General features: G+C 34.9%; 2 protein-coding genes and 2 pseudogenes across 2 annotated transcripts; 1 reads left to right on the top strand and 3 right to left on the bottom strand.

Moving 5' to 3' along the window:
• Positions 1–375: 375 nt before the first annotated feature.
• Positions 376–2,671, bottom strand: LOC146136248 (SCAN domain-containing protein 3-like). The gene is made up of 2 exons (XM_083396188.1): positions 2,589–2,671; positions 376–2,191 (listed from the first exon to the last, which is right to left on the bottom strand). Exons 1-2 carry the CDS (start codon positions 2,669–2,671, stop codon positions 376–378), a joined length of 1,899 nt encoding a protein of 632 aa, XP_083252314.1.
• Positions 2,672–41,736: 39,065 nt separating this feature from the next.
• Positions 41,737–42,913, top strand: LOC146136247 (uncharacterized; annotated as a pseudogene).
• A 1,472-nt stretch (positions 42,914–44,385) lies between these two features.
• On the bottom strand, positions 44,386–49,565 carry LOC146136246 (uncharacterized). The gene is made up of 7 exons (XM_083395850.1): positions 49,077–49,565; positions 47,779–47,838; positions 46,534–46,575; positions 46,160–46,332; positions 45,366–45,525; positions 45,014–45,117; positions 44,386–44,576 (listed from the first exon to the last, which is right to left on the bottom strand). Exons 3-7 carry the CDS (start codon positions 46,538–46,540, stop codon positions 44,487–44,489), a joined length of 534 nt encoding a protein of 177 aa, XP_083251976.1. The 5' UTR covers positions 46,541–46,575; positions 47,779–47,838; positions 49,077–49,565; the 3' UTR covers positions 44,386–44,486.
• Positions 49,566–49,763: 198 nt separating this feature from the next.
• On the bottom strand, positions 49,764–50,927 carry LOC146136245 (uncharacterized; annotated as a pseudogene).
• Positions 50,928–72,089: the final 21,162 nt, after the last annotated feature.

The following is a 72,089-nucleotide window of genomic DNA, read 5'->3' as shown; positions in this document are numbered from 1 at the left end:
TACAGTAATTTTTCTTTAGTATGCCGTGTTCAGTGCGCAAATTAAATTTATGCCGTACTGCTGCTCTAAATAGTCTTCTATATACCTGTTCCAGTGTTACAAATTAAGACACATTCAAATTGATACCATAAACTAAAAAGTAATACCAAATTCTTTGAAAACATCGTTTAAACCAGCGGTTCCCAACCTTTTTGGTGCCGTGACCCTTTTATAACATTTGCCAAGTTGCGGTGACCCCAAGGATAAAATTAGTTGGGTTGATCCTCCTTCACTGCACTTTTGGAGCTAACTAGTAGGCTACTAGGCTATATATTAATTTTGACTTCTAAATAAATAAACAACACAACAAATCAACTTATAAACACAACAATTTGTTCAGTGAGAAGGCTGTGCTTGCTTCTTTTTAGCCATATCTTCAATCATTGGAGCAGTCTTTGCAAGAGCACAACGCAGATCATCTTCCGCATTAAGTCTGCTCCTGTATTTAGATTTTATAACCAACAAGCTTAAAAAGCCTGTTTCACAAAGGTATGTTGTTGGAAAAGGAAGAATCAGGTGCAATGCGATCTCAGACAGAACGGGATATGACTGCAAACTCTTGATCCAAAATTTGGTAACTGACATTGAAGAAAAATCAGTTTTTGCTGCATCACTGGTAATGAGTTCAATGAACTCCTCTTGTGCATTCTCAGGAACATCTTCAACTCTGATGGTGAATGGGCTTCTAGCAAGTGCAAATGGTGTGTCAGGTAAATTAGGAAAATATCTTGAAATTTCTTCTTCAAGAATTTTGAAGTGTTCTTTGACAGAAAGTATTGTTCTATTCATTGTTTCCTGTTCAATATCATTTTCCTCAAAGAAAGCAGATAAGTTCGGCAACATGTAAATTCTATTTTCATCCAATTTTTTTTGCCAAAGTTGAAGTTTCAACTTGAATGCTCGGATCTTTTCTGACAAATCTAGGCATGTTGCATTTGGTCCTTGGAGAGACAAATTTAACTCATTTAAGATTGCAAAGATGTCAACCAAGTAAGCAATTTTGTGAAGTTGGTTTTTGTCGCCGAAAAGTGCTTCAAACTGTGGTTTAGATTTTTGATTAAAAAATGTTTTCAATTCATCACGAAGATCAAAAACACGTTTCAAAACTTTGCCTCTGGACAACCATCTCACACTAGTGTGAAATAACAGAACATTATTGGATGCATCCAACTCACTGCCAACTTTTGAAAATAGGCGGCGGTTTAAAGCACTAGCTTTTACAAAATTCACGACACTTACAACGCTTTTCATTGTATCTTGGAATTCTTGTGGCAAAGTCTTCGTTGCTAACACTTGTCGATGAATCATACAGTGAGTTCCGATGGCTTTCGGTGATGCATTGATTACCAAACGTTGAAATCCAGACCTACATCCCAGCATTGCTGGAGCACCGTCTGTGCAAACACCATAAACATTTTCCCAAGGAATGCCATGATTTTGCAGAAATGATCCAACTGTGTCAAAGACATCGCGTGCAGTAGTTGTCGTTTCAAGTGGTTTGCAAAAAAGAAACTCATCTTTGAAATCACCTTCATAAATGTACCTCACGTAAACCAGTAACTGAGAACAGTTTGCCACATCTGTTGATTCATCCAACTGGATACTAAATATTCCAAGTGGAGCTGATTTCATTTCCTGGATTACTTGCTCCATAATATCAGCAGACATGTCGTCTATTCTTCTACTGACGGTGTTATTAGACAAGGATATTGTATTCAGTTTGTTACCATATTCAGCTCCAAGCATAACTCGAACAACGTCTTTGGTTGCTGGCAGCAGCAACTCCTCGGCAATGGTGTGAGGTTTCTTGGCTTTGGCGATTCTGAGAGCCACCAAATATGAAGCTTCAATGGCTGCCACATTTTGCTGTTGGTACTTGCCCCCAGAATCCAGCCTGTTTTTTTTGACACAATCAGCTTTGTTCTTAAAATACTGGACATCCTTGCCCGCAAAGTTTGGATGCTTAGCGTCAAAATGGCGTTTCATTTTGTTGGGCTTCATCGATTCGGCTGACATAATTGTGTTGCAAATGACACATTGTGGCTTTTCAATTCCTGCGTCAACTACGAAAGTAAATCCATACTTCAAAAATTCCTCACAATATTTTCTTTTCCTAGGCCTAATACTTGTCTCTCGATTCATCATGGGAAATCTGAAATTTTACAAAATAAATTTTAGTTTATGGCGCCCGTTATTCTTAAACTCTTTCCAACGGGTACTTTTTTGCTTTTTTTAAGTCTAGCAAATGTTATCAGTCGCTTTTGAAAATTCTGTAGGCTAGGCTAGCTATCGTAGGCTACCTATGGTTGATGCCGGGAATTCAATAGTAAGCCTACACTGGCTTGCCTAGGCTATCAACTGATGCAAAAATAATAGTCTAGCTCTCAACATGCTTCCTGGCTGCTCAATGTTTGAAGATTTAACTTTTTTTCTCACAAATATCAACAAAAATCGCGACCTCAAGTCCAAATTTTGCTTAAATGCATTTCAGCAATCAGCAATTAAATTGTTATTTTCATGGTAAAGGCCTTTGTGACGTAATGAATTACCTGAAATCAAACGAGTAAATTCTGTAATTTTTCATGGCCGCTAAACTGCCGTTAAAATCTTGCTTTCCGAGCATATTTGCCATTATTAAACGAAAATCCTGTAATGAGGCCCAGGGTGTTCTGGTTTGTCTAGTACTCTAGTAAAATCGCGATGCGCTCTGCGGTGAGCTGACCATTGTTAAGAGTTAACTTTCTAAATTTCTAAACTAATGAAATTCTAAACTTTTCAGAAGGCCTCAGGTGACCCGAGGCAAATTGTCAGGCGACCCCAGTTGGGGTCGCGACCCACAGGTTGGGAACCTCTGGTTTAAACGAAAATTTTTTGCACCTTGGTTTGCTGTATGAAATATTTAACTAGCAAATATTATTGGTGGTGTGCTGTTTGTGCGAGTGAAGCAAGCAATTACCATTTGTAAGGTAGTTACATTTGGAATCAGTAGTTACCAGATGTCACTGAATTCAGTTAATAATTTTGCAAATTATATTATATTTGATTGCTCAGTATTGGAGTATGTTATTATAATGTTAAACTTCTCCACTTGGTTTATTTTTATAGAACTTGCTCATATTTACTAGTATAATAAGAACACATATTATTCGTCTGTAACTGTGATTCAGCCATTCTGGGATTATGTTGGACATTGCTTAAAGACATATCAACAGTACACTGGGAAAAAAATATATATATTCAGTCTATTCCTCAAAGATACAACAAACCTCTGGTAAGATTATTGTGACAATGAGATCATAGTGTAAGGCAAACCATTATGGAATAGAGTATCTATTTTACTTATAAACAAAACTTTAAACTGCTAACTGTCCATGGGTAAAGTTTATCTAGTTTAGGGCTACCCAAGTTTTCAGGCTGTGACCTCATTTATTATATTAAACTTTTTGACCCACTAGGTTTAACAGTTTAAAAAATAACATTTCTCGATGACTGTCTGCTTTGGCATGCTTTTATTGAAGTAATGTGCGTTTCATAATTTGCCATTAACATACCAAACAGAAAAAATAACAATTTTATGAATGTAGCACTTTGTGTAAAATTTAACTCCATGAGCAACCCCCAGTTTGGAAAGCCCTGGTCTAGTTATACAAAACTTCCGAGTAATTTTACCAATGTTTTGTTTGTGTATGTTACACTGTTTTTCTATTATTCAGGTTGGAAAACTGATTGGGAACCTCTACTTAAAAAGTTCTGGTCACAGAATGAGCAGATTATTTAAAGAGTAAAATAAATTCCTTCAAATTTTCCCCCCTTTGACCATTTGTTGTTCTGTAAGAAGCCTATTAATTAATGTGAAACTTTATTCTCTTGTAGATAACATATGACACTGCTTTACACAAATTCCTACTGGTAATTGTTTGGGCTTTTCAGTGATTTTGATTTTTTAAGTCAGGGTTGTCCAAGGTTGCACAGTATTTCTTACATATTCTTTACGGGCCACAAAGCAGACTATACATGCGTGCCAGGAGCAGATAAACGATTTTCGTTTGTAACTGTCGAAAGATATATAAACTGCACAAACTTTCTGCTATCACCAAATTGTGCACAAATAAAATCGAGCGATAATAACTTTTTTGCCAAGTGATAGTAAACTGGTTTGTTTAATGGTGTAATCGGAAAAATGTAACCCTAACCAAACCATTGCAGGATGCTCGCTGATTGTTGGTCACTTATATTTCTTTAAAATAAACCCTGTACGCATTACAATAATTCAACAGTGCTTCGCGAGCCACAAACAACGATGTCGGGCCTGGGTTTTGGACCACCCTGCCTTAAGTAATCAATTTTTGTTAAAAGAGTCATTATTTTCCTACTTATTGGTACACCTTATATGCAAACTCAGGCAAGCAAAACAAAATAATGTTTATTTAAAATTTATTTGGTTAAACGTGGTAAGAATCAATCAATTTAAAGAATAAATAAAGTTCTTTATTGACACCAGATTCCAGAGGCCACTTCAGTATTGTTTTCGTTTTGTCTAGTACCTGGTCAACAGCGTCTGTATGAACACAATTTATCGACCAATATATTGCAAATGTTTTTTTATAATTTTATTAAATTATCTCTTTGCACTGATTTAGTATACTTAAATTTCAAAGTGTGTATTACAAAGTAAACGTTTTGTTTTATATGAATAAAATATTTATAAATTTTTACTTTGTCGTCAAAAGAGTTGTTAAGTTATTACTTATTCTGAATAAATTTCAGCAAATAAATTATAGACTCTAAAAGTATAGTGGCTTAATTTAGAGTAAATAAAAATATCCACACAGAACTAGGTAGCATATTGTACAGGTTTGAAATCAGGACTGCTGAGTCGGCCTCGAGGAGTCGGTTTGTTTTGCTGGAGTCGGACTCGGGACTCGAGTAAGACCATGTAAAACTACACGAGTCTCTAGTCTGAAATGCGCAGTAAACTAATATGACCACCAACTGAAAATTGTAAAGGTGGAATAGCATGTGGTGGAATATTTTCAAACCATGTATTATGAATGAGTTATACGACAACCCTATAAGTGGTAGCTAAATATCCATGTAATTTTGGTTACGTAAATTGGCGGAATACAGGCTGTTTAGTCAGGGCCGGACTCGGGACTCGACAAAATGCCACATTTAACTGGAGTCGGACTAGGGTTATTTTTAACCGACTCCGCAGTACTGTTTGAAATAGATATTTTTTGTCATTTTCAATGTAAGTTTGCGAAAACTATTTTTTACCTCGAGTGCTTCTCATCTTTTCTCCCTTATAGCAAAAGTTTGGAGCTTACTTGCTGGAGGTTGTAGTTGAATATATCAAAGCCCATGTATAGAAGTAGGTGACATCTTGTAAACAGCTTAAATATATATATATCTTTATTCAGTTTAAACTTGATTGGATAACTGGTTGTAAAAGAATAAAGATTATTATTACATTTAATTTCAACAGATTAGAAAGCTGCGTAATCTGGTGATTTCCTTTTTTAAATGAACAATATTACTCACTAAATTTGTGTTCACCAAACCCTATCCACTAAACTGGTACCAAACTGTGTAATGTTAATATTTCTTAACACCAAAACTAAAGAATAATTGAATATATTACAAGATCCCTACTCTAATTTGCTTTAAGTGTTTTACTGTAATGCTAAAATAAACGAAACTGGGGCAATAAAAATAACTTTAAACAATATTGTAATATTTTGTTTATTGTACTTATTGTACTATATAAGCGAACACAAAAAGTTGAACCAAAAGGCTTACTAGTAATAATAAAAAAATGTAAATTCCTCTCCGGCACCCCGGTTTGGAACCACTGGTCTACTCTACAGCAACGCGTTGTACGCTTCCGCAGTCATTAACTTGACGACGTTGGCGCGCCAACGAGTGTGTTACCATATTATATACCGGTAGTACTTATGGTCAGCTCATATTGTATGCCCTTTTTTAAGTGCGTTTACACGAAACTCGACAATGAAAGTTTGACACCTAATTCAAACATAACTTTTAAACTGTCAGAAATGTCGAACCTTAATATATATAAGCTGGTTGCTCCAAAATTTTACTTAACCAACATGCAAGTCAAGCCCAGTTGTTTACGTTTTACTATTATGCACTAGAGCGGAACGCTGTCGAAAGTAGAACAATGTGCTACGTCACAGTTTGTCCTCATGGTTATAATCTCTTTGCTTGGTGGTTGTAGTAATAGCAAAAATTACTACAATATGAAATACTTCTATACAGTATTGTTTGCAAGATGGGCATGGTTTTGCAAATATTCTTATAGATAGTCAAAAAATAATTGTTTTACAAACCATAGTACTTGAGCCAAAACGTTTATAAATTTATTTAAAGTTAAAGTTTATTTTTAACTTTAATTGCATTATGATAGTATGTATAGTATTTGACCTATTTGACGAGTATTTGACCGGTCAATTGATCGGATTTTATTTGACTGGTCAAATGCCCAACCCTAGTAGAAAGTAACGCAAAAAAATAAAAATCTACAAATACCTCATATCGCAATGCATATCATATCATTTGGGTTGAGGTGCGGGTTCGAGTTTGGGTGGGTCAAGCATTAATATATTTATTATTCATAAAAATGCTTGACCCACCAAAACACAAAGCACCTTAACCCAAATAATATAAGTTACTTTCTATGTATTCAAACAAGAAAAAACGCCCCAAAATATCTTGCTTATAGAACCAAGCAAATCAAACGGGTTGGCGACCCATGGGTTGAGAAACACTGCGACCTGAAAACCCGAGGTATTATTTTAAAAGTCAGGAAAACTATAGTGCCTACATATCTTAAATCGAAAGTTGTGGGACTATATAGGGCGCTCTTTCACTATTGTACGTGAAAAGTTATGCAAACAAAAAAATAATAATAATACCGCATACCACAACGCATATTGTTTGGGTTAGGGTGCGGGTTAGCGTTTGGGTGAGGGTGGGTCAAGTAATATTATGTTTATTATTAATAATAACTTGACCCATCCTCAACCAAACGTTAATCCGCACCCTAACCCAAACAATATGTGTTGTGGTATGCGGCATTTGAAAAAAAATTTTTTTATTAATTTTTACGAACAATAGTGAAAGAGCGCCCCCTGATGCCTGTCACTGCAGACCAGTGGTTCTCAACCTTTTTTCTTTCGTGGCCCCATCATTTACGTTCCAAAAAATGCTGTGGCCCGATAAATTTTAATCAAAGAAAAAACTGTAAAATAGGTTTAGAACAAAACATAGCAGAATATATTTCAAAACAGATTATTTATTCAACCGTGCATAAGTTAGACACTTTGACTGAACAATAAATTTACATTCCTTTTTAATTCCTCCCCAAGCCATTATTTCTGTAAAATTAAATATAGTGACACAAATGAAACTAAATCTAGCTTTTTTAATTGCTCTGTGGCCCACCTGAAATGTTCTTATGGCCCACTGGTAGTGGTAGAGAAAGTGTTTCTCAACCTTTTCACTTGGGGGCGCACCTAGAGACGTATGCATTTAAATGACTTAGAATTAGTAAGCAAAATATATTTGAAAAGCTTTTAGAGATAGGTCGATTTAAACCTCTCAAAAATATAAGTTTGTTTGCATTATTATTTTAGGTAAATGGTCTTTTCAACACGACAGGAATGTTTTTTATTCAACTTCATGAAAAAATATACATTCATTTTAGTGTTAGGTTTGTGATGTCCAGTGAATTTGTAACTGTGCATTACTTCACCGCATATTTAATTTATTTTAATGAATTTTTCAGTGCCTGTATATCACCATCACTTGAAGTAAATTGGGTTGCATATGAAGCAAGCGGGTCGATTATGAGCCTCTTTTATGTCTTTTTGCCTAATGAATCAACCTCACTCCTTCAAGGTAGATTGTCTGAGTCTGATTAGAAATCCACACCGATTTTGTTGGCTGGTGTTTAGCAAGCCAGCAAAAGCCGGCAAGCCACACAACCTGTCTGTGTAGGCTATCAACTGGCGACCAACTGGCAAAAATATTTACAGTATGAGAATAAAATGGGTGGGCTTGCGGGTGTGATTAATATCCTACGGCTAGAAGTTTTTCTGGTAAACGGTCTAACGGCTCAAACCGGTGTTTTTGCAATTTCTATCAGCACCAAAAAGCGAGCAACAGCAACACATTTCAAAATACGCAATAGCCTACGATAAATTCCATAGTATGTAATTATACATTAATTATTACTTATGACGCTACAGACACTCCAGCACAAAAGGAATATAACACGGCGGCTGATTTTCGCATTATACCCGAAAGGTTGCTATTTTTTTAACACAATTGACTTTTGTTAAAAAGTGCTTCATACGATTTGAGCGAAATGAACATGAACAAGGCAATAAGTCACACGAGTTGTAGCTTTTAGCAACACATTCAAGAACAAGATGTTTTCTTCTGTCGATAAGTCAGGCATTTTGTTGTTGTCTCTTTGTCTCGTTCATGTCCTTCCGTCACACATGATGAAAAACGTGAAACTGTGAAAAACATAAAAGAAAGGAGGGGTAGTGATTTGTTCGGAATTAAATTCTATTGAATTTTAACATTGAGCAACATCTACTTATAAATTTGCATTTTGTTTTAATTTGCACAATTCGTTCAATGTAAGTTTTAATATAACGACGCATCACAAGAAAATACGCTTTGAAGTTGCTGCTTATTCAATATTGCTTTCTTCAAAAGGCAGGAAATGGGGTTTTCCTAAAGTTGTGAGTTGAAAGCTAATGTTTCGCGTGTGGATAAATCATTATGCTTGATACGAGGTATTTTAAACTCGTGTGTAAACGCGGCTGCGTATGATCAGAGAAAAAAACAGACAAAACCCCAAAACGTACCAAATGTTTAAAAGAATTCGGAAATTTATCACAAAATTATTTCGTGCACAACAAAATTAAGTCGTGATTCACAAGCTTAACGCGTTGATTTCAAACTATTGAGATCCAAGCACAAAAATTAGGCTCTTTTAAAATTTATCAAAAGATCGTGCGATCGACGTAGCTTAGACTTGACTTCATAGATATAGACTATACGCAATACATAATGGTTTAACAAAAAGTCACATAAAAACAGTTTACAGACCTTTCGGTCGGTAATTTTACTTTTTATTTTTAAATATTTTTAAAAGTATAATAGCTTTTCACCTGATAAACTAGGTAGAATCAGTGTAGCATTTATCATGCAATATTACTTGATATTGGCTAATTCTACGTCACTATACACGTGACCGTTGTCCACTGACGCGTGACCTAACGCCGAATCGTGCGCTTTGATCGTTTCGCAAGCTATTCTAGCGGCTTGAATCACCGCTCTGTTTATCATGTGTTTCTGAGATTTGTTAATATACTCGACGGGCAACATCTACTGAGTGAAGTGTCTTTGCCTAGAGTACAAGAAGTTAAGGACAGGTATTCTAGCGGCCTGCTCCTTTGGAGTCGGATTAAGAACTTGTAAGAGTCTAGGCAGCCGTCGGCACTCGTCTTCAGAGCCAGCAGCCTTCTTACCCCTAACTAAACACCCCGATTCGCCACATCAGTTATTGTGAAATCCATGATTCCAAGCGGTTGTTTCTTTAGCTTTGCTGATGCTATGAGTCGTCTTAACGTATCGTTCGACTAAATCAATTCTTCCAAACGCTGGCTTCTTGCTGGTTCCAAACACAATAGTTTTCAGAGTTCGTTCGACGACTCTTCTTGTCCATAAGAAATAGAGTTCTTCCTCACTCGATGGCAACAATTTGATGCAACGTTGGTTGAATTATGAGAATCATTAATTGTCTTTTTGCCTAATGAATCAACCTCACTCCTTCAAGGTAGATTGTCTGAGTCTGATTACAAATCCACACAGTTTTTGTTGGCTGGTGTTTAGCAAGCCAGCCAGAAGCTGGCAAGTGTAATGATTTATGTTTCTATTGTTAACTCTGATTTCTATGGTATTTGCTTCTGCGCGTTTCTCCTTTCTTTTCCTTGCCTCTCTCCGTAATTATCATTATACGTCCCGCGTCTTGTTGCATTCTTTCCCTCCCTTTATAACTCGTGTAACTTTCCTATGCTTCGTCAGTCTTTGTCAGTTTCTCTTATTGGGTACTCTTTTATATTCGTTACTAATAACGTTCTGCAGAGACCGAACAAGAAGATGAAGAAGACAGCACAGAGAAAGAAGAGGAAAATCAGGATCTCATGCTGATAGGGGGCCATAATAACGCACCCCTAATATCTAATAGTACCCCCGATCCAGGGGGGAAAAAGCGCACTTGCGATTTCTCTCCTTTAGAGGAGGAGCAAGCCTGCAAACACTCGCTCAAGGAGTGCTTGCAATGTAATGGGGCGATCACACCCCTGATTGCACACACTTCCAGGAGAGCAACTCCTTCCCTAGCAACTTTACCACAGTGTTTTCATAATAATGTTTCACACCCAAAAACTCAACCCCCCAACTTTTAAAGTAAACTAAAATGGAGACCAACTTAAAAATCGCAACTTTTAATGTCAAATAACTAACCGATAAGACCAAACGCCACGCCATTTTTTCCTACCTAAAAAAATCATCTATAGATACTTATCTTTTGCAGGAGACCCACTCGACACCACAGGTTGAGTCAACCTGGGCTGCTGAGTGGACTCCTGGTGTTGCTTATTTTAATTCAGCTCCCTCTATTTGACATGGAATTTCTATCAGAAAACATTGAGAACCATGAACTAATTTTGCATGGTAGACTTGCCATATCTTAGTAAATATGTGGACAAAATTTAAGTGCAAATTTTCACTGGGGTCATGGGTAACTGGGCCACTTTTTGCTTTTTTTTCGTTTCAACCCATGTTTCACAATAAATATTTTCCAACCCCTTTAATATTTTGTACTGAAATTTTCGCAGTTAGATAATCCTGTAAACAACACTTCTACCAATTTTTAGTCAAATCCAAAAATGGGGTCTTGGCGAGGTTTCAAAATTAGGGGAAAATTTTAGCCGAGTGCTCGGAAAGGCCAACTTTGGATGTCTATGACCTTTTAGAGTGACAATTTAAACTATGTTTTTTTTTAATATTTGGTAGAAGTACTATCACCTGTAAAAAAATTGGGCTGTAACCTTATTTAGTTTAACAGTAATAGGGCGTCAAACATGGTCCAAAATAGAAAAATTGCGCCCCCTCGGCAGACCCCCAAACTAAAAGCTTTATAACTCTGGCGTTTGTCGACAAATTACGCTCAAATTTTGCAGGTGTTCATTATATAGGATAGTGAAAAGGTGTGTAATGTTAAGGGAAACCGGAGAGGTTGAATTTCTTGACTGTGTGAATTGACACGGAATGGCCCACCAGTGGTTCTCAACCTTATAAGTGTCCTGGCTACCTTCCATTAGCACTTAACACTTTGTGCTCCCTTTGCTCATGAATTCGAAAAACACTTTAAATACATCATAAGAGAGGTCTCTGGACATAACGCAAACCAAAACAAAATGGTTTAACTGGCTAAAAATTAAAACATAACATGCCTGTTGCCCCCTGAATAATTCTCCGTGCTCCCCCTGGGGCCCAAAGGACATGGTTGAACAATGCTGTCTTTATTATTATGTTTTTTATTTCATGAAACAAAACCATTTATTTGAATTTTTTTATACCTAGTTAATAAATTTTCAGTTAGTGAAAATTTGAAATTGATAAAATTAATAAAAAAATGTACCCAGTTGTCATATTTATGCAAAATTAAGGCAATTCTAATCATCGAAAACCAAAAAAAAATAGTGGTCTAAAACGAATATTTATCATGTAAATTGTAGAATATTACATCTAGAATTATATCAAAACATTTAAATCTAGATGAAAATTATCTAAAATAGCAACCATGTGTCTGGTCAAATTTATGCGGCTACCTGATCCATCTCCCTGGTTTTATTAGGTTTGATACGATGGTATTTGCTATAATCAATTTTATAACATACTGTGTAAATTGAAACCTCAGGTAACAGGCAGTGGTATAACCATAACCTCTACACTATCAACAAACATAGTTAACAAAATGTCTGCGAAGTTTCATACTTTGTCTTATTTCTTGTATGTATTTGTTTTCTAGAACTTTATACAATATGTTGAATAGAAATATTTCAGCCAATGTGTTATTGTATGTCTTTACTATAGTTGTATGTAAAGTTGCAAAAGTCAGTGTATTAACACATTTTTTGGTCACTTTTTATTGTATTATAAAGTGCTCAAATTTGAAACCTAATTACCAATTACTAATTGTAAAATACCAAGAACCACTTTAGAAAGTCAAAATACTATGTTGTCTAAAGATTATTTTGCAAACATAAAAATTGAAAAAAAACTGCAAAGCTTCGAAAAGTCTTCGGAAGTCATAAACTTTAAATGCAATTTTCATATAGAAGAAATAATCACATAGTGTTTTAAGCATCATTTTTGAAACCAGCACCCCAACAAATGGGGGAATAGCATTTTACTACAGGCTTTTGCTGCAAAATAAAGCCTCCAGAGAGATAAAAGCACTCAATAATTAAAAAACGACCTATTTTCACATAGTGGTCAAATATTCAAAACATAAAATCTTCGAAACCGCTTATCACAGAACCCTCAAATTTGTTGCAATCTTATTAACTGTTTAAAATATAAAGAAAATCTAAGAACATGGGTTCCGGCCCTTTAAATTAGACATGGAATGACCCAATAATAAATTTTAAAGAAGAAAGCCGAATATGTTAGGTTTTAAAGTTTAACTTTATTAGTACCAGATTTTAAACCCTCAAACCCGCTTGAGGCGCAATTAACATCGCATCGCCGTGAACGTGGAAAAAACAGAAACTTTTTTCGTATGACCCACCGGTGGGTCACAACACAGTAGCCAAATTTTCTGCAAGACCCACTGGTTGATCGCATAGCAGTGAACGTGTTAAAGATGACTCAAGCAATTTTCACCTTTTCACGGGTTACAGTTTAATCGCTTCTTACAGTATGTTTCATCACTTATTGTTTTCCATTCGGTACCATTTGGTACATTTCAAACCTTGGATGAAAAAAGCCGAAAAAGCCAAACGCTAATTAAATAAAGTCAAAACACATAAAAGGCTTAAATAATACTATAAGGTAATTTGTGTGATAATAAATAACCTTTAAGGTCCAAGTTTATGTGGTAAGGTAAAATGACAAACATAACACGTTCACAACATACCAAACAAAATGAAAATTTTGATCTTAGGAAAAGCTCAGTTATCCTATACCTTTAGGCTGAAAATGTAATATTTTTTTGTCAAGTTTTTTATTGAAAAATACTTTGATTTGATGAGATTACCCTAAAGCGCAGTGTTTCTCAACCTTTTTGCTGTCTGCTAAAAGTAATAAAGCGGGGCTTTGCTAACTTGGTCCACTTCACTTAACTGTTTGAGGGACCAATACTTTAAATTTAAGTATGAGCCATTTTCTTTGTATTGCTTGCGATTTTCCCAAATGTGTAAAATATTGGGGCCCCTGGGGTTCGATATGTAGAAAGTAGGGTTGGCAAGTCTGTCAATTGACTGGTCAAATGCGGTCAATTGACGGCACTTTATTTAACAGGTACTCGCATTTGATTCAAATGTTGTAAATTTGTTAAGGGTTGTTTTGAGATTTGAGTTTTTAATAGAATCGATTGTAACTTTTTTTAATAATTCAAATATAAAATGGTGGTTGTTTTGAGATTTGAGTATTTAATAGAATCGATTGTAACTTTTTTTAATAATTCAAATATAAAATGGTGGGGTTTACCTGATGCAAACACATGTTCTGTGGTAATAACGAAGTGTTTGGAATGACAAAGTAGATTTATGTTGTTTAGAATAAATGCACTAGGGTTGGGCATTTGACCAAATATTGTCCTATTTGACGAGTATTTGACTGGTCAATTAACCAAATTTTATTTGACTAATCAATAGCCCAACCCTAATGCATTTATTCTAACAAAATAAATCTACTTTGCTATTACAAACACTTTGTTACTACCACAGAACATGTGTTTGCATCAGGTAAACCCTATGATTTTATATTTGAGTTCTCTAAAAAAGTTACAATCAAGATTATTGAAATCTGAAATCACAAAACAACCCTAAAAAAATGTACACTATTTGAATCCAATATAAGTATTTGACCAGTTAAATAAAGTGTGGTCAATTGGCCGTATTTGACCGGTCAATTGACAGGTTTGCCAACCCTAAAATGCACTATATGATTAATCGCGTTTGTCATAAAAGGAAACACTAGTTGGGATATACCACAATCTTAGGCTAGTTAGGAATTTAGAAGAACCAAATCCCTCGTCTCTACTGGACCCTGGTGATGATTTAGAAAATTCAGATAGTGCAAAAGTTGTGAAGAGAAAATATTTTTTTGCTGATGCCTTTACTTGTTAAATTTGGTTAACTTGGTGGTTGTAGTAATAGCAAAAATTACTACAATATGAAATACTTCTATACAGTATTGTTTGCAAGATGGGCATGGTTTTGCAAATATTCTTATAGATAGTCAAAAAATAATTGTTTTACAAACCATAGTACTTGAGCCAAAACGTTCATAAATTTATTTAAAGTTAAAGTTTATTTTTAACTTTAATTGCATTATGATAGTACGTATAGTATTTGACCAATATTTGACCTATTTGACGAGTATTTGACCGGTCAATTGATCGGATTTTATTTGACTGGTCAAATGCCCAACCCTAGTAGAAAGTAACGCAAAAAAATAAAAATCTACAAATACCTCATATCGCAATGCATATCATATTATTTGGGTTAAGGTGCGGGTTCGAGTTTGGGTGGGTCAAGCATTAATATATTTATTATTCATAAAAATGCTTGACCCACCAAAACACAAAGCCGCACCTTAACCCAAATAATATAAGTTACTTTCTATGTATTCAAACAAGAAAAAACGCCCCAAAATATCTTGCTTATAGAACCAAGCAAATCAAACGGGTTGGCGACCCATGGGTTGAGAAACACTGCGACCTGAAAACCCGAGGTATTATTTTAAAAGTCAGGAAAACTATAGTGCCTACATATCTTAAATCGAAAGTTGTGGGACTATATAGGGCGCTCTTTCACTATTGTACGTGAAAAGTTATGCAAAAAAAATAATAATAATAATACCGCATACCACAACGCATATTGTTTGGGTTAGGGTGCGGGTTAGCGTTTGGGTGAGGGTGGGTCAAGTAATATTATGTTTATTATTAATAATAACTTGACCCACCCTCAACCAAACGCTAACCCTAACCCAAACAATATGTGTTGTGGTATGCGGCATTTGAAAAAAAAAATTTTTTATTAATTTTTACGTACAATAGTGAAAGAGCGCCCCCTGATGCCTGTCACTGCAGACCAGTGGTTCTCAACCCTTTTTCTTTCGTGGCCCCATCATTTACGTTCCAAAAAATTCTGTGGCCCAATAAATTTTAATCAAAGAAAAAACTGTAAAATAGGTTTAGAACAAAACATAGCAGAACATATTTCAAAACAGATTATTTATTCAACCGTGCATAAGTTAGACACTTTGACTGAACAATAAATTTACATTCCTTTTTAATTCCTCCCCAAGCCATTATTTCTGTAAAATTAAATATAGTGACACAAATGAAACTAAATCTAGCTTTTTTAATTGGTCTGTTGCCCACCGCCCACCTGAAATGTTCTTATGGCCCACTGGTAGTGGTAGAGAAAGTGTTTCTCAACCTTTTCACTTGGGGGCGCACCTAGAGACGTATGCATTTAAATGACTTAGAATTAGTAAGCAAAAATATTTGAAAAGCTTTTAGAGATAGGTCGATTTAAACCTCTCAAAAATATAAGTTTGTTTGCATTATTATTTTAGGTAAATGGTCTTTTCAACACGACCGGAATGTTTTTTATTCAACTTCATGAAAAAATATACATTCATTTTAGTGTTAGGTTTGTGATGTCCAGTGAATTTGTAACTGTGCATTACTTCACCGCATATTTAATTTATTTTAATGATTTTTTCAGTGCCTGTATATCACCATCACTTGAAGTAAATTGGGTTGCATATGAAGCAAGCGGGTCGATTATGAGCCTCTTTTATGTCTTTTTGCCTAATGAATCAACCTCACTCCTTCAAGGTAGATTGTCTGAGTCTGATTAGAAATCCACACCGATTTTGTTGGCTGGTGTTTAGCAAGCCAGCAAAAGCCGGCAAGCCACACAACCTGTCTGTGTAGGCTACCAACTGGCGACCAACTGGCAAAAATATTTACAGTATGAGAATAAAATGGGTGGGCTTGCGGGTGTGATTAATATCCTACGGCTAGAAGTTTTTCTGGTAAACGGTCTAACGGCTCAAACCGGTGTTTTTGCAATTTCTATCAGCACCAAAAAGCGAGCAACAGCAACACATTTCAAAATACGCAATAGCCTACAATAAATTCCATAGTATGTAATTATACATTAATTATTACTTATGACGCTACAGACACTCCAGCACAAAAGGAATTGCCGTCGTGAATATAACACGGCGGCTGCTTTTCGCATTATACCCGAAAGGTTGCTATTTTTTAACACAATTGACTTTTGTTAAAAAGTGCTTCATACGATTTGAGCGAAATGAACATGAACAAGGCAATAAGTCACACGAGTTGTAGCTTTTAGCAACACATTCAAGAACAAGATGTTTTCTTCTGTCGATAAGTCAACGAACGACAGGCATTTTGTTGTTGTCTCTTTGTCTCGTTCATGTCCTTCCGTCACACATGATGAAAAACGTGAAACTGTGAAAAACATAAAAGAAAGGAGGGGTAGTGATTTGTTCGGAATTAAATTCTATTGAATTTTAACATTGAGCAACATCTACTTATAAATTTGCATTTTTTTTTAATTTGCACAATTCGTTCAATGTAAGTTTTAATATAACGACGCATCACAAGAAAATACGCTTTGAAGTTGCTGCTTATTCAATATTGCTTTCTTCAAAAGGCAGGAAATGGGGTTTTCCTAAAGTTGTGAGTTGAAAGCTAATGTTTCGCGTGTGGATAAATCATTATGCTTGATACGAGGTATTTTAAACTCGTGTGTAAACGCGGCTGCGTATGATCAGAGAAAAAACAGACAAAACCCCAAAACGTACCAAATGTTTAAAAGAATTCGGAAATTTATCACGAAATTATTTCGTGCACAACAAAATTAAGTCGTGATTCACAAGCTTAACGCGTTGATTTCAAACTATTGAGATCCAATCACAAAAATTAGGCTCTTTTAAAATTTATCAAAAGATCGTGCGATCGACGAAGCTTAGACTTGACTTCATAGACATAGACTATACATAATTTGCGAAATGCAATACATAATGGTTTAACAAAAAGTCACATAAAAACAGTTTACAGACCTTTCAGTCGGTAATTTTACTTATTTATTTTTAAATATTTTTAAAAGTATAATAGCTTTTCACCTGATAAACTAGGTAGAATCAGTGTAGCATTTATCATGCAATATTACTTGATATTGGCTAATTCTACGTCACTATACACGTGACCGTTGTCCACTGACGCGTGACCTAACGCCGAATCGTGCGCTTTGATCGTTTCGCAAGCTATTCTATTATATACGTCTTACTGATAGCGGCTTGAATCACCGCTCTGTTTATCATGTGTTTCTGAGATTTGTTAATATACTCGACGGGCAACATCTACTGAGTGAAGTGTCTTTGCCTAGAGTACAAGAAGTTAAGGACAGGTATTCTAGCGGCCTGCTCCTTTGGAGTCGGATTAAGAACTTGTAAGAGTCTAGGCAGCCGTCGGCACTCGTCTTCAGAGCCAGCAGCCTTCTTACCCCTAACTAAACACCCCGATTCGCCACATCAGTTATTGTGAAATCCATGATTCCAAGCGGTTGTTTCTTTAGCTTTGCTGATGCTATGTCTTAACGTATCGTTCGACTAAATCAATTCTTCCAAACGCTGGCTTCTTGCTGGTTCCAAACACAATAGTTTTCAGAGTTCGTTCGACGACTTTTCTTGTCCGTAAGAAATAGAGTTCTTCCTCACTCGATGGCAACAATTTGATGCAACGTTGGTTGAATTATGAGAATCATTAATTGTCTTTTTGCCTAATGAATCAACCTCACTCCTTCAAGGTAGATTGTCTGAGTCTGATTACAAATCCACACAGTTTTTGTTGGCTGGTGTTTAGCAAGCAAGCCAGAAGCTGGCAAGTGTAATGATTTATGTTTCTATTGTTAACTCTGATTTCTATGGTATTTGCTTCTGTGCGTTTCTCCTTTCTTTTCCTTGCCTCTCTCCGTAATTATCATTATACGTCCCGCGTCTTGTTGCATTCTTTCCCTCCCTTTATAACTCGTGTAACTTTCCTATGCTTCGTCAGTCTTTGTCAGTTTCTCTTATTGGGTACTCTTTCATATTCGTTACTAATAACGTTCTGCAGAGACCGAACAAGAAGATGAAGAAGACAGCACACAGCACAGAGAAAGAAGAGTAAAATCAGGATCTCATGCTAGGGGGCCAGAATAACGCACCCCTAATATCTAATAGTACCCCCGATCCAGGGGGGAAAAAGCGCACCACAGTGTTTTCATAATAATGTTTCACACCCAAAAACTCAACCCCCCAACTTTTAAAGTAAACTAAAATGGAGACCAACTTAAAAATCGCAACTTTTAATGTCAACGAACTAACCGATAAGACCAAACGCCACGCCATTTTTTCCTACCTAAAAAAATCATCTATAGATACTTATCTTTTGCAGGAGACCCACTCGACACCACAGGTTGAGTCAACCTGGGCTGCTGAGTGGACTCCTGGTGTTGCTTATTTTAATTCAGCTCCCTCTATTTGACATGGAATTTCTATCAGAAAACATTGAGAACCATGAACTAATTTCGCATGGTAGACTTGCCATATCTTAGTAAATATGTGGACAAAATTTAAGTGCAAATTTTTACTGGGGTCATGGGTAACTGGGATATTTAGAGGACCCCACTTTTTGCTTTTTTTTTCGTTTCAACCCATGTTTCACAATAAATATTTTCCAACCCCTTTAATATTTTGTACTGAAATTTTCGCAGTTAAGAGATAATCCTGTAAACAACACTTCTACCAATTTTTAGTCAAATCCAAAAATGGGGTCTTGGCGAGGTTACAAAATTAGGGGAAAATTTTAGCCGAGTGCTCGGAAAGGCCAACTTTGGATGTCTATGACCTTTTAGAGTGACAATGTAAACTATGTTTTTTTTTAATATTTGGTAGAAGTACTATCACCTGTAAAAAAATTGGGCTGTTAACTTATTTAGTTTAACAGTAATAGGGCGTCAAACATGGTCCAAAATAGAAAAATTGCGCCCCCTCGGCAGACCCCCAAACTAAAAGCTTTATAACTCTGGCGTTTGTCGACAAATTACGCTCAAATTTTGCAGGTGTTCATTATATAGGATAGTGAAAAGGTGTGTAAAGTTTAAGGGAAACCGGAGAGGTTGAATTTCTTGACTGTGTGAATTGACACGGAATGGCCCACCAGTGGTTCTCAACCTTATAAGTGTCCTGGCTACCTTCCATTAGCACTTAACACTTTGTGCTCCCTTTGCTCATGAATTCGAAAAACACTTTAAATACATCATAAGAGAGGTCTCTGGACATAACGCAAACCAAAACAAAATGGTTTAACTGGCTAAAAATTAAAATATAACATGCCTGTTGCCCCCTGAATAATTCTCCGTGCTCCCCCTGGGGCCCAAAGGACACGGTTGAACAATGCTGTCTTTATTATTATGTTTTTTATTTCATGAAACAAAACCATTTATTTGAATTTTTTTTATACCTAGTTAATAAATTTTCAGTTAGTGAAAATTTGAAATTGATAAAATTAATAAAACAATGTACCCAGTTGTCATATTTATGCAAAATTAAGGCAATTCTAATCATCGAAAACAAAAAAAAAAATAGTAGTCTAAAACGAATATTTATCATGTAAATTTTAGAATATTACATCTAGAATTATATCAAAACATTTAAATCTAGATGAAAATTATCTAAAATAGCAACCATGTGTCTGGTCAAATTTATGCGGCTACCTGATCCATCTCCCTGGTTTTATTAGGTTTGATACGATGGTATTTGCTATAATCAATTTTATAACATACTGTGTAAATTGAAACCTCAGGTAACAGGCAGTGGTATAACCTCCACACTATCAACAAACATAGTTAACAAAATGTCTGCGAAGTTTCATACTTTGTCTTATTTCTTGTATGTATTTGTTTTTCTAGAACTTTAAACAATATGTTGAATAGAAATATTTCAGCCAATGTGTTATTGTATGTCTTTACTATAGTTGTATGTAAAGTTGCAAAAGTCAGTGTATTAACACATTTTTTGGTCACTTTTTATTGTATTATAAAGTGCTCAAATTTGAAACCTAATTACCAATTACTAATTGTAAAATACCAAGAACCACTTTAGAAAGTCAAAATACTATGTTGTCTAAAGATTATTTTGCAAACATAAACATTGAAAAAAAACTGCAGAAAGCTTCGAAAAGTCTTCGGAAGTCATAAACTTTAAATGCAAATTTCATATAGAAGAAATAATCACATAGTGTTTTAAGCGTCATTTTTGAAACTAGCACCCCAACAAATGGGGGAATAGCATTTTACTACAGGCTTTTGCTGCAAAATAAAGCCTCCAGAGAGATGATAAAAGCACTCAATAATTAAAAAACGACCTATTTTCACATAGTGGTCAAATATTCAAATCATAAAATCTTCGAAACCGCTTATCACAGAACCCTCAAATTTGTTGCAATCTTATTAACTGTTTAAAATATAAAGAAAATCTAAGAACATGGGTTCCGGCCCTTTAAATTAGACATGGAATGACCCAATAATAAATTTTAAAGAAGAAAGTCGAATATGTTAGGTTTTAAAGTTTAACTTTATGAGTAGCGGTGAAACAAAACTGCTCCAATTCCAACGTTTGATGCATCGCAGGAAATCCCAATAGGTAACATTGGGTCAAAATGTGTCAGAACTGTGTCAGCTGTCAGCAATTCTTTTAATCTGCAAAATGCAGCTTGCTCATTATGACCCCATTCCCATGCGATGTTTGACCGGGTAAGTCGATACAGTGGCTCTGCCACGCTTGAAAATTGTGAAGGCAGAAACTTGCTGTAGAATTGGACCGAACCAAGGAAAGAACGCAAGCTTGACATATCTTTTGGTGATGACATTTTAATAACGGCATCCACCTTTGATCCTTTGGAAATACCATCTTTTGACAAAATGTGTCCCAAGTATTCCACTTGTGCTAGCGCGAATTTACATTTTTCCAAACGACAGCGTAGACCTTTGTCGTTAAGCCGTTGAAGAAGTTGGCGAAGATTGTAAACATGCTCTTCAGCCGTTGATCCGCTAACTAAAAGATCATCGAGATAAACTGTAACACCTTGTAGATCACTTGTAATCTCGTCCATGATGGATTGAAAATACCCAGGAGCAGATGTTATACCGAAAGGTAAAACATTTTGCAATAGCACCCCTCGGTGTGCACTAATAGCTAGTCGCTTTCGGCTTTCAGGTCCCAACCGGATTTGGTTGTAGGCATCAGCTAAATCAATCTTTGTAAAGCCGTAACCACCACTTAACTTGCGCATCAAGTCTTCAGGAAGAGGATGGCGGTGTGTAGATAGCTGCGGGTTAACTGTTACAGAATAGTCTCCGCAAACTCGTATCTTGGCTTTGGTTTGTCCGGGAAGCGGTGACTTTCGTATAGGAACTACTGGTGTTCCCCACTCGTTAAATTTCGCCGGAGTCCAAATACCTTTTGCGATGCCAGCATCGTATGCGTGATTGACATCATTCTGTAGAGCAAATGGAACAGGTCTTGGCTTGCGGAAAATGGGCTTTACGTCGTTATTGAATTTCACTTCTAGTTCTAAATCCTTCAAACACCCCAAATCTTCCTTGAAAAGGTCAGGATATTCCTCGCAAAGCTTTTTACAAGCATGTTGTAATGGTGCGTCTACTTGGTTGTTGGCGTCATAATAAGTTTACCTTATCATCGGTACGATAAAGTAACTTGTCCAACGATATGTGCAACGCCTCGATTCCGCATCGACCAAGTAGATTTAAATGCGGCACTTCGGAGACAAACATTGTAAGACTACATGTAGATGTCAGCCGATGTTCCGTTGCAAAGTTGAAACGCTGATTAGTCTCCTTTAAACTCGGTTTGCCAAGTTTCTTCCAGAAATTGACAGAAATGAAATTGCCGCTGGTTGCTGTGTCAACCTCTAGCACACAAGCTTTACCGTTTATGCTGACGGTGACCTCGAGTTTCGGACTGAAATCTGCTTCTGGCTTCATCGAAAGTAGCGAATTTACATGTTGAACCGGAGAAGTAGACGCGTGTTTCTTCCTGCAAACACTTTCCAAATGGCCTATACGTTTACAAAATTTGCAAGTGGCTCTTTTATAACGGCAATCGGGTGCCAGGTGATCAGGTTTTCCACATCGGTAACAAGATGTATTCTTCCTAAACCTGTCAATTGTGGGTGTGGACGTATTGAAACCTTTCTTTGCCTCCCGCACCTTGTGTACAGATCCGCGAGTTCCATACACGGTTTCCTTTGCAACCTTTGCAGCGTCTTCGGTTTGCATTGCCACTTCAATTGCACGTGTAAAGCTTAACTCGTCGGCGTTGATTTTGAAGATTGCCTTTAGCACTGCTTCATTGCCTATAGAGCAAATAAACCTTGTACGCAAAGCTTCGTCCAGCGGGTCTTGAATTGAAGGAAAATCGCACGTGCCTGCATCGTGACGAATGCGTGCCGCTAACTCTTGCACTGTTTCCCCGGGCTTGCGTTGCATGTTGCTCCAAAACTTAAAGCGCTCCCGAATAACAAACCTTTTCGGGTCGAACTGTTCCTTCATGAAGCCTTCAATATCTTTAATAGAAAGTTCGTTTACCGTCTTGGCTGGAGAGCTTTGACCAGCTAGATTTGATAGAAGCTTGTACGTCGTAGGGGTTTGATTGGTAAGAAAAACTTGAGCCACCCTCATTTCTGGTACAGCATGTGCCTGTATAAACGTTGTAAACCTGGACCAGTAGTCGTCCCACAGCTCCGATGTTGAGTCGAATGAAGCAAAGCTAGTTTAGCAACGGAAGGTGCAACGTTTTGACTTGAACCGGCTTTCTCGACTAGGGCAAGAATTAGCTTCATTTGTTCATCATGACGTCTTTGCTGCTCTTGTAGTTGTTCTTGCATCAGCTCTGCAACTTTCTCCATCGTTGAAAAGAATATCTTCGATACCAAACTGCGTAGAACTCGTTCAGTTGGTAGAATCCCCTTCGAGTTTAGTACTGGCCACCAATAACTCTGTTGTATTCTTGTATTGTTCGCTCGAAGAGTAGAATTGAAAAAGGCCTAAGAATAAAAAGGCACAAGCTTATATAGCTTGGATAATTGGCAATTTACATAGCACACACGAGTGATAATCACCACAGGCAAAACAGTAAAGAAATGCGGTACAATTAACGAAACACGTGACTGTAAAATGCGCGTACGCGATTTCTGCCTTAAGGGCGGTGAACGAAGCGTGACCACAACAATGCCTTTCCGTTAAAAAAGCATCTGATGAAGCCATATCCTGGAAGATTTCTAACAAAGGAAAAAAATATATTCAATTATAGACTAAGTAGGGCCCGCAGAGTAGTGGAAAATGCGTTTGGTATTTTAGCTGTAAGATGGCAGATTTTTTACAATTTAATGAATTGTAAACCTGAGCTTGCCGAAATGGCAGTCCAAGCAAGTATTGCACTTCATAATTATTTGCAGTCACCATCCAGTAATTTTGGTGACATCCCAGATGAGTCTGGAGAGTGCATTCCTGGTTCCTGGAGAAGTTCGATTCCCACCTCAGTCAACCTTAGCAGGGTCACAAATATCGGATCGAACTTCTATGCTAGAGAAGCAAGATTTATTAGGGATGAACTGTGTCAGCACTTTAACCCAGTTGGTGCTGTGCCATGGCAGTGGACCATAGGAGACCATAATTAGACATTACACTTATAAAGGCAATGTTATAAATGAATAACCACTGAGACAGTGTACTTTTTTCAGTCTTTAACATTATTGCAGTTTCAGAAAGTGTAATAATTGAAAACAGCAATGTTATAAAAGTGAACAACAGATGTTTTATTTCTTTGTGGAGAATATTTACTATAAAACATATTTGACATATTGTAAAATTGTTTTTGGTTTTCACAGCATAATAATTAATTAAGTACTGTATAATGGAGGAAGAGACTTGGAATCGGAAGCTGATTGACATTGTGTCAAACCTACCTATTATATACAATCAATTTCACCCTGACAAAAAAAATAAAAACAAAAATGAAAGTGCCTGGAAAGAAGTCGCTGCCAAAATGAATTCATCTGGTATTTTTGTTTTTAAAACTTTTCATTTAATATTATTTTACTGTTATACACTATCTACTGCTCAAATCAGTTTACTGATATTCTTAAGTTAAAGCAATGTTTACCACTATTTGTTTCACAATACACAGTACAGTTCTGCCAGATGCGATGGGGAAATTTGAGAAGCACCTATGCACGAAATCATAAAAAGGTATCTGGTGCTTCAAGTGGATCTGGTGTGCAGGCTCCGGAAGCCTGGCCATACTTTTCACAGCTGTCTTTCTTGGAAAGTTATATAAAACACAGAAGGTGTGACTTGTTTGTACTCCCAGAAAAACTTCAAGGAACAGTTATTAGAATGCCTTTAAAATCAGTGTTAATAGCATGTTTCAAATACTATACAGATTTGTTGGAAATTCATGCATTGATATTCATACAGAATTTGTTCCTTAAAAAATTTCAAATTGTAAGTTCTATTCCAGCACCAAATTCAGCCATAAGAGATAGGTAGCAACATTAAACCATATAAATATGCAGAGCTTTAGACAGATTTTTTTTCATTGTTTTCATTTGACAAACAACAAATATTTCTGCATCATTTTTCTAGCACAAAGGACAACTTTTTCTCCCAAGAAGTCACAGAAACTGAGGAAATGGTTACAGTTTCTGAAAATTTTGGTAAAAACACTACTTTATTGAACCTCTATCACTTTATGACAATAGTATGTAATATGTATATATTCAGATGATGTATAAACATTTTATTTCTCGAGTCTGAGGAGTGAGAATCTGTAGTAATTTTCGGACAAAGGAGTAGCATTAAACTGAAAAAAGGAGTTCTAAGTTACACAAATATTTAAAGCACAAGTAGTAAATGTATGACTATTAATCAGAGTTATAATTGAAGGTTTCAGGCACAAGGTTTTAAATCAACTCCACAGCTCTGGTTGTAATGTAAATAGTTTTCTTCCTTTATATTTCAATGAATTTGCTTTTATATACTGTAAGTACAATACAGATTGTAGTGCCTTTTCAAATGGAGAATTGGAGGGACAGTTAAACAACAGTGACACTCCAACATGCAGTGAGACAGTTTATGATGCAAACGGCAGCAAGAAGAGGAAGACAGTAAAAGAAAGTGATCAAAGAGAATTTCAGGTAAATACATTGTTACTAATTACCATGTAGTCTTTTTTGCAGTTTAGTATGTAAAGAAAATGTTAGGTGTTTGGTCTATTGCAATATTACCATGCTAATATTTTTTTGCAGAGAAAAATGCTCAATGTTTTAGAAACGTCACACTCAAGGTTGGCAAGTTTAAGTGAGCCCAGGCAGAATGATAGGTTTGACAATTTTGGTGCTTTTATAGCATCAGAGTTGAGAGCCAAGTCCCCACAGCATGTAACTCTATACATGCAACACATGACACAAGTACTTTATGCTGATATATCTTCTGATTTTTGATACCATTTTGTATTTTCCTTGATGATTGCTTTCTGAAAAAAAAAATCAAAATGGAAAATTAAACTGAGTCTTATTTTCTGAGGTATATGATTGCGTGAAGTAAGCCACGTGCACTGAGAAACCTTGCTTGAATAAGATATAACAGCTCTTTTATCTTAGTTAGACCTTGTTTTTTTGCATAATACACTTTTATGCTGATCCTACGATCATAGTATATTAAAATTAGGTATGGTGTTGTTTTAAAACATTTTTATAGATCAGCTTAACATACTATAGCACCGTTATAAGCGTTGAAATAAATCATTTTTTACTTGGTTAAAAGTCTTTGTCAAACTGTTTAGAGCATAATAATGAATGATTAATTTTGATTTAACCTAGTCAACATGATTAAATATGAGTTAATCATTAATGGAATTTGTTACAAAATTTATTTACATGTAGGGCTTGTAGGCGTACGATATATTAGAATAAGGTCGTTTCACAATCGTAGCAGTGGGCATCGACCGTACGTAACCAACATCGCTGTCGGATCAGTCGTGTTTTTCAAAATCGGAGGAAGCATGGGGATTCCCCGATCACAATAATCTTACCAGAGGTTTGTTGTATCTTTGAGGAATAGACTGACTATTTTTTTTTTTTTTCCAGTGTACTGTTGATATGTCTTTAAGCAATGTCCAACATAATCCCAGAATGGCTGAATCACAGTTACAGACGAATAATATGTGTTCTTATTATAGTTCAACTAGTAAATATGAGCAAGTTCTATAAAAATAAACCAAGTGGAGAAGTTTAACATTATAATAACATACTCCAATACTGAGCAATCAAATATAATATAATTTGCAAAATTATTAACTGAATTCAGTGACATCTGGTAACTACTGATTCCAAATGTAACTACCTTACAAATGGTAATTGCTTGCTTCACTCGCACAAACAGCACACCACCAATAATATTTGCTAGTTAAATATTTCATACAGCAAACCAAGGTGCAAAAAATTTTCGTTTAAACGATGTTTTCAAAGAATTTGGTATTAATTTTTAGTTTATGGTATCAATTTGAATGTGTACCACTGCGCCCCCCACATTTGTATTCCAATAGTAATTTAAGGCAGTGGTTCGCAAACTTTTTTTGCGACGCCCTCGAAAAAGAATTTTAATTTGCGGCACACTCATCAAATTTGGAATTCTACAATTTTTACTAAAATTTGTACACTAAAGCCAAATCATTTATGGGTTTGGTTTACCAAAAGTTGCTTTTTCTGTAATAGGCTCTGTACAGTGTACAATGCAAAATACCTATATCATTTACATTAAGGAGTTAATTAACACCGCCATATAGTTAAGTTTAATGAGTTCGGCACCTTGAGATTTAGAACAAACGAAGTGGTATTAATTTAATTTATAAGGCAATTCCTCACATAAATCTTAACGCCTAGAAGTGGTAACCAAGGCGCTCCATCGATTTGGTACGTAGAAAGTAACGCAAAAAAGGTCAACAAATACCGCATACCGCAACGCACATTATTTGGGTTACGGTGCGGGTTTGAGTTTGGGTTGGTAAAACATTATTATTAATAATAAAATAATGATGTGCGTTGCGTTAAGCGGCATTTGTAGACCGTTTTTTGCGTTACTTTCTACGTACCAAATGGAAAGAGCCCCGAAATCAACGACATAGCTCAATCGCGTACATTTTAACAGTAATACACCTTTCAAAAATGTACAGTAGGGTCCTAAGAAAGTGTCACGCAACTTGTGATAACCTTGCCTGTCCTACCAAGTCAATTTTGTAAACAGAAAACGGTTTAAATTAGGACTAGGGGTCATTAAACAACAGATTACGCCAAAAGCGTACATTTTTATAACAGGCTTAAATCGAAAAGATGATGTTTGTGAATCAGACCGTGACGGCTGTCGAAAGTAGAATGCATTGCTTAAAGGCAAAAGAAAAAAGGCAAAAGTGAGAGTTTGTCCTCATGGTTATAATCTCTTTGCACCAAGTTAACAAAATTTAACAAGTAAATGCATCAGTAAAAAAATATTTTCTCCTCACAACTTTTGCACTATCTGAATTTTCTAAATCATCACCAGGGTCCAGTAGAGACGAGGGATTTGGTTCTTCTAAATTCCTAACTAGCCTAAGATTGTGGTATATCCCAACTAGTGTTTCCTTTTATCACAAACGCGATTGATCATATAGTGCATTTTAGGGTTGGCAAACCTGTCAATTGACCGGTCAAATACGGCCAATTGACCACACTTTATTTAACTGGTCAAATACTTATATTGGATTCAAATAGTGTACATTTTTTTAGGGTTGTTTTGTGATTTCAGATTTCAATAATCTTGATTGTAACTTTTTTAGAGAACTCAAATATAAAATCATAGGGTTTACCTGATGCAAACACATGTTCTGTGGTAGTACAAAGTGTTTGTAATAGCAAAGTAGATTTATTTTGTTAGAATAAATGCATTAGGGTTGGGCTATTGATTAGTCAAATAAAATTTGGTTAATTGACCAGTCAAATACTCGTCAAATAGGACAATATTTGGTCAAATGCCCAACCCTAGTGCATTTATTCTAAACAACATAAATCTACTTTGTCATTCCAAACACTTCGTTATTACCACAGAACATGTGTTTGCATCAGGTAAACCCCACCATTTTATATTTGAATTATTAAAAAAAGTTACAATCGATTCTATTAAAAACTCAAATCTCAAAACAACCCTTAACAAATTTACAACATTTGAATCAAATGCGAGTACCTGTTAAATAAAGTGCCGTCAATTGACCGCATTTGACCAGTCAATTGACAGACTTGCCAACCCTACTTTCTACATATCGAACCGCAAGAGCCCCAATATTTCACACATTTGGGAAAATCGCAAGCAATACAAAGAAAATGGCTCATACTTAAATTTAAAGTATTGGTCCCTCAAACAGTTAAGTGAAGTGGACCAAGTTAGCAAAGCCCCGCTTTATTACTTTTAGCAGACAGCAAAAAGGTTGAGAAACACTGCGCTTTAGGGTAATCTCATCAAATCAAAGTATTTTTCAATAAAAAACTTGACAAAAAATATTACATTTTCAGCCTAAAGGTATAGGATAACTGAGCTTTTCCTAAGATCAAAATTTTCATTTTGTTTGGTATGTTGTGAACGTGTTATGTTTGTCATTTTACCTTACCACATAAACTTGGACCTTAAAGGTTATTTATTATCACACAAAATACCTTATAGTAATTATTAAAGCCTTTTATGTGTTTTGACTTTATTTAATTAGCGTTTGGCTTTTTCGGCTTTTTTCATCCAAGGTTTGAAATGTACCAAATGTTACCGAATGGAAAACAATAAGTGATGAAACATACTGTAAGAAGCGATTAAACTGTAACCCGTGAAAAGGTGAAAATTGCTTGAGTCATCTTTAACACGTTCACTGCTATGCGATCAACCAGTGGGTCTTGCAGAAAATTTGGCTACTGTGTTGTGACCCACCGGTGGGTCATACGATAAAAGTTACTGCTTTTTCCACGTTCACGGCGATGCGATGTTAATTGCGCCTCAAACGGGTTTGAGGGTTTATAATCTGGTACTCATAAAGTTAAACTTTAAAACCTAACATATTCGGCTTTCTTCTTTAAAATTTATTATTGGGTCATTCCATGTCTAATTTAAAGGGCCGGAACCCATGTTCTTAGATTTTCTTTATATTTTAAACAGTTAATAAGATTGCAACAAATTTGAGGGTTCTGTGATAAGCGGTTTCGAAGATTTTATTTTTTGAATATTTGACCACTATGTGAAAATAGGTCGTTTTTTAATTATTGAGTGCTTTTATCTCTCTGGAGGCTTTATTTTGCAGCAAAAGCCTGTAGTAAAATGCTATTCCCCCATTTGTTGGGGTGCTAGTTTCAAAAATGATGCTTAAAACACTATGTGATTATTTCTTCTATATGAAAATTGCATTTATAGTTTATGACTTCCGAAGACTTTTCGAAGCTTTCTGCAGTTTTTTTTCAATTTTTATGTTTGCAAAATAATCTTTAGACAACATAGTATTTTGACTTTCTAAAGTGGTTCTTATTTTTACAATTAGAAATTGGTAATTAGGTTTCAAATTTGAGCACTTTATAATACAATAAAAAGTGACCAAAAAATGTGTTAATACACTGACTTTTGCAACTTTACATACAACTATAGAAAAGACATACAATAACACATTGGCTGAAATATTTCTATTCAACATATTGTATAAAGTTCTAGAAAAACAAATACATACAAGAAATAAGACAAAGTATGAAACTTCGCAGACATTTTGTTAACTATGTTTGTTGATAGTGTGGAGGTTATACCACTGCCTGTTACCTGAGGTTTCAATTTACACAGTATGTTATAAAATTGATTATAGCAAATACCATCGTATCAAACCTAATAAAACCAGGGAGATGGAACAGATAGCCGCATAAATTTGACCAGACACATGGTTGCTATTTTAGATAATTTTCATCTAGATTTAAATGTTTTGATATAATTCTAGATGTAATATTCTAAAATTTACATGATAAATATTCGTTTTAGACTACTATTTTTTTTTGTTTTCGATGATTAGAATTGCCTTAATTTTGCATAAATATGACAACTGGGTACATTTTTTTATTAATTTTATCAATTTCAAATTTTCACTAACTGAAAATTTATTAACTAGGTATAAAAAAATTCAAATAAATGGTTTTGTTTCATGAAATAAAAAACATAATAATAAAGACAGCATTGTTCAACCGTGTCCTTTGGGCCCCAGGGGGAGCACGGAGAATTATTCAGGGGGCAACAGGCATGTTATATTTTAATTTTTAGCCAGTTAAACCATTTTGTTTTGGTTTGCGTTATGTCCAGAGACCTCTCTTATGATGTATTTAAAGTGTTTTTCGAATTCATGAGCAAAGGGAGCACAAAGTGTTAAGTGCTAATGGAAGGTAGCCAGGACACTTATAAGGTTGAGAACCACTGGTGGGCCATTCCGTGTCAATTCACACAGTCAAGAAATTCAACCTCTCCGGTTTCCCTTAAATTGTACACACCTTTTCACTATCCTATATAATGAACACCTGCAAAATTTGAGCGTAATTTGTCGACAAACGCCAGAGTTATAAAGCTTTTAGTTTGGGGGTCTGCCGAGGGGGCGCAATTTTTCTATTTTGGACCATGTTTGACGCCCTATTACTGTTAAACTAAATAAGGTAACAGCCCAATTTTTTTACAGGTGATAGTACTTCTACCAAATATTAAAAAAAACATAGTTTACATTGTCACTCTAAAACAAGGGTCTCAAACACGCGGCCCGCGGGCCGCATGCGGCCCGCGAGAACATTTTGTGCGGCCCGTGTAGAAATTTTGGATTTCCAAGTATTTAACAATATTTAAGTGCCACATATCTTTTTTTATCAGATTTGAAAGTTAAAATTCACTCTAAAATTGCTTCAAAAAACTGAAACTATACTCACCAAACTTCACTGTCATATCACTTTCAAACGCTACCATTTATGCGGTAAAAGATCTACTATTACGTCACATTGCCTTTTCAACTCTGTACAGTTGTCACAATAACGCTGGAAAGTGCGTCAGTCAGGTGTTAGTGTAATTGGTCATCTCATAATGTATAAATTAATTGTCGAGTTGTATAGGCTTTGATTGTTCTACCCTAGTATTGAAATAAATTTCTATAGCTTAAAAATCTAAATTACACTTGTCTTTTGCTTCAAAAATGAGAAAAATCACAGACGAAAGAAAAGATTTTCAAGATAAGTTGGAGGAGTTATATTTTGTCACTGCGGTCAGAGGTACTATAGTTATTGCCTTATTTGCCGGCAGAAGATCGCTGTTATGAAGAAGTATAACAAGGGTTTGCACTTCGAAACCATGCACTGCGATAAATAATATGCTTACCAGGGCAAAGTAAAAAAATGAAAAGTTAAACCAGCATTTTGCAAACAAAGAATTTTCTTTGCCAATATTAGGCAGTCCACATCTGCAGGCAACTCTAAGATTTGTTTCTGCTGACAATTTAAAGCCTAATATCGAGATCATTGTCCTTGAAAAACGCTGCCAGTAAAGCAGCCAGAACAAATAACTATAGCCTAAAATCAGCCTACATGTGTTTATATTTTATTGTGTTCTATTTATTGTGAATTGCGGCCCTTGGGCATTTGACACGTCCTCATTTGGCCCTCAGAGCAATTTGAGTTTGAGACCCTTGCTCTAAAAGGTCATAGACATCCAAAGTTGGCCTTTCCGAGCACTCGGCTAAAATTTTCCCCTAATTTTGAAACCTCGCCAAGACCCCATTTTTGGATTTGACTAAAAATTGGTAGAAGTGTTGTTTACAGGATTATCTCTTAACTGCGAAAATTTCAGTACAAAATATTAGAGGGGTTGGAAAATATTTATTGTGAAACATGGGTTGAAACGAAAAAAAAAGCAAAAAGTGGGGTCCTTTTAATATCCCAGTTACCTATGACCCCAGTAAAAATTTGCACTTAAATTTTGTCCACATATTTACTAAGATATGGCAAGTCTACCATGCAAAATTAGTTCATGGTTCTCAATGTTTTCTGATAGAAATTCCATGTCAAATAGAGGGAGATGAATTAAAATAAGAAACACCAGGAGTTCACTCAGCAGCCCAGGTTGACTCAACCTGTGGTGTCGAGTGGGTCTCCTGCAAAAGATAAGTATCTATAGATGATTTTTTTAGGTAGGAAAAAATGGCGTGGCGTTTGGTCTTATCGGTTAGTTCGTTGACATTAAAAGTTGCGATTTTTAAGTTGGTCTCCATTTTAGTTTACTTTAAAAGTTGGGGGGTTGAGTTTTGGGGTGTGAAACATTATTATGAAAACACTGTGGTGCGCTTTTTCCCCCCTGGATCGGGGGTACTATTAGATATTAGGGGTGCGTTATTCTGGCCCCCTAGCATGAGATCCTGATTTTACTCTTCTTTCTCTGTGCTGTCTTCTTCATCTTCTTGTTCGGTCTCTGCAGAACGTTATTAGTAACGAATATAAAAGAGTACCCAATAAGAGAAACTGACAAAGACTGACGAAGCATAGGAAAGTTACACGAGTTATAAAGGGAGGGAAAGAATGCAACAAGACGCGGGACGTATAATGATAATTACGGAGAGAGGCAAGGAAAAGAAAGGAGAAACGCACAGAAGCAAATACCATAGAAATCAGAGTTAACAATAGAAACATAAATCATTACACTTGCCAGCTTCTGGCTTGCTTGCTAAACACCAGCCAACAAAAACTGTGTGGATTTGTAATCAGACTCAGACAATCTACCTTGAAGGAGTGAGGTTGATTCATTAGGCAAAAAGACAATTAATGATTCTCATAATTCAACCAACGTTGCATCAAATTGTTGCCATCGAGTGAGGAAGAACTCTATTTCTTATGGACAAGAAAAGTCGTCGAACGAACTCTGAAAACTATTGTGTTTGGAACCAGCAAGAAGCCAGCGTTTGGAAGAATTGATTTAGTCGAACGATACGTTAAGACGACTCATAGCATCAGCAAAGCTAAAGAAACAACCGCTTGGAATCATGGATTTCACAATAACTGATGTGGCGAATCGGGGTGTTTAGTTAGGGGTAAGAAGGCTGCTGGCTCTGAAGACGAGTGCCGACGGCTGCCTAGACTCTTACAAGTTCTTAATCCGACTCCAAAGGAGCAGGCCGCTAGAATACCTGTCCTTAACTTCTTGTACTCTAGGCAAAGACACTTCACTCAGAAGATGTTGCCCGTCGAGTATATTAACAAATCTCAGAAACACATAATAAACAGAGCGGTGATTCAAGCCGCTATCAGTAAGACGTATATAATAGAATAGCTTGCGAAACGATCAAAGCGCACGATTCGGCGTTAGGTCACGCGTCAGTGGACAACGGTCACGTGTATAGTGACGTAGAATTAGCCAATATCAAGTAATATTGCATGATAAATGCTACACTGATTCTACCTAGTTTATCAGGTGAAAAGCTATTATACTTTTAAAAATATTTAAAAATAAATAAGTAAAATTACCGACCGAAAGGTCTGTAAACTGTTTTTATGTGACTTTTTGTTAAACCATTATGTATTGCATTTCGCAAATTATGTATAGTCTATATCTATGAAGTCAAGTCTAAGCTACGTCGATCGCACGATCTTTTGATAAATTTTAAAAGAGCCTAATTTTTGTGCTTGGATCTCAATAGTTTGAAATCAACGCGTTAAGCTTGTGAATCACGACTTAATTTTGTTGTGCACGAAATAATTTTGTGATAAATTTCCGAATTCTTTTAAACATTTGCTACGTTTTGGGGTTTTGTCTGTTTTTTCTCTGATCATACGCAGCCGCGTTTACACACGAGTTTAAAATACCTCGTATCAAGCATAATGATTTATCCACACGCGAAACATTAGCTTTCAACTCACAACTTTAGGAAAACCCCATTTCCTGCCTTTTGAAGAAAGCAATATTGAATAAGCAGCAACTTCAAAGCGTATTTTCTTGTGATGCGTCGTTATATTAAAACTTACATTGAACGAATTGTGCAAATTAAAAAAAAATGCAAATTTATAAGTAGATGTTGCTCAATGTTAAAATTCAATAGAATTTAATTCCGAACAAATCACTACCCCTCCTTTCTTTTATGTTTTTCACAGTTTCACGTTTTTCATCATGTGTGACGGAAGGACATGAACGAGACAAAGAGACAACAACAAAATGCCTGTCGTTCGTTGACTTATCGACAGAAGAAAACATCTTGTTCTTGAATGTGTTGCTAAAAGCTACAACTCGTGTGACTTATTGCCTTGTTCATGTTCATTTCGCTCAAATCGTATGAAGCACTTTTTAACAAAAGTCAATTGTGTTAAAAAAATAGCAACCTTTCGGGTATAATGCGAAAATCAGCCGCCGTGTTATATTCACGACGGCAATTCCTTTTGTGCTGGAGTGTCTGTAGCGTCATAAGTAATAATTAATGTATAATTACATACTATGGAATTTATCGTAGGCTATTGCGTATTTTGAAATGTGTTGCTGTTGCTCGCTTTTTGGTGCTGATAGAAATTGCAAAAACACCGGTTTGAGCCGTTAGACCGTTTACCAGAAAAACTTCTAGCCGTAGGATATTAATCACACCCGCAAGCCCACCCATTTTATTCTCATACTGTAAATATTTTTGCCAGTTGATAGCCTACACAGACAGGTTGTGTGGCTTGCCGGCTTTTGCTGGCTTGCTAAACACCAGCCAACAAAATCGCTGTGGATTTCTAATCAGACTCAGACAATCTACCTTGAAGGAGTGAGGTTGATTCATTAGGCAAAAAGACATAAAAGAGGCTCATAATCGACCCGCTTGCTTCATATGCAACCCAATTTACTTCAAGTGATGGTGATATACAGGCACTGAAAAAATCATTAAAATAAATTAAATATGCGGTGAAGTAATGCACAGTTACAAATTCACTGGACATCACAAACCTAACACTAAAATGAATGTATATTTTTTCATGAAGTTGAATAAAAAACATTCCGGTCGTGTTGAAAAGACCATTTACCTAAAATAATAATGCAAACAAACTTATATTTTTGAGAGGTTTAAATCGACCTATCTCTAAAAGCTTTTCAAATATTTTTGCTTACTAATTCTAAGTCATTTAAATGCATACGTCTCTAGGTGCGCCCCCAAGTGAAAAGGTTAAGAAACACTGTCATAGGGTGGGTAGACTTATGGTAAACGGCAATAAAAATATATAAATTTTAAAACAATTATTTCGCCGAAATGACAATGCTCTGTAGCAGCGCTGCAGCGGTTCTCTACCACTACCAGTTGGCCATAAGAACATTTCAGGTGGGCCACAGACCAATTAAAAAAGCTGGATTTAGTTTCATTTGTGTCACTATATTTAATTTTACAGAAATAATGGCTTGGGGAGGAATTAAAAAGGAATGTAAATTTATTGTTCAGTCAAAGTGTCTAACTTATGCACGGTTGAATAAATAATCTGTTTTGAAATATGTTCTGCTATGTTTTGTTCTAAACCTATTTTACAGTTTTTTCTTTGATTAAAATTTATCGGGCCACAGAATTTTTTTAAACGTAAATGATGGGGCCACGAAAGAAAAAAGGTTGAGAACCACTGGTCTGCAGTGACAGGCATCAGGGGGCGCTCTTTCACTATTGTACGTAAAAATTAATAAAATTTTTTTTTTTCAAATGCCGCATACCACAACACATATTGTTTGGGTTAGGGTGCGGGTTAGCGTTTGGTTGAGGGTGGGTCAAGTTATTATTGATAATAAACATAATATTACTTGACCCACCCTCACCCAAACGCTAACCCGCACCCTAACCCAAACAATATGCGTTGTGGTATGCGGTATTATTATTTTTTTTTTTGCATAACCTTTCACGTACAATAGTGAAAGAGCGCCCTATATAGTCCCACAACTTTCGATTTAAGATATGTAGGCACTATAGTTTTCCTGACTTTTAAAATAATACCTCGGGTTTTCAGGTCGCAGTGTTTCTCAACCCATGGGTCGCCAACCCGTTTGATTTGCTTGGTTCTATAAGCAAGATATTTTGGGGCGTTTTTTCTTGTTTGAATACATAGAAAGTAACTTATATTATTTGGGTGAAGGTGCGGCTTTGTGTTTTGGTGGGTCAAGCATTTTTATTAATAATAAATATATTAATGCTTGACCCACCCAAACTCGAACCCGCACCTTAACCCAAATAATATGATATGCATTGCGATATGAGGTATTTGTAGATTTTTATTTTTTTGCGTTACTTTCTACTAGGGTTTTGCATTTGACCAGTCAAATAAAATCCGATCAATTGACCCGTCAAATACTCGTCAAATAGGTCAAATATTGGTCAAATACTATACATACTATCATAATGCAATTAAAGTTAAAAATAAACTTTAACTTTAAATAAATTTATGAACGTTTTGGCTCAAGTACTATGGTTTGTAAAACAATTATCTTTTGACTATCTATAAGAATATTTGCAAAACCATGCCCATCTTGCAAACAATACTGTATAGAAGTATTTCATATTGTAGTAATTTTTGCTATTACTACAACCACCAAGCAAAGAGATTATAACCATGAGGACAAACTGTGACGTAGCCCATTGTTCTACTTTCGACAGCGTTCCGCTCTAGTGCATAATAGTAAAACGTAAACAACTGGGCTTGACTTGCATGTTGGTTAAGTAAAATTTTGGAGCAACCAGCTTATATATATTAAGGTTCGACATTTCTGACAGGTTAAAAGTTATGTTTGAATTAGGTGTCAAACTTTCATTGTCGAGTTTCGTGTAAACGCACTTAAAAAAGGGCATACAATATCAGCTGACCATAAGTACTACCGGTATATAATATGGTAACACACTCGTTGGCGCGCCAACGTCGTCCAGTTAATGACTGCGGAAGCGTACAACGCGTTGCTATAGAGTAGACCAGTGGTTCCAAACCGGGGTGCCGGAGAGGAATTTACATTTTTTTATTATTACTAGTAAGCCTTTTGGTACAACTTTTTGTGTTCGCTTATATAGTACAATAAGTACAATAAACAAAATATTACAATATTGTTTAAAGTTATTTTTATTGCCCCAGTTTCGTTTATTTTAGCATTACAGTAAAACACTTAAAGCAAATTAGAGTAGGGATCTTGTAATATATTCAATTATTCTTTAGTTTTGGTGTTAAGAAATATTAACATTGCACAGTTTGGTACCAGTTTAGTGGATAGGGTTTGGTGAACACAAATTTAGTGAGTAATATTGTTCATTTAAAAAAGGAAAGCACCAGATTACGCAGCTTTCTAATCTGTTGAAATTAAATGTAATAATAATCTTTATTCTTTTACAACCAGTTATCCAATCAAGTTTAAACTGAATAAAGATATATATATATTTAAGCTGTTTACAAGATGTCACCTACTTCTATACATGGGCTTTGATATATTCAACTACAACCTCCAGCAAGTAAGCTCCAAACTTTTGCTATAAGGGAGAAAAGATGAGAAGCACTCGAGGTAAAAAATACTTTTCGCAAACTTACATTGAAAATGACAAAAAATATCTGTGTCGTATAACTCATTCATAATACATGGTTTGAAAATATTCCACCACATGCTATTCCACCTTTACAATTTTCAGTTGGTGGTCATATTAGTTTACTGCGCATTTCAGACTAGAGACTCGTGTAGTTTTACATGGTCTTACTCGAGTCCCGAGTCCGACTCCAGCAAAACAAACCGACTCCTCGAGGCCGACTCAGCAGTCCTGATTTCAAACCTGTACAATATGCTACCTAGTTCTGTGTGGATATTTCTATTTACTCTAAATTAAGCCACTATACTTTTAGAGTCTATCATTTATTTGCTGAAATTTATTCAGAATAAGTAATAACTTAACAACTCTTTTGACGACAAAGTAAAAATTTATAAATATTTTATTCATATAAAACAAAACGTTTACTTTGTAATACACACTTTGAAATTTAAATATACTAAATCAGTGCAAAGAGATAATTTAATAAAATTATAAAAAAACATTTGCAATATATTGGTCGATAAATTGTGTTCATACAGACGCTGTTGACCAGGTACTAGACAAAACGAAAACAATACTGAAGTGGCCTCTGGAATCTGGTGTCAATAAAGAACTTTATTTATTCTTTAAATTGATTGATTCTTACCATGTTTAACCAAATAAATTTTAAATAAACATTATTTTGTTTTGCTTGCCTGAGTTTGCATATAAGGTGTACCAATAAGTAGGAAAATAATGACTCTTTCAACAAAAATTGATTACTTAAGGCAGGGTGGTCCAAAACCCAGGCCCGACATCGTTGTTTTTGGCTCGCAAAGCACTGTTGAATTATTGTAATGCGTACAGGGTTTATTTTAAAGAAATATAAGTGACCAACAATCAGCGAGCATCCTGCAATGGTTTGGTTAGGGTTACATTTTTCCGATTACACCATTAAATAAACCAGTTTACTATCACTTGGCAAAAAAATTATTATCGCTCGATTTTATTTGTGCACAATTTGGTGACAGCAGAAAGTTTGTGCAGTTTATATATCTTTCGACAGTTACAAACGAAAATCGTTTATCTGCTCCTGGCACGCATGTATAGTCTGCTTTGTGGCCCGTAAAGAATATGTAAGAAATACTGTGCAACCTTGGACAACCCTGGCTTAAAAAATCAAAATCACTGAAAAGCCCAAACAATTACCAGTAGGAATTTGTGTAAAGCAGTGTCATATGTTATCTACAAGAGAATAAAGTTTCACATTAATTAATAGGCTTCTTACAGAACAACAAATGGTCAAAGGGGGGAAAATTTGAAGGAATTTATTGTGTTTTACTCTTTAAATAATCTGCTCATTCTGTGACCAGAACTTTTTAAGTAGAGGTTCACAATCAGTTTTCCAACCTGAATAATAGAAAAACAGTGTAACATACACAAACAAAACATCGGTAAAATTACTCGGAAGTTTTGTATAACTAGACCAGGGCTTTCCAAACTGGGGGTTGCTCATGGAGTTAAATTTTACACAAAGTGCTACATTCATAAAATTGTTATTTTTTCTGTTTGGTATGTTAATGGCAAATTATGAAACGCACATTACTTCAATAAATGCATGCCAAAGCAGACAGTCATCGAGAAATGTTAGTTTTTAAACTGTTAAACCTAGTGGGTCAAAAAGTTTAATATAATAAATGAGGTCACAGCCTGAAAACTTTGGGTAGCCCTAAACTAGATAAACTTTACCCATGGACAGTTAGCAGTTTAAAGTTTTGTTTATAAGTAAAATAAATACTCTATTCTATAATGGTTTGCCTTAAGCCCGATTCCCACTGGCGTCGTAAGCTCGTCGTTAGGCCTTCTGAACCGACAACGACGGCTAATGCCCACTGCGTCAGAGCATACGCAGAGCGGCTGTTTTTAGCGATGCTTACGACGCGTTAAGACGAGCTAACGACGCTGGGCCTACGTAAGGACGTCGGGAGTAAAGTAGGCTAGTCAAATCATGGTCTGACTTGTATTTAGTTTTAACCAAGCATAATAATAGCACAGGACAAACAAACAGGGTAAAAGTAATTTACAACTTGTATTGTCAACAACTGATTAATAGTCATACATTTATAAAAAAGTGAACACACCTTTAGTTTGCATCATTTTACATAAAAAATGTCTTTATCCTATCAATGGCAAATGCAATTATTGCGTGAAAAAGTTGTGTTGGTTCAACTAGAAGCAGCTTGTTCGTATAGTCTCTTGAAAACAAACGAAGCAAGGTATGTTGAGTAAATAAAGTTTATCGTTTTTCACAAAAAAACAGTTTTTTTGTAAGCAGAGAATTCTGGGCCGATGAGATTAACATGGAAAGAGATAGTCAATCAGAATTTCTTCTTGTGGACAAACTACTTGCAAAAAAAAAATCCAGAAAAATTTAGGCAATATATGCGAATGAACCCTGATCAATTTAATTATATTTTGGAATTACTATCGCCACATATAGCAAAAATTACAACAAACTTTCGAAAACCAATAACTCCCAAACAGAGGCTTGTATTGACTATCAGGTATGACATCAATATATTAAGTATAACATAAAACAATTAAAAACTAAAGAATATAAATTCATCAGGTATCTGGCAACGGGATCTTCCCAAAAGCAGTTGTCATACTCTTTTAGAGTAGGTCATTCAACTATTGGGAAAATCCTTAGAGAAACCCTTTCAGCAATTTGGAATGTCCATGGCAGACAAGTTTTAAAACCACCAAACCAGGAAGAGTGGATCAAAATTGCTTCTGAATTTGAAACTCTTTGGAACTTTCCAAATTGTATTGGTGTAATTGATGGAAAGCATATTCAAATAAAATGTCCACCACATAGTGGATCAGAGTATTTTAATTATAAGGGGTATTTTTCAATTGTCTTGTAGGCTGTGTGGGATGCACACTACAGATTTATTTTGGTTGACATTGGGGACTCTGGTCTTCATAGCGATGGAGGTATTCTTTTCAATTCTGAAATAGGACGAAGACTTGAGAGCAATCTCCTGGGTATTCCAGCTCCATCCAAATTAAAGCAATCGAGTATAACAGTTCCATACATGCTAGTTGGTGATGATGCCTTTCCGTTAAAAAAGCATCTGATGAAGCCATATCCTGGAAGATTTCTAACAAAGGAAAAAAAATATTCAATTATAGACTAAGTAGGGCCCGCAGAGTAGTGGAAAATGCGTTTGGTATTTTAGCTGTAAGATGGCAGATTTTTACAATTTAATAAATTGTAAACCTGAGCTTGCAGAAATGGCAGTCCAAGCAAGTATTGCACTTCATAATTATTTGCAGTCACCATCCAGTAATTTTGGTGACATCCCAGATGAGTCTGGAGAGTGCATTCCTGGTTCCTGGAGAAGTTCGATTCCCACCTCAGTCAACCTTAGCAGGGTCACAAATATCGGATCGAACTTCTATGCTAGAGAAGCAAGATTTATTAGGGACGAACTGTGTCAGCACTTTAACCCAGTTGGTGCTGTGCCATGGCAGTGGACCATAGGAGACCATAATTAGACATTACACTTATAAAGGCAATGTTATAAATGAATAACCACTGAGACAGTGTACTTTTTTCAGTCTTTAACATTATTGCAGTTTCAGAAAGTGTAATAATCTTCAAGTGGATCTGGTGTGCAGGCTCCGGAAGCCTGGCCATACTTTTCACAGCTGTCTTTCTTGTAAAGTTATATAAAACACAGAAGGTGTGACTTGTTTGTACTCCCAGAAAAACTTCAAGGAAGAGTTATTAGAATGCCTTTAAAATCAGTGTTAATAGCATGTTTCAAATACTATACAGATTTGTTGGAAATTCATGCATTGATATTCATACAGAATTTGTTCCTTAAAAAATTTTTTTTTTTGTTCCTTAAAAAATTTTTTTTTTTATTGTTTTCATTTGACAAACAACAAATATTTCTGCATCATTTTTCTAGCACAAAGGACAACTTTTTCTCCCAAGAAGTCACAGAAACTGAGGAAATGGTTACAGTTTCTGAAAATTTTGGTAAAAACACTACTTTATTGAACCTCTATCACTTTATGACAATAGTATGTAATATGTATATATTCAGATGATGTATAAACATTTTATTTCTCGAGTCTGAGGAGTGAGAATCTGTAGTAATTTTCGGACAAAGGAGTAGCATTAAACTGAAAAAAGGAGTTCTAAGTTACACAAATATTTAAAGCACAAATAGTAAATGTATGACTATTAATCAGAGTTATAATTGAAGGTTTCAGGCACAAGGTTTTAAATCAACTCCACAGCTCTGGTTGTAATGTAAATAGTTTTCTTCCTTTATATTTCAATGAATTTGCTTTTATATACTGTAAGTACAATACATATTGTAGTGCCTTTTCAAATGGAGAATTGGAGGGACAGTTAAACAACAGTGACACTCCAACATGCAGTGAGACAGTTTATGATGCAAACGGCAGCAAGAAGAGGAAGACAGTAAAAGAAAGTGATCAAAGAGAATTTCAGGTAAATACATTGTTACTAATTACCATGTAGTCTTTTTTGCAGTTTAGTATGTAAAGAAAATGTTAGGTGTTTGGTCTATTGCAATATTACCATGCTAATATTTTTTTGCAGAGAAAAATGCTCAATGTTTTAGAAACGTCACACTCAAGGTTGGCAAGTTTAAGTGAGCCCAGGCAGAATGATAGGTTTGACAATTTTGGTGCTTTTATAGCATCAGAGTTGAGAGCCAAGTCCCCACAGCATGTAACTCTATACATGCAACACATGACACAAGTACTTTATGCTGATATATCTTCTGATTTTTGATACCATTTTGTATTTTCCTTGATGATTGCTTTCTGAAAAAAAAAAAAATCAAAATGGAAAATTAAACTGAGTCTTATTTTCTGAGGTATATGATTGCGTGAAGTAAGCCACGTGCACTGAGAAACCTTGCTTGAATAAGATATAACAGCTCTTTTATCTTAGTTAGACCTTGTTTTTTTGCATAATACACTTTTATGCTGATCCTACGATCATAGTATATTAAAATTAGGTATGGTGTTGTTTTAAAACATTTTTATAGATCAGCTTAACATACTATAGCACCGTTAAAAGTATTGAAATAAATCATTTTTTACTTGGTTAAAAGTCTTTGTCAAACTGTTTAGAGCATAATAATGAATGATTAATTTTGATTTAACCTAGTCAACATGATTAAATATGAGTTAATCATTAATGGAATTTGTTACAAAATTTATTTACATGTAGGGCTTGTAGGCGTACGATATATTAGAATAAGGTCGTTTCACAATCGTAGCAGTGGGCATCGACCGTACGTAACCAACATCGCTGTCGGATCAGTCGTGTTTTTCAAAATCGGAGGAAGCATGGGGATTCCCCGATCACAATAATCTTACCAGAGGTTTGTTGTATCTTTGAGGAATAGACTGACTATTTTTTTTTTTTTTCCAGTGTACTGTTGATATGTCTTTAAGCAATGTCCAACATAATCCCAGAATGGCTGAATCACAGTTACAGACGAATAATATGTGTTCTTATTATAGTTCAACTAGTAAATATGAGCAAGTTCTATAAAAATAAACCAAGAGGAGAAGTTTAACATTATAATAACATACTCCAATACTGAGCAATCAAATATAATATAATTTGCAAAATTATTAACTGAATTCAGTGACATCTGGTAACTACCCAGCAAACAATTTGACGTTGTTTAAACGTTATATTCACATAAAAAAAAAGTTGTAGTCACGTTATTCTGGTTCGTTGTTTTAACGTAAATGCGTAGACAGCCAGAAACGTTAAAATAACGTTGTGGTAAACGTAACTGTTAACGTTCCATCAACGTCCTAATAACTTTTTTATATACGTCCTCGTAACGTTACCTAATGCCAGTCGAAACGTTTTTATGACATTCAAAACAAACGTTGTTTTTACGTAAACGTGTAGACAGCCAGAAACGTTAAACTAACGTTGTGGTAAACGTCCTTAATAGCTTTATTTAACTATGTCGCCATTACGTTAAATTGTTGCGCAAGAAACGTTTTTAATAACTTCCAAACAAACGTATTTTTTCCGTAAATGTGTAAACAACATTTTTAAGTTACATGAGAAGGATTTTTGCCTGCATAAACAGTCATCAACACGTTATTATGGTGACAATGTAAATGTAAGTAAAAACATTGCCTATGCGAAAAAAACATAATAATTTACGTTCATTACTAAAAATGTCTGCAATATTACGCCATGGATAATATTCAATTAATCACAATACAGCGTAGTACTCAAGGTCTTTATTTATTAAAATTAGGAGCACACGATATGAAAAGTTGTACGCGGACAAACCAAAAAACATCAAATATATGGACGTTATTGCTCCTCACTCCTCAGAGTCAGAAGAAAGATATGGAAAAGTTCCACTTCCACTGCTGATAGAGGTGTTGCTGCTGTCACAAGTCTTGTTTTGTTTCTGTAACGATATGAATTAACAACAACAATAATTTTTAATTCTTAATTGACAAATTCAATATGGTTGCTTAACAGGGCTGCGGAGTCGGCTAAAACTAACCCGAGTCTGACTCCAGCTGTAAGTTGGATATTTAGCAATCCGCTCATAGCGGTGTCATATGATTCAAAACCAACAATACATGGTTGGAAAATATTCAACCATATGCTATTACAACTTTTAACAGATTAATCAGTTTCTGAAATTGGTACTGCGTAAGAACAGGTCGCACTCTAGCAAAACAAACCGACTTTGTCGAGGCCCGAGGCCGACTCCGCAGCACTGGTAGCTAAGATCATTTTTTGGACAAAACATAATAATACAATTAAATTGTACATTTTTGTACAATGTATAGATTTTGTCATTTTAAAACGTCAAAGTTTTTTTTCCCATCAACTTACCGAAAAATTTGATCCACCCGGTTTGTTGGGCGCATGCTTCAGAAAAGCTGACACTTCGTCTTCTACAGCTTTAATTGTAGTCTCATGAGCTTTTATAACTGTGCCTACAATATATACATCAAGATTTTGTCCCCTGGATAACAATTATACTCAACAATTATTAATATGGCAGGCAACTCTGATAAATAATACTACAACATGTTATTTTTTTTTTTTTTTAATTTGCGTTTCAAAACATTCTCTGTTTACCATCAGGGTGGTTAATGTTCACAGAAGTTTGAATATCACACAAAAGTAAATTAGCTGGTAGTATTTCTACTAACATTATCCGTAATACACCTTATGTACATACCCACAATAACTTTACACAATTTAGATTCCATGAATGGTTTCTTTCCTTTTCGGCCTTTATAGCTGAAGGTAGACCAAAGCTTGTAGGTACCAATGTGCTTCATAGCTCTACGTATTGTTTCACCCACGCCCTTTCCTCTGGTTGACCGCAAGTATTGCACCTGCATATAATGTTAGCATTCAAAAATACCTACATACGGTAAAATATGTAAGCAGTGTAGCATAGCCCCCAACCCCCTTAAGAAAATGATGTGACTTGTGGTTTTTAAGCCTCTTCCACATCTACAATTGGAAATTAAAAAAAGAATGCAGTTTGCTCGTCAGTATCGGTTATTTACAAAAAAAAATACACTGGCCCCTGAATAATCTAAATATTAATAGGCTTATTGCGAAATAATGCACAGATTTGATAAATTGCTATTAAAACAGGCATTGTTATTTATGCAAATACAAATTAAATATTATAATATCGATAAGTAGTTGGTTCATGCAGTCTGAAAAAATTTTGCAACCATGAATTTTTGTTTTAGATATTTTTTTTTTAATTTCTACAAGCTTTACGTCATACTGTACAAGATTTTTAACATTGAAAGCCAATACTATTTTTCCTTGGTTTATTATAATAACTTATTGCTTTTGGACACACTATACAGACAACAGCTAGGTGAAAATGGGTACACTACTGGATTAAACATGCTGTACATTGCATTGTCTTTATGGTGAAACAAGGATTTTAATGTAAACAAAATTTTTTTAGCAAAATAAACATTCTATGGTGAAAACAAAAAAACTTACCAAATATCTCCTAGTTGTCTTGTTTTTTAAATTTTCTTCCAATTCAGAAAATTCGATTTCATTGTCCAGTGGCACCATCTCAAAAAAATTGTTTTCCGCATCACTAGCGGAACTCTTAGTTTCCAGTAGTTTTAAAATTTTGTTTTGGTTGCCCAAAATCTTTCCTATTTGAACTAAAAACAATGAAAATATTTTTTTATCTTGGCAGAATTATTGTTTAAACAACTTGTTGCAAAAACAACAATAGTAAGAGCAAACATGAAAGGATTTAAAAGCAAAGTAAAAATATTTTTATATGCTGAAGCGATTTACAAAATCCTATAAAAGTTCTGTTCTATAATAACACATATAACCTAATTGTTTTAAAAAACAACCTGTCATTGTAGATTCGATGAATTCTTGACTGCTTGTAGTACCTAAAAAAACAAATATTTACAAAAATATCTTACAATTTTATTGATATTCATTAACAGGGCTGCAGAGTCGGACTCAGGACTCAAGGAGTCACCTTGTTTTGCTGGAGATGGACTAGGGACTCCAGTAAGACCACGTAAAACTACCCGGGTCCCGAGTCCGACATGCACAAACGCAGTACCAAATTTTAAAACTCAAATGGCGCCAACTGGAAATTGTAAAGGTGTAAAAGGCTCAAGTGCACTATTTGGCTCCTTCAATAACAACAAGGTCTACATTTATAGTGCAACTAACTTAATTCACACTACTTAAAGAACTTATACACAAATTACACTTTTTTTTTTATTTTAACACATTTGATTTAACATATATATTTAAATCTGAAGAAATAAGGAAACTTCATTGCAAAGTAATATTTAAAGTAATGTTTAAGGTACTTTTACACAAGGCTTACATCAGTGATTCTCAACCTGTTTTGGCTTGCATCACCCCTACTAGTATTTTTAGCTTGGATTACTGTAACATCACAATAAACAAGATTGAAAAACCTTGTTGATTTGTTGCACTCTAATCGTATAAAAAATTGTAACCAGAAACTTAATAAAGCAAAAATGGGAATCCAAAGTAATTTGAAATGTCTCATGGCACCCTTGAGTGTTAGAAATTGCATCCCGGCTGAGAACCACTGGATACATCTTAGGGAATTTGAATGTATATTTTGAAGCTGTGGTTACCAACCTGGGTGTCGCAAGTGTTTTTTGGGGGGTCGCCATGCAGTATTTGATAAAAAAAAAATTAATAAGAAATAAGCAATATGAACTAAAAGTTTCGCATTGTAGAAGAAAAAGCAACCATTACACTTTTCAATTAACAAATTAAGCATAGCTTCAGTCAAACAATGTGTAATAAAAATGAATGGACGCTCAAACTGTAACTTTAACTCATTGTGCAATGTGCACACTTAAATCTGGACATTTTAGCCAAATTTTGATACAATCTGTCTAGATTTTTTTACAATGTGAATTTTGCCATTTTTAAAATGTGTTTTTTTATTGACTCTGGTTTATGTATTATACACTATAATTGGGGGTCGGGCAAGTTAACGAAGACTTAAAAGGGGCCACAAGAAGAAAAGGGTTGGAGAACCACTGTTTTAAAGGTTACACTGTTTGGCACATTTATTTAATATAAATACAAATAAATACCTTCATCAAATGATATATCTCCAAGGACTTTTTCAGTATGAACATCGTTCAATGAAGACCCTTTATCTCAAAAACAAAACATCACATAAAAAATACATATTAGTTGTTTACTTATTTTAAAGATAAAATGGTATTCAAAATATTGGTTAAAATGTATATACGTTAATTTGATGAAAAGTACCCCATTGCTATAATATTATTTGTTAATAAACATCTCCTCCAGTCTGTCAAACAACCTAAACTCAACTTTTGATAATCTCCTAGTAAACAAACATTAGCATCATACCTTCCTCATCTAAATATCTTCTTGGGCGCTTCTTTGGCCTTATACCTTCATGCAACTCACAACCCTCAATATTTGATGTTTCAAGAGCTTTGTTACACTTCACTAAAGCATCACTATAGCCATCTGAAAGGCATTGTTTATCAGCTTTCCAAAATAAATAACTAGCTGTCTGTTTGGTAATGCAATCTCACCTGAATAACCAAATACTCTCACATTATATATACTCCAATTGTCTTTGTCTGGTAATTGATTTTTTTTTGCTTTTTGTTTTGGATGATTATGTGGCCAATAACATTTCTTTTTCTTCTGTAAAATATAAAATATATATACACTGTGCAAATAACTCTATACAAAATTATTAAAAAACCTAATGTACCCAACCATTAACAATAAATATACATTGAATTAGGTGTGTATACAGAAATCTAATAAAGAGGGTCTCGGATTTTCAACTAAGCAAGTTCCCCATTTTCCGTCTGATGCTAATGATTGCTTTGAAAAGCCATACAACGCTGTGGGACAGTGGGCATTAATTATTTCAAATAATTGCTCTGCAAGAAGTGGTACGCCTGGCAGTGAGCGTCCAAGTGAAACAAGATCGAAAAAATGTACAAAATACACCTTCTTCATAGCAAATTTTTTTGGAGTACAAATGAACTATTGTATTTGCTGAAGTGTCGAATAAACAATTGCCGATCAGCCAACCTGAACGAATAGAGAAAGGTGACAGAGAAAAAAGTCCAGTGTTTATGGTAGGCCCAGGAGGAAACAAGAGACGAAAGTCAACGTTTATCGATTTTGGCTTTGCATTAGCTTCATATGACTGAATTACATTAAAAAAATATTGTGCCTATACACCCCCTGGTTACGCCACTGCATTTAATCAAGTTTTACAAAGTGAGACTTTTCTGGGAATGCAAAAGTGTGACAAAGAGATAAATATTATTTAGATGTTAACTGTGATAGGTATTAAAAGCAATTAAGAATTTCATCCAACAAAAAATATATTTACATCATCCGTTGTAAAAATCCATGAATTGCACACAACTTCTACCGTTTCTTCATCCAGAAATTCAACAATTGCAAAGGACATCTAAGTACAGTACAAGATAACTATTTATGGGAAAAAATAAAAATTTGAATAGTACATTTTCATCTTATAAATGCAAGAAAGCTTTAATAAGAAGTTGAAAATATTCCAAAAGAATACAGAAAAAACTGGCAAACTACTATACCAAAGCTGTTTCACATGGCAACCATGTGATCCATTTAATTCAGAAAAGCTTCTTTTCAATATATAAATGTAACTGTTTATTTACAAACTAATGTGTACCTTACCTTGTATCCACTTTTGTTACTATGTAAAATATAAATGTATTACCTTTTAACAAAAATAAATCCTAAAAAAAGAGTCATTCTGTTAGTGATTTTACCAAAAAGTGTCCCAAATGAATGATAAAACAATACATTATTTAAATCAGGGGTCGGCAACCTACGGCCCGCCAATGAAATCCATCCGGCCCGCCGTCTCTTAGACAAATCAGACACGAGTCTATTTCACATACTTTTTGATTAATTTAACTACATAATTGCAAAATTCATTATGCGTTTGGTTTTCTAACATTTTTTTATTTTCGGCAATGTAATACTTGTAAAAATTTAAAAGAAATATCTGTATACCAAAAAAAAATCGGACTTGCTATGATAGTCGTACTTTTTTGTTGCCACGCATCCATGTCAATAAAAGTTTTTTCATGACACCTAAGCAAGTTTGATGCATGTAATCCAGAGGAAACTGTTGAATCATGTTCATTGGCAACCTTTCATTGGCAAGGTGAAATCCCTATGTGGTGCTCTTTGTTAATCTGGTCCCGGAAAGATTGATCACTTCTCATTTTAAATTTTACACATTCTTGGTATAGGTGATTCTTCCTAACCATAGACCCTTTTGTGTACAAAAATCACAACCATAATACCCATTAAATGATTTTGTTGATTTTACCATTGATCGGGCAGGGGCATCACATATAATGCTTTGAAGCTTGATATAAATTTTCTGACTTTTCCACATAAGAGATATAAATTTTCTGACTTTTCCACATAAGTTTATTTTGAAACAATGCTTTTATATCTTCTACAGTGTCTTTAAGAAAATCTAGATTAGCAGGTTTTGAACATCCATAAAATAGAGCAATAGGAAACACACATGATGGCTGTAAATTATTAATACTGCATAGAATAGGCCACAAACATTTATTTGAACTTTTAAAAAGTGGCAACCCATCAATATTCAACCATATATGTAGGATGTCTATAAAGCGCTCAAAAAATTTGGAAAATTCAGAAAAATGATTAAATAGCTGAGTTTGCAAGGAAAAGTAAAAATACTCCATTGAGGACCTTTGTTCCAAATTAACAGTTTTTGGAGTTACTAGTAGTGTATGACAACTGGATGGCAAGTAAGAAATAACGGCGCTCTTTCACTATTGTACGTGAAAAGTTATGCAAAAAAAAAATAATAATACCGCATACCACAACGCATATTGTTTGGGTTAGCGTTTGGGTAAGGGTGGGTCAAGTAATATTTTGTTTATTATTAATAATAAGTTGACCCACCCTCAACCAAACGCTAACCCGCACCCTAACCAAAACAATATGCGTTGTGGTAAGCGGCATATGAAGAAAAAAAATTTTTTATTAATTTTTACGTACAACAGTGAAAGAGCGCCGAAATAACAACTTCTGGTTCACTGTCACTACTAGAAATAAATTTACGATAGTACTCTTTTTCTAACTTTTTGCGGTTCTTTTCTCTTCGTAATTTGATCCAACGACGCTTATATATCTTTCTATAATTATCCATGTAACTCGAAATTTATGTTTAAAATCCCCTGCATAGCAAAAACATCAGCGTACACCAAATAGTAATATTCAATATTGGCGCTGGTCTCTAGAATCCTATACCACAGCGTTTAAACAATTATTAAATCCTTGCACAATTTCAGTTAGGGTGTGGTTGGGTCAAGTAAAACTACATTTATTATTAAATAAAATACCTGACCCACCCACACGTAAATAATGTGCGTTATTGTAGGATTCTAGACCAGCGCCAAGACGAGTCTGCACATTTCTTGGTTATACAGTTTACTTTTATAGCATTTAACGATATTAGTTCGAAATTTAATTAAAGCCCTAAAACGCACGCACAACGCTGCAGTTGCACGCAAAAAAGCACGTTTTCTGAGCCTTCATTATCGCAAACTAAACTCGCATAAACTGGGAACGCCGATGCTAACATAAGGGGTCATACGAAACACAAATGTTCTTTCCGATTGTTTTAATGTTCGACAAGTATGATAGATCTTGAACGTCACAATATGGGTTAGGTTTGATGTAAAAACAAATTTTATGCGGTACTTTTTTATGTCCTTAAACAATGTAGAATTTTAAACTTATTCCAGCTTCTGTAGATGTTGTGTTTTATCGTTAATATTAACGTAACTCTATGTGCAATGTATAGTTTTGGAAATGGGATTTTAAGGTCTGGTTTAAAAAACTTGTTCGAAGAAAAAAACAAATCTGTTTTTTTAACTATTAGATAACTTTTTTACATTGTTTCATCAAACGTTTTTAAACGTTTTATATAATACGTTAGAATTTTACATTTGTATAACATTTACTCTATCCATTTTAAGCCTTAATTAAAAGACAATTTTCTTACAACGTTTCAGTCAAACGTTTAAAAAATGTTGTTTGTTAACATCAATATATGGTTTCGGTTTCACGCAACAAAAACGTTCTTTCAAAACGTTATATATTTTCAAGAAACAACAACCCACATTTTTTGACTGAAAACGTCCTGCGAGCGTCGGCATGTTACGCTTATTACGACAACGTCTATTTTACGACTTTTGTAACGGTATTTAAACGTCATATATAATACGTTAGATTTTTACCCTGATATAACATTTACTCTATTATTTTCAAGCCTTAACTAGTGGACAACTTTCTTACAACGTTTCAGTCAAACGTTTAAAAAACGTTGTTTGTTAACATCAAAATATGTGCTGGGTTTCACGCAACAAAAACGTTTTTTTTTCAAGTTATATTTTTTTGTCTAAAAAACGTCTTGAAAACGTATGAATGTTAAGGTTATCATGAAAACGTTTATTGTACGACTTTTATAACATTATTTTGACGTTATATTTAATACGTTAAAATTTGACCTATTTAAAACATTTACTTCATTATTTTTCTAGCAATAACCAACAGACAACCTTATTACAACGTTTCGAATGTCGTAACAACGTTACGTGTTTGCTGGGTACTGATTCCAAATGTAACTACCTTACAAATGGTAATTGCTTGCTTCACTCGCACAAACAGCACACCACCAATAATATTTGCTAGTTAAATATTTCATGCAGCAAACCAAGGTGCAATAAATTTTCGTTTAAACGATGTTTTCAAAGAATTTGGTATTAATTTTTAGTTTATGGTATCAATTTGAATGTGTTTTAATTTGTAACACTGGAACACGTATGTAGAAGACTATTTAGAGCAGCAGTACGGCATAAATTTAATTTGCGCACTGAACACTGGCATACTAAAGAAAAATTACTGTATGGAAAGTATTCTTTAGGATAAGTATATATTGCGTAAAGAACATTTCCTAAATGAGCAATGGCTGTTACCATTTACCAAGTACAGCAAATTTGTTTATTTAAATTAAATTGGTATACAACCAAATATTATTCCAACTTACTTTATGTAAGAAAAGCTGGCAAATTACTAATTTTTAAGCTTAATTACCACCAAGGGACAGACAAAATTTGCACTTCAAAATTTTTTTCGCAAGCTGCATAGTACCACTGCGCCCCACCGCTAAATTTGGGATCTTAAACAGTAATATAGAAATAGATACATTTGTATTCCAATAGTAATTTAAGGCAGTGGTTCGCAAACTTTTTTTGCGACGCCCTCGAAAAAGAATTTTAATTTGCGGCACACTCATCAAATTTGGAATTCTACAATTTTTACTAAAATTTGTACACTAAAGCCAAATCATTTATGGGTTTGGTTTACCAAAAGTTGCTTTTTCTGTAATAGGCTCTGTACAGTGTACAATGCAAAATACCTATATCATTTACATTAAGGAGTTAATTAACACCGCCATATAGTTAAGTTTAATGAGTTCGGCACCTTGAGATTTAGAACAAACGAAGTGGTATTAATTTAATTTATAAGGCAATTCCTCACATAAATCTTAACGCCTAGAAGTGGTAACTAAGGCGCTCCATCGATTTGGTACGTAGAAAGTAACGCAAAAAAGGTCAACAAATACCGCATACCGCAACGCACATTATTTGGGTTACGGTGCGGGTTTGAGTTTGGGTTGGTAAAACATTATTATTAATAATAAAACAATGATGTGCGTTGCGTTAAGCGGCATTTGTAGACCGTTTTTTGCGTTACTTTCTACGTACCAAATGGAAAGAGCCCCGAAATCAACGACATAGCTCAATCGCGTACATTTTAACAGTAATACACCTTTCAAAAATGTACAGTAGGGTCCTAAGAAAGTGTCACGCAACTTGTGATAACCTTGCCTGTCCTACCAAGTCAATTTTGTAAACAGAAAACGGTTTAAATTAGGACTAGGGGTCATTAAACAACAGATTACGCCAAAAGCGTACATTTTTATAACAGGCTTAAATCGAAAAGATGATGTTTTTCTTATTGTGAATCAGACCGTGACGGCTGTCGAAAGTAGAATGCATTGCTTAAAGGCAAAAGAAAAAAGGCAAAAGTGAGAGTTTGTCCTCATGGTTATAATCTCTTTGCACCAAGTTAACAAAATTTAACAAGTAAATGCATCAGTAAAAAAATATTTTCTCCTCACAACTTTTGCACTATCTGAATTTTCTAAATCATCACCAGGGTCCAGTAGAGACGAGGGATTTGGTTCTTCTAAATTCCTAACTAGCCTAAGATTGTGGTATATCCCAACTAGTGTTTCCTTTTATGACAAACGCGATTAATCATATAGTGCATTTTAGGGTTGGCAAACCTGTCAATTGACCGGTCAAATACGGCCAATTGACCACACTTTATTTAACTGGTCAAATACTTATATTGGATTCAAATAGTGTACATTTTTTTAGGGTTGTTTTGTGATTTCAGATTTCAATAATCTTGATTGTAACTTTTTTAGAGAACTCAAATATAAAATCATAGGGTTTACCTGATGCAAACACATGTTCTGTGGTAGTAACAAAGTGTTTGTAATAGCAAAGTAGATTTATTTTGTTAGAATAAATGCATTAGGGTTGGGCTATTGATTAGTCAAATAAAATTTGGTTAATTGACCAGTCAAATACTCGTCAAATAGGACAATATTTGGTCAAATGCCCAACCCTAGTGCATTTATTCTAAACAACATAAATCTACTTTGTCATTCCAAACACTTCGTTATTACCACAGAACATGTGTTTGCATCAGGTAAACCCCACCATTTTATATTTGAATTATTAAAAAAAGTTACAATCGATTCTATTAAATACTCAAATCTCAAAACAACCACCATTTTATATTTGAATTATTAAAAAAAGTTACAATCGATTCTATTAAAAACTCAAATCTCAAAACAACCCTTAACAAATTTACAACATTTGAATCAAATGCGAGTACCTGTTAAATAAAGTGCCGTCAATTGACCGCATTTGACCAGTCAATTGACAGACTTGCCAACCCTACTTTCTACATATCGAACCGCAAGAGCCCCAATATTTCACACATTTGGGAAAATCGCAAGCAATACAAAGAAAATGGCTCATACTTAAATTTAAAGTATTGGTCCCTCAAACAGTTAAGTGAAGTGGACCAAGTTAGCAAAGCCCCGCTTTATTACTTTTAGCAGACAGCAAAAAGGTTGAGAAACACTGCGCTTTAGGGTAATCTCATCAAATCAAAGTATTTTTCAATAAAAAACTTGACAAAAAATATTACATTTTCAGCCTAAAGGTATAGGATAACTGAGCTTTTCCTAAGATCAAAATTTTTTGATTTTGTTTGGTATGTTGTGAACGTGTTATGTTTGTCATTTTACCTTACCACATAAACTTGGACCTTAAAGGTTATTTATTATCACACAAATTACCTTATAGTAATTATTAAAGCCTTTTATTTTGGAGCATAATGGTTGGAGGTTGTAGTCAGACGTAATAAGAATATCAAAGCCCATACAGAAGTAGGTATCATTTTGAACGTTTCGAATAACTCTTTATTCATTTTTCAACATCTGATGTTGAAAATGAATAAAGAGTTATTCGAAACGTTCAAAATGATACCTACTTCTGTATGGGCTTTGATATTCTTATTAAAGCCTTTTATGTGTTTTGACTTTATTTAATTAGCGTTTGGCTTTTTCGGCTTTTTTCATCCAAGGTTTGAAATGTACCAAATGTTACCGAATGGAAAACAATAAGTGATGAAACATACTGTAAGAAGCGATTAAACTGTAACCCGTGAAAAGGTGAAAATTGCTTGAGTCATCTTTAACACGTTCACTGCTATGCGATCAACCAGTGGGTCTTGCAGAAAATTTGGCTACTGTGTTGTGACCCACCGGTGGGTCATACGATAAAAGTTACTGCTTTTTCCACGTTCACGGCGATGCGATGTTAATTGCGCCTCAAACGGGTTTGAGGGTTTATAATCTGGTACTCATAAAGTTAAACTTTAAAACCTAACATATTCGGCTTTCTTCTTTAAAATTTATTATTGGGTCATTCCATGTCTAATTTAAAGGGCCGGAACCCATGTTCTTAGATTTTCTTTATATTTTAAACAGTTAATAAGATTGCAACAAATTTGAGGGTTCTGTGATAAGCGGTTTCGAAGATTTTATTTTTTGAATATTTGACCACTATGTGAAAATAGGTCGTTTTTTAATTATTGAGTGCTTTTATCTCTCTGGAGGCTTTATTTTGCAGCAAAAGCCTGTAGTAAAATGCTATTCCCCCATTTGTTGGGGTGCTAGTTTCAAAAATGATGCTTAAAACACTATGTGATTATTTCTTCTATATGAAAATTGCATTTATAGTTTATGACTTCCGAAGACTTTTCGAAGCTTTCTGCAGTTTTTTTTCAATTTTTATGTTTGCAAAATAATCTTTAGACAACATAGTATTTTGACTTTCTAAAGTGGTTCTTATTTTTACAATTAGAAATTGGTAATTAGGTTTCAAATTTGAGCACTTTATAATACAATAAAAAGTGACCAAAAAATGTGTTAATACACTGACTTTTGCAACTTTACATACAACTATAGAAAAGACATACAATAACACATTGGCTGAAATATTTCTATTCAACATATTGTATAAAGTTCTAGAAAAACAAATACATACAAGAAATAAGACAAAGTATGAAACTTCGCAGACATTTTGTTAACTATGTTTGTTGATAGTGTGGAGGTTATACCACTGCCTGTTACCTGAGGTTTCAATTTACACAGTATGTTATAAAATTGATTATAGCAAATACCATCGTATCAAACCTAATAAAACCAGGGAGATGGAACAGATAGCCGCATAAATTTGACCAGACACATGGTTGCTATTTTAGATAATTTTCATCTAGATTTAAATGTTTTGATATAATTCTAGATGTAATATTCTAAAATTTACATGATAAATATTCGTTTTAGACTACTATTTTTTTTTGTTTTCGATGATTAGAATTGCCTTAATTTTGCATAAATATGACAACTGGGTACATTTTTTTATTAATTTTATCAATTTCAAATTTTCACTAACTGAAAATTTATTAACTAGGTATAAAAAAATTCAAATAAATGGTTTTGTTTCATGAAATAAAAAACATAATAATAAAGACAGCATTGTTCAACCGTGTCCTTTGGGCCCCAGGGGGAGCACGGAGAATTATTCAGGGGGCAACAGGCATGTTATATTTTAATTTTTAGCCAGTTAAACCATTTTGTTTTGGTTTGCGTTATGTCCAGAGACCTCTCTTATGATGTATTTAAAGTGTTTTTCGAATTCATGAGCAAAGGGAGCACAAAGTGTTAAGTGCTAATGGAAGGTAGCCAGGACACTTATAAGGTTGAGAACCACTGGTGGGCCATTCCGTGTCAATTCACACAGTCAAGAAATTCAACCTCTCCGGTTTCCCTTAAATTTTACACACCTTTTCACTATCCTATATAATGAACACCTGCAAAATTTGAGCGTAATTTGTCGACAAACGCCAGAGTTATAAAGCTTTTAGTTTGGGGGTCTGCCGAGGGGGCGCAATTTTTCTATTTTGGACCATGTTTGACGCCCTATTACTGTTAAACTAAATAAGGTAACAGCCCAATTTTTTTACAGGTGATAGTACTTCTACCAAATATTAAAAAAAACATAGTTTACATTGTCACTCTAAAAGGTCATAGACATCCAAAGTTGGCCTTTCCGAGCACTCGGCTAAAATTTTCCCCTAATTTTGAAACCTCGCCAAGACCCCATTTTTGGATTTGACTAAAAATTGGTAAAGTGTTGTTTACAGGATTATCTCTTAACTGCGAAAATTTCAGTACAAAATATTAAAGGGGTTGGAAAATATTTATTGTGAAACATGGGTTGAAACGAAAAAAAAAGCAAAAAGTGGGGTCCTTTTAATATCCCAGTTACCTATGACCCCAGTAAAAATTTGCACTTAAATTTTGTCCACATATTTACTAAGATATGGCAAGTCTACCATGCAAAATTAGTTCATGGTTCTCAATGTTTTCTGATAGAAATTCCATGTCAAATAGAGGGAGATGAATTAAAATAAGAAACACCAGGAGTCCACTCAGCAGCCCAGGTTGACTCAACCTGTGGTGTCGAGTGGGTCTCCTGCAAAAGATAAGTATCTATAGATGATTTTTTTAGGTAGGAAAAAATGGCGTGGCGTTTGGTCTTATCGGCCCCCTAGCATGAGATCCTGATTTTACTCTTTTTTTTCTGTGCTGTCTTCTTCATCTTCTTGTTCGGTCTCTGCAGAACGTTATTAGTAACGAATATAAAAGAGTACCCAATAAGAGAAACTGACAAAGACTGACGAAGCATAGGAAAGTTACACGAGTTATAAAGGGAGGGAAAGAATGCAACAAGACGCGGGACGTATAATGATAATTACGGAGAGAGGCAAGGAAAAGAAAGGAGAAACGCACAGAAGCAAATACCATAGAAATCAGAGTTAACAATAGAAACATAAATCATTACACTTGCCAGCTTCTGGCTTGCTTGCTAAACACCAGCCAACAAAAACTGTGTGGATTTGTAATCAGACTCAGACAATCTACCTTGAAGGAGTGAGGTTGATTCATTAGGCAAAAAGACAATTAATGATTCTCATAATTCAACCAACGTTGCATCAAATTGTTGCCATCGAGTGAGGAAGAACTCTATTTCTTATGGACAAGAAAAGTCGTCGAACGAACTCTGAAAACTATTGTGTTTGGAACCAGCAAGAAGCCAGCGTTTGGAAGAATTGATTTAGTCGAACGATACGTTAAGACGACTCATAGCATCAGCAAAGCTAAAGAAACAACCGCTTGGAATCATGGATTTCACAATAACTGATGTGGCGAATCGGGGTGTTTAGTTAGGGGTAAGAAGGCTGCTGGCTCTGAAGACGAGTGCCGACGGCTGCCTAGACTCTTACAAGTTCTTAATCCGACTCCAAAGGAGCAGGCCGCTAGAATACCTGTCCTTAACTTCTTGTACTCTAGGCAAAGACACTTCACTCAGTAGATGTTGCCCGTCGAGTATATTAACAAATCTCAGAAACACATGATAAACAGAGCGGTGATTCAAGCCGCTATCAGTAAGACGTATATAATAGAATAGCTTGCGAAACGATCAAAGCGCACGATTCGGCGTTAGGTCACGCGTCAGTGGACAACGGTCACGTGTATAGTGACGTAGAATTAGCCAATATCAAGTAATATTGCATGATAAATGCTACACTGATTCTACCTAGTTTATCAGGTGAAAAGCTATTATACTTTTAAAAATATTTAAAAATAAATAAGTAAAATTACCGACCGAAAGGTCTGTAAACTGTTTTTATGTGACTTTTTGTTAAACCATTATGTATTGCATTTCGCAAATTATGTATAGTCTATATCTATGAAGTCAAGTCTAAGCTACGTCGATCGCACGATCTTTTGATAAATTTTAAAAGAGCCTAATTTTTGTGCTTGGATCTCAATAGTTTGAAATCAACGCGTTAAGCTTGTGAATCACGACTTAATTTTGTTGTGCACGAAATAATTTTGTGATAAATTTCCGAATTCTTTTAAACATTTGGTACGTTTTGGGGTTTTGTCTGTTTTTTTCTCTGATCATACGCAGCCGCGTTTACACACGAGTTTAAAATACCTCGTATCAAGCATAATGATTTATCTACACGCGAAACATTAGCTTTCAACTCACAACTTTAGGAAAACCCCATTTCCTGCCTTTTGAAGAAAGCAATATTGAATAAGCAGCAACTTCAAAGCGTATTTTCTTGTGATGCGTCGTTATATTAAAACTTACATTGAACGAATTGTGCAAATTAAAAAAAAATGCAAATTTATAAGTAGATGTTGCTCAATGTTAAAATTCAATAGAATTTAATTCCGAACAAATCACTACCCCTCCTTTCTTTTATGTTTTTCACAGTTTCACGTTTTTCATCATGTGTGACGGAAGGACATGAACGAGACAAAGAGACAACAACAAAATGCCTGTCGTTCGTTGACTTATCGACAGAAGAAAACATCTTGTTCTTGAATGTGTTGCTAAAAGCTACAACTCGTGTGACTTATTGCCTTGTTCATGTTCATTTCGCTCAAATCGTATGAAGCACTTTTTAACAAAAGTCAATTGTGTTAAAAAAATAGCAACCTTTCGGGTATAATGCGAAAATCAGCCGCCGTGTTATATTCACGACGGCAATTCCTTTTGTGCTGGAGTGTCTGTAGCGTCATAAGTAATAATTAATGTATAATTACATACTATGGAATTTATCGTAGGCTATTGCGTATTTTGAAATGTGTTGCTGTTGCTCGCTTTTTGGTGCTGATAGAAATTGCAAAAACACCGGTTTGAGCCGTTAGACCGTTTACCAGAAAAACTTCTAGCCGTAGGATATTAATCACACCCGCAAGCCCACCCATTTTATTCTCATACTGTAAATATTTTTGCCAGTTGGTCGCCAGTTGATAGCCTACACAGACAGGTTGTGTGGCTTGCCGGCTTTTGCTGGCTTGCTAAACACCAGCCAACAAAATCGCTGTGGATTTCTAATCAGACTCAGACAATCTACCTTGAAGGAGTGAGGTTGATTCATTAGGCAAAAAGACATAAAAGAGGCTCATAATCGACCCGCTTGCTTCCTATGCAACCCAATTTACTTCAAGTGATGGTGATATACAGGCACTGAAAAAATCATTAAAATAAATTAAATATGCGGTGAAGTAATGCACAGTTACAAATTCACTGGACATCACAAACCTAACACTAAAATGAATGTATATTTTTTCATGAAGTTGAATAAAAAACATTCCGGTCGTGTTGAAAAGACCATTTACCTAAAATAATAATGCAAACAAACTTATATTTTTGAGAGGTTTAAATCGACCTATCTCTAAAAGCTTTTCAAATATTTTTGCTTACTAATTCTAAGTCATTTAAATGCATACGTCTCTAGGTGCGCCCCCAAGTGAAAAGGTTAAGAAACACTGTCATAGGGTGGGTAGACTTATGGTAAACGGCAATAAAAATATATAAATTTTAAAACAATTATTTCGCCGAAATGACAATGCTCTGTAGCAGCGCTGCAGCGGTTCTCTACCACTACCAGTGGGCCATAAGAACATTTCAGGTGGGCCACAGACCAATTAAAAAAGCTAGATTTAGTTTCATTTGTGTCACTATATTTAATTTTACAGAAATAATGGCTTGGGGAGGAATTAAAAAGGAATGTAAATTTATTGTTCAGTCAAAGTGTCTAACTTATGCACGGTTGAATAAATAATCTGTTTTGAAATATGTTCTGCTATGTTTTGTTCTAAACCTATTTTACAGTTTTTTCTTTGATTAAAATTTATCGGGCCACAGAATTTTTTTAAACGTAAATGATGGGGCCACGAAAGAAAAAAGGTTGAGAACCACTGGTCTGCAGTGACAGGCATCAGGGGGCGCTCTTTCACTATTGTACGTAAAAATTAATAAAAATTTTTTTTTTTCAAATGCCGCATACCACAACACATATTGTTTGGGTTAGCGTTTGGTTGAGGGTGGGTCAAGTTATTATTAATAATAAACATAATGTTACTTGACCCACCCTCACCCAAACGCTAACCCGCACCCTAACCCAAACAATATGCGTTGTGGTATGCGGTATTATTATTTTTTTTTTTTGCATAACCTTTCACGTACAATAGTGAAAGAACGCCCTATATAGTCCCACAACTTTCGATTTAAGATATGTAGGCACTATAGTTTTCCTGACTTTTAAAATAATACCTCGGGTTTTCAGGTCGCAGTGTGTCTCAACCCATGGGTCGCCAACCCGTTTGATTTGCTTGGTTCTATAAGCAAGATATTTTGGGGCGTTTTTTCTTGTTTGAATACATAGAAAGTAACTTATATTATTTGGGTGAAGGTGCGGCTTTGTGTTTTGGTGGGTCAAGCATTTTTATTAATAATAAATATATTAATGCTTGACCCACCCAAACTCGAACCCGCACCTTAACCCAAATAATATGATATGCATTGCGATATGAGGTATTTGTAGATTTTTATTTTTTTGCGTTACTTTCTACTAGGGTTGTGCATTTGACCAGTCAAATAAAATCCGATCAATTGACCCGTCAAATACTCGTCAAATAGGTCAAATATTGGTCAAATACTATACATACTATCATAATGCAATTAAAGTTAAAAATAAACTTTAACTTTAAATAAATTTATGAACGTTTTGGCTCAAGTACTATGGTTTGTAAAACAATTATTTTTTGACTATCTATAAGAATATTTGCAAAACCATGCCCATCTTGCAAACAATACTGTATAGAAGTATTTCATATTGTAGTAATTTTTGCTATTACTACAACCACCAAGCAAAGAGATTATAACCATGAGGACAAACTGTGACGTAGCCCATTGTTCTACTTTCGACAGCGTTCCGCTCTAGTGCATAATAGTAAAACGTAAACAACTGGGCTTGACTTGCATGTTGGTTAAGTAAAATTTTGGAGCAACCAGCTTATATGTATTAAGGTTCGACATTTCTGACAGGTTAAAAGTTATGTTTGAATTAGGTGTCAAACTTTCATTGTCGAGTTTCGTGTAAACGCACTTAAAAAAGGGCATACAATATCAGCTGACCATAAGTACTACCGGTATATAATATGGTAACACACTCGTTGGCGCGCCAACGTCGTCCAGTTAATGACTGCGGAAGCGTACAACGCGTTGCTGTAGAGTAGACCAGTGGTTCCAAACCGGGGTGCCGGAGAGGAATTTACATTTTTTTATTATTACTAGTAAGCCTTTTGGTACAACTTTTTGTGTTCGCTTATATAGTACAATAAGTACAATAAACAAAATATTACAATATTGTTTAAAGTTATTTTTATTGCCCCAGTTTCGTTTATTTTAGCATTACAGTAAAACACTTAAAGCAAATTAGAGTAGGGATCTTGTAATATATTCAATTATTCTTTAGTTTTGGTGTTAAGAAATATTAACATTACACAGTTTGGTACCAGTTTAGTGGATAGGGTTTGGTGAACACAAATTTAGTGAGTAATATTGTTCATTTAAAAAAGGAAATCACCAGATTACGCAGCTTTCTAATCTGTTGAAATTAAATGTAATAATAATCTTTATTCTTTTACAACCAGTTATCCAATCAAGTTTAAACTGAATAAAGATATATATATATTTAAGCTGTTTACAAGATGTCACCTACTTCTATCCATGGGCTTTGATATATTCAACTACAACCTCCAGCAAGTAAGCTCCAAACTTTTGCTATAAGGGAGAAAAGATGAGAAGCACTCGAGGTAAAAAATACTTTTCGCAAACTTACATTGAAAATGACAAAAAATATCTATTTCAAACAGTACTGCGGAGTCGGTTAAAAATAACCCTAGTCCGACTCCAGTTAAATGTGGCATTTTGTCGAGTCCCGAGTCCGGCCCTGACTAAACAGCCTGTATTCCGCCAATTTACGTAACCAAAATTACATGGATATTTAGCTACCACTTATAGGGGTGTCGTATAACTCATTCATAATACATGGTTTGAAAATATTCCACCACATGCTATTCCACCTTTACAATTTTCAGTTGGTGGTCATATTAGTTTACTGCGCATTTCAGACTAGAGACTCGTGTAGTTTTACATGGTCTTACTCGAGTCCCGAGTCCGACTCCAGCAAAACAAACCGACTCCTCGAGGCCGACTCAGCAGTCCTGATTTCAAACCTGTACAATATGCTACCTAGTTCTGTGTGGATATTTTTATTTACTCTAAATTAAGCCACTATACTTTTAGAGTCTATAATTTATTTGCTGAAATTTATTCAGAATAAGTAATAACTTATCAACTCTTTTGACGACAAAGTAAAAATTTATAAATATTTTATTCATATAAAACAAAACGTTTACTTTGTAATACACACTTTGAAATTTAAATATACTAAATCAGTGCAAAGAGATAATTTAATAAAATTATAAAAAAACATTTGCAATATATTGGTCGATAAATTGTGTTCGTACAGACGCTGTTGACCAGGTACTAGACAAAACGAAAACAATACTGAAGTGGCCTCTGGAATCTGGTGTCAATAAAGAACTTTATTTATTCTTTAAATTGATTGATTCTTACCACGTTTAACCAAATAAATTTTAAATAAACATTATTTTGTTTTGCTTGCCTGAGTTTGCATATAAGGTGTACCAATAAGTAGGAAAATAATGACTCTTTCAACAAAAATTGATTACTTAAGGCAGGGTGGTCCAAAACCCAGGCCCGACATCGTTGTTTGTGGCTCGCAAAGCACTGTTGAATTATTGTAATGCGTACAGGGTTTATTTTAAAGAAATATAAGTGACCAACAATCAGCGAGCATCCTGCAATGGTTTGGTTAGGGTTACATTTTCCGATTACACCATTAAATAAACCAGTTTACTATCACTTGGCAAAAAAATTATTATCGCTCGAATTTATTTGTGCACAATTTGGTGACAGCAGAAAGTTTGTGCAGTTTATATATCTTTCGACAGTTACAAACGAAAATCGTTTATCTGCTCCTGGCACGCATGTATAGTCTGCTTTGTGGCCCGTAAAGAATATGTAAGAAATACTGTGCAACCTTGGACAACCCTGACTTAAAAAATCAAAATCACTGAAAAGCCCAAACAATTACCAGTAGGAATTTGTGTAAAGCAGTGTCATATGTTATCTACAAGAGAATAAAGTTTCACATTAATTAATAGGCTTCTTACAGAACAACAAATGGTCAAAGGGGGGAAAATTTGAAGGAATTTATTGTGTTTTACTCTTTAAATAATCTGCTCATTCTGTGACCAGAACTTTTTAAGTAGAGGTTCACAATCAGTTTTCCAACCTGAATAATAGAAAAACAGTGTAACATACACAAACAAAACATCGGTAAAATTACTCGGAAGTTTTGTATAACTAGACCAGGGCTTTCCAAACTGGGGGTTGCTCATGGAGTTAAATTTTACACAAAGTGCTACATTCATAAAATTGTTATTTTTTCTGTTTGGTATGTTAATGTCAAATTATGAAACGCACATTACTTAAATGCATGCCAAAGCAGACAGTCATCGAGAAATGTTAGTTTTTAAACTGTTAAACCTAGTGGGTCAAAAAGTTTAATATAATAAATGAGGTCACAGCCTGAAAACTTTGGGTAGCCCTAAACTAGATAAACTTTACCCATGGACAGTTAGCAGTTTAAAGTTTTGTTTATAAGTAAAATAAATACTCTATTCTATAATGGTTTGCCTTAAGCCCGATTCCCACTGGCGTCGTAAGCTCGTCGTTAGGCCTTCTGAACCGACAACGACGAACGTTAACGACGGCTAATGCCCACTGCGTCAGAGCATACGCAGAGCGGCTGTTTTTAGCGATGCTTACGACGCGTTAAGACGAGCTAACGACGCTGGGCCTACGTAAGGACGTCGGGAGTAAAGTAGGCTAGTCAAATCATGGTCTGACTTGTATTTAGTTTTAACCAAGCATAATAATAGCACAGGACAAACAAACAGGGTAAAAGTAATTTACAACTTGTATTGTCAACAACTGATTAATAGTCATACATTTATAAAAAAGTAAACACACCTTTAGTTTGCATCATTTTACATAAAAAAAGTCTTTATCCTATCAATGGCAAATGCAATTATTGCGTGAAAAAGTTGTGTTGGTTCAACTAGAAGCAGCTTGTTCGTATAGTCTCTTGAAAACAAACGAAGCAAGGTATGTTGAGTAAATAAAGTTTATCGTTTTTCACAAAAAAACAGTTTTTTTGTAAGCAGAGAATTCTGGGCCGATGAGATTAACATGGAAAGAGATAGTCAATCAGAATTTCTTCTTGTGGACAAACTACTTGCAAAAAAAAAATCCAGAAAAATTTAGGCAATATATGCGAATGAACCCTGATCAATTTAATTATATTTTGGAATTACTATCGCCACATATAGCAAAAATTACAACAAACTTTCGAAAACCAATAACTCCCAAACAGAGGCTTGTATTGACTATCAGGTATGACATCAATATATTAAGTATAACATAAAACAATTAAAAACTAAAGAATATAAATTCATCAGGTATCTGGCAACGGGATCTTCCCAAAAGCAGTTGTCATACTCTTTTAGAGTAGGTCATTCAACTATTGGGAAAATCCTTAGAGAAACCCTTTCAGCAATTTGGAATGTCCATGGCAGACAAGTTTTAAAACCACCAAACCAGGAAGAGTGGATCAAAATTGCTTCTGAATTTGAAACTCTTTGGAACTTTCCAAATTGTATTGGTGTAATTGATGGAAAGCATATTCAAATAAAATGTCCACCACATAGTGGATCAGAGTATTTTAATTATAAGGGTTATTTTTCAATTGTCTTGTTGGCTGTGTGTGATGCACACTACAGATTTATTTTGGTTGACATTGGGGACTCTGGTCTTCATAGCGATGGAGGTATTCTTTTCAATTCTGAAATAGGACGAAGACTTGAGAGCAATCTCCTGGGTATTTCAGCTCCATCCAAATTAAAGCAATCGAGTATAACAGTTCCATACATGCTAGTTGGTGATGATGCCTTTCCGTTAAAAAAGCATCTGATGAAGCCATATCCTGGAAGATTTCTAACAAAGGAAAAAAAAATATTCAATTATAGACTGAGTAGGGCCCGCAGAGTAGTGGAAAATGCGTTTGGTATTTTAGCTGTAAGATGGCAGATTTTTACAAACCTGAGCTTGCAGAAATGGCAGTCCAAGCAAGTATTGCACTGCATAATTATTTGCAGTCACCATCCAGTAATTTTGGTGACATCCCAGATGAGTCTGGAGAGTGCATTCCTGGTTCCTGGAGAAGTTCGATTCCCACCTCAGTCAACCTTAGCAGGGTCACAAATATCGGATCGAACTTCTATGCTAGAGAAGCAAGATTTATTAGGGATGAACTGTGTCAGCACTTTAACCCAGTTGGTGCTGTGCCATGGCAGTGGACCATAGGAGACCATAATTAGACATTACACTTATAAAGGCAATGTTATAAATGAATAACCACTGAGACAGTGTACTTTTTTCAGTCTTTAACATTATTGCAGTTTCAGAAAGTGTAATAATTGAAAACAGCAATGTTATAAAAGTGAACAACAGATGTTTTATTTCTTTGTGGAGAATATTTACTATAAAACATATTTGACATATTGTAAAATTGTTTTTGGTTTTCACAGCATAATAATTAATTAAGTACTGTATAATGGAGGAAGAGACTTGGAATCGGAAGCTGATTGACATTGTGTCAAACCTACCTATTATATACAATCAATTTCACCCTGACAAAAAAAATAAAAACAAAAATGAAAGTGCCTGGAAAGAAGTCGCTGCCAAAATGAATTCATCTGGTATTTTTGTTTTTAAAACTTTTCATTTAATATTATTTTACTGTTATACACTATCTACTGCTCATCAGTTTACTGATATTCTTAAGTTAAAGCAATGCTTACCACTATTTGTTTCACAATACGCAGTACAGTTCTGCCAGATGCGATGGGGAAATTTGAGAAGCACCTATGCACGAAATCATAAAAAGGTATCTGGTGCTTCAAGTGGATCTGGTGTGCAGGCTCCGGAAGCCTGGCCATACTTTTCACAGCTGTCTTTCTTGTAAAGTTATATAAAACACAGAAGGTGTGACTTGTTTGTACTCCCAGAAAAACTTCAAGGAAGAGTTATTAGAATGCCTTTAAAATCAGTGTTAATAGCATGTTTCAAATACTATACAGATTTGTTGGAAATTCATGCATTGATATTCATACAGAATTTGTTCCTTAAAAAATTTCAAATTGTAAGTTCTATTCCAGCACCAAATTCAGCCATAAGAGATAGGTAGCAACATTAAACCATATAAATATGCAGAGCTTTAGACAGATTTTTTTTCATTGTTTTCATTTGACAAACAACAAATATTTCTGCATCATTTTTCTAGCACAAAGGACAACTTTTTCTCCCAAGAAGTCACAGAAACTGAGGAAATGGTTACAGTTTCTGAAAATTTTGGTAAAAACACTGCTTTATTGAACCTCTATCACTTTATGACAATAGTATGTAATATGTATATATTCAGATGATGTATAAACATTTTATTTCTCGAGTCTGAGGAGTGAGAATCTGTAGTAATTTTCGGACAAAGGAGTAGCATTAAACTGAAAAAAGGAGTTCTAAGTTACACAAATATTTAAAGCACAAATAGTAAATGTATGACTATTAATCAGAGTTATAATTGAAGGTTTCAGGCACAAGGTTTTAAATCAACTCCACAGCTCTGGTTGTAATGTAAATAGTTTTCTTCCTTTATATTTCAATGAATTTGCTTTTATATACTGTAAGTACAATACATATTGTAGTGCCTTTTCAAATGGAGAATTGGAGGGACAGTTAAACAACAGTGACACTCCAACATGCAGTGAGACAGTTTATGATACAAACGGCAGCAAGAAGAGGAAGACAGTAAAAGAAAGTGATCAAAGAGAATTTCAGGTAAATACATTGTTACTAATTACCATGTAGTCTGTTTTGCAGTTTAGTATGTAAAGAAAATGTTAGGTGTTTGGTCTATTGCAATATTACCATGCTAATATTTTTTTGCAGAGAAAAATGCTCAATGTTTTAGAAACGTCACACTCAAGGTTGGCAAGTTTAAGTGAGCCCAGGCAGAATGATAGGTTTGACAATTTTGGTGCTTTTATAGCATCAGAGTTGAGAGCCAAGTCCCCACAGCATGTAACTCTATACATGCAACACATGACACAAGTACTTTATGCTAATATATCTTCTGATTTTTGATACCATTTTGTATTTTCCTTGATGATTGCTTTCTGAAAAAAAAAAATCAAAATGGAAAATTAAACTGAGTCTTATTTTCTGAGGTATATGATTGCGTGAAGTAAGCCACGTGCACTGAGAAACCTTGCTTGAATAAGATATAACAGCTCTTTTATCTTAGTTAGACCTTGTTTTTTTGCATAATACACTTTTATGCTGATCCTACGATCATAGTATATTAAAATTAGGTATGGTGTTGTTTTAAAACATTTTTATAGATCAGCTTAACATACTATAGCACCGTTAAAAGTATTGAAATAAATCATTTTTAAATTGGTTAAAAGTCTTTGTCAAACTGTTTAGAGCATAATAATGAATGATTAATTTTGATTTAACCTAGTCAACATGATTAAATATGAGTTAATCATTAATGGAATTTGTTACAAAATTTATTTACATGTAGGGCTTGTAGGCGTACGATATATTAGAATAAGGTCGTTTCACAATCGTAGCAGTGGGCATCGACCGTACGTAACCAACATCGCTGTCGGATCAGTCGTGTTTTTCAAAATCGGAGGAAGCATGGGGATTTCCCGATCACAATAATCTTACCAGAGGTTTGTTGTATCTTTGAGGAATAGACTGACTATTTTTTTTTTCCAGTGTACTGTTGATATGTCTTTAAGCAATGTCCAACATAATCCCAGAATGGCTGAATCACAGTTACAGACGAATAATATCTGTTCTTATTATAGTTCAACTAGTAAATATGAGCAAGTTCTATAAAAATAAACCAAGTGGAGAAGTTTAACATTATAATAACATACTCCAATACTGAGCAATCAAATATAATATAATTTGCAAAATTATTAACTGAATTCAGTGACATCTGGTAACTACCTTACAAATGGTAATTGCTTGCTTCACTCGCACAAACAGCACACCACCAATAATATTTGCTAGTTAAATATTTCATGCAGCAAACCAAGGTGCAAAACATTTTCGTTTAAACGATGTTTTCAAAGAATTTGGTATTAATTTTTAGTTTATGGTATCAATTTGAATGTGTTTTAATTTGTAACAGTGGAACACGTATATAGAAGACTATTTAGAGCAGCAGTACGGCATAAATTTAATTTGCGCACTGAACACTGGCATACTAAAGAAAAATTACTGTATGGAAAGTATTCTTTAGGATAAGTATATATTGCGTAAAGAACATTTCCTAAATGAGCAATGGCCGTTACCATTTACCAAGTACAGCAAATTTGTTTATTTAAATTAAATTGGTATACAACCAAATATTATTCCAACTTACTTTATGTAAGAAAAGCTGGCAAATTACTAATTTTTAAGCTTAATTACCACCAAGGGACAGACAAAATTTGCACTTCAAAATTTTTTTCGCAAGCTGCATAGTACCACTGCGCCCCACCGCTAAATTTGGGATCTTAAACAGTAATATAGAAATAGATACATTTGTATTCCAATAGTAATTTAAGGCAGTGGTTCGCAAACTTTTTTTGCGACGCCCTCGAAAAAGAATTTTAATTTGCGGCACACTCATCAAATTTGGAATTCTACAATTTTTACTAAAATTTGTACACTAAAGCCAAATCATTTATGGGTTTGGTTTACCAAAAGTTGCTTTTTCTGTAATAGGCTCTGTACAGTGTACAATGCAAAATACCTATATCATTTACATTAAGGAGTTAATTAACACCGCCATATAGTTAAGTTTAATGAGTTCGGCACCTTGAGATTTACAACAAACGAAGTGGTATTAATTTAATTTAAAAGGCAATTCCTCACATAAATCTTAACGCCTAGAAGTGGTAACCAAGGCGCTCCATCGATTTGGTACGTAGAAAGTAACGCAAAAAAGGTCAACAAATACCGCATACCGCAACGCACATTATTTGGGTTACGGTGCGGGTTTGAGTTTGGGTTGGTAAAACATTATTATTAATAATAAAATAATGATGTGCGTTGCGTTAAGCGGCATTTGTAGACCGTTTTTTGCGTTACTTTCTACCAAAGAGATTATAACCATGAGGACAAACTGCGACGTAGCCCATTGTTCTACTTTCGACTGCGTTCCGCTCTAGTGCATAATAGTAAAACGTAAACAACTGGGCTTGACTTGTATGTTGGTGAGCTAACATTTTGGAGCAACCGGCTTATATATATTAAGGTTCGACATTTCTGACAGGTTAAAAGTTATGTTTAAATTAGGTGTCAAACTTTCATTGCCGAGTTTCGTGTAAACACTCTTAAAAATGCCTGTAGGGCATACAATATCAGTTAACCATAAGTACTATATAATATGGTTAACACACTCGTTGGCGCGCCAACGTCGTCCAGTTAATGACTGCGGAAGCGTACAACGCGTTGCTGTAGAGTAGACCAGTGGTTCCAAACCGGGGTGCCGGAGAGGAATTTACATTTTTATTATTACTAGTAAGTCTTTTGGTACAACTTTTTGTGTTTGCTTATATAGTACAATAAACAAAATATTACAATATTGTTTAAAGTTATTTTTATAGCCCCAGTTTCGTTTATTTTAGTATTACAGTAAAAAACTTAAAGAAAATTAAAGTAGGGATCTTGTAATATATTCAATTATTCTTTATTTTTGGTGTTAAGGAATATTAACATTATACATTTTGGTACAGGATAGGGTTTGGTGAACACAACTTAGTGTGTAATATTGTTCATTGAAAAAGGAAAGCACCAGATTATGCAGCTTTGTAATCTGTTGAAATTAAATGTAATAATAACCTTTATTCTTTTACTACCAGTTATCCAATCAAGTTTAAACTGAATAAATATATATATTTAAGCTGTTTACAAGATGTCACCTATTTCTATACATGGGCTTTGATATTCATTTAACTACATCCTCCAGCAGTTAAGCTCCAAACTTTTGTTATCAGCTATTAGGGAGAAAAGAGATGAGAAGCACTCAAGGTAAAAAATACTTTTCGCAAACTTACATTGAAAATGAAAAAAAATATCTATTTCAAACAGGGCTGCGGAGTCGGTTAAAAATAACCCGAGTCCGACTCCGGTTAAATGTGGCATTTCATTGAGTCCCGAGTCTGGCCCTGACTAAACAGCCTGTTTAACAATGGATATTCAGCTATACACTTATAGGGGTGTCATATAATTCATTCACTCATAATACATGGTTGGAAAATATTCCACCACATGCTATATTCCACCTTTACAATTTTCAGTTGGCGATCATATTAGTTTACTGCGCATGTCAGACTTTGGAGTCGGGTAGTTTTACATGGTCTTACTTGAGTCCCGAGCCTGACTCCAGCAAAACAAACCGACTCCTCGATGCATACTCCACAGTCCTGATTTCAAACCTGTACAATATGCTACCTAGTTCT

The sequence above is a fragment of the Ascidiella aspersa genome, chromosome 8 (assembly GCF_963924565.1).
Source record: "Ascidiella aspersa chromosome 8, kaAscAspe10.2, whole genome shotgun sequence".
Lineage (NCBI taxonomy): Eukaryota > Metazoa > Chordata > Ascidiacea > Phlebobranchia > Ascidiidae > Ascidiella > Ascidiella aspersa.
The sequence above is the reverse complement of the archived record's forward strand: the minus strand, read 5'-3'. Positions and strand labels throughout refer to the sequence as shown.

What these genes read in the sequence shown, in the direction of transcription:
- LOC146136248 (XM_083396188.1), bottom strand. Translation starts at nt 2,671, where the DNA reads ATGGCAAATATGCTCGGAAAGCAAGATTTTAACGGCAGTTTAGCGGCC. An exon ending in ATTTACTCGTTTGATTTCAG is followed by an intron (nt 2,192 to 2,588) that starts GTAATTCATTAC and finishes GTAAAATTTCAG; the next exon opens with ATTTCCCATGATGAATCGAG.
- LOC146136246 (XM_083395850.1), bottom strand. An exon ending in AGACAACTAGGAGATATTTG is followed by an intron (nt 45,526 to 46,159) that starts GTAAGTTTTTTT and finishes CATTATATGCAG; the next exon opens with GTGCAATACTTGCGGTCAAC. An exon ending in CGGGTGGATCAAATTTTTCG is followed by an intron (nt 44,577 to 45,013) that starts GTAAGTTGATGG and finishes ATATCGTTACAG; the next exon opens with AAACAAAACAAGACTTGTGA.